Source organism: Amia ocellicauda, chromosome 1 (genome assembly GCF_036373705.1).
Source record: "Amia ocellicauda isolate fAmiCal2 chromosome 1, fAmiCal2.hap1, whole genome shotgun sequence".
Lineage (NCBI taxonomy): Eukaryota > Metazoa > Chordata > Actinopteri > Amiiformes > Amiidae > Amia > Amia ocellicauda.
Genome location: NC_089850.1, coordinates 53,522,286 through 53,588,280, shown reverse-complemented (window position 1 = coordinate 53,588,280; position 65,995 = coordinate 53,522,286). Strand labels below are relative to the sequence as shown.

The 65,995-nt window shown below is 37.1% G+C and overlaps 1 protein-coding gene across 1 annotated transcript; it reads right to left on the bottom strand.

Annotated features, from left to right (window-relative positions):
• Positions 1-5,603: 5,603 nt before the first annotated feature.
• On the bottom strand, positions 5,604-25,771 carry pou2af2 (POU class 2 homeobox associating factor 2). Its single transcript, XM_066708653.1, has 5 exons — positions 25,646-25,771; positions 15,544-15,644; positions 10,240-10,282; positions 6,666-6,970; positions 5,604-6,559 (listed from the first exon to the last, which is right to left on the bottom strand). Exons 1-5 carry the CDS (start codon positions 25,653-25,655, stop codon positions 6,158-6,160), a joined length of 861 nt encoding a protein of 286 aa, XP_066564750.1. The 5' UTR covers positions 25,656-25,771; the 3' UTR covers positions 5,604-6,157.
• Positions 25,772-65,995: the final 40,224 nt, after the last annotated feature.

The following is a 65,995-nucleotide window of genomic DNA, read 5'->3' as shown; positions in this document are numbered from 1 at the left end:
TTATATAAAGAGCTGCTCATTTGGCTTTCCATATAAATCATTAATGTGTTTGTTAATAATGATTAACTTACCACTAGATTAAGTATTAATGTGTATATCCTGGGTCATCTAGAACACAAGCTTAAGTTGTTTGACAAAGGAACCCGTGTCATTCAAATGGATTTACAATATGTTGTACCTATACCACTTATGCCATAATCAGTGATTTGGGTGATTCATTTTGGTAAATGAAGAAAACAATATGTAAAGCATGTGCAGATATGTTAAGCTTTGGCCATGTTAACAATCAATATGAGTACATATTATTTAATAATAATAATAGTTTGATTGATAATTGATGTTACACAGATGTAACCACCTTGTGTATTTCATGTTTGTGTCCTGAAGACTGTGATGGCGATGATAGTATTGTATGATGAAGTAACCTTTACTTTGGTATGAGATTTTGTATGTGTGTGTGCTTGCAGGGGGATCATATGACATACAATTTACCTGTCTTGGAATTTGGTTGATGTCAACATGACAGATGAAATGAGGAGACACTTCTAGGAAAGGTACATCCCAGATTTCTATATTCTGAGGACTGTCTTATGAGTGGAAATGTGCTGACAAGACAGTTGTGCATTGTAATTGATCAACAAGAAGGATGGCCTCCTCTCATCATATTAATCAACGTGTAATTCCAGGACACTCTCCAAATCAAGGGGCTCAAAAGTGACACCTATTTACTTCTACAAATACCAGCTTTTGTGAGGTTCAGTCTTATAACTTGCACATGAAGTGTACTTAAGTTACCTCTAACTTGTCTGAGGTGGTCTATGTTTGAATTCACCTGCCCCTGATTATTGGCCTTGTCTTGTGAGTGGCAGCAACTCTGCACCCTGGTGGTGGGCATGCTGTGTTCTGGTCTGTTTTCCTCCTGGGAGGGGGTGCCTCAAAGGGCAAGGCCATCCTAATTATTATTTTTAAAACCTTACGTGAATTCTTTCATAAATATTCTACTGCAGTGTTCTGACTGAAATATGTGAGTGTGGGAGCTGACGGGAAATAAGCAGACTTGCTATATATTTTTTAATAAAACACTGTTGTCTATGGTGGAGCACTAAGAAGTTCATTCAGATATCCTTGTTAGGGGTGTATTTATTTAATTCTTTAAAGACGGGGAAAGTGCCGTCCTTGCTTTTGTCCACAAGAGGGTATTGTTTCATCAACACTCATTGTGCTGTTCTTCTTAGTACCTTGCCAGCTGGCATGAACGCTTTTAATCAGTAGAAATGTTATATTAAAATAACAATGTGTGCATGTACATTCATAACCTCACAGGGTCTAGTTTGCAAATATATATTCTTATTCAATATAAAACCAGTGCTTAAAACTACCCTTTTGGTGGATGGAAAACTTCACTATTCTACCAGCAAGAATATGTTTTGAACAGACACAGCCTCACAGCAAGTGTTTTACATATTCAATAATGGAACAAAAATGTATTCAATTAGAGAAATGTCAGTAATATACCTGTTAAAAAAAAACACCTTCAAATTTACTTTTTATTGGTTTATATATAACAAAACCAAAAAGGAGAACTATTGAGAGCACCAAGAACTTGCACCAAGAAGCAAATTCATGAAATAACAGATTTCGTCTTATTATTGTACACTATGTACAGGTCTGTGTTTCATCATAATTATTACTCTGCATCTGAGAACATGCAGAATCTTTATTATTATTATTATTCCATTTTGACAAATCACTCATTCCTCCCACAGTTTTTGTGCTACACATACCAAATGTCATAGTGATTCCACTTAGTAGGCTGCTAATTCTTCCCACTATGCTCTCCTCAAATGAACACGTTTGTTTAATTTAAGCGACCTCATTGAATACACCTACTTGCAACTTTATATCCCCACAGTGTCTGTAATGGAAAGGTAGTTTCAGATGTCTAAAGACGCAGGGAGTTCTCAGCAGTGCTTTCCAGCGTGCCCCTGGGATATGGCAGTACGTTGATAAAGGGCCCTGACTATTGACTGTAACCTGCGCAGACGTGTCATGGCATTGAGATGTTATCGGAGTAACGCGTCAGTGTAAATAATGGCTATCAATGCTTGTTTATATTTTTGTTTTCTGTTTAGCTCGTGGGAAGTATCACAGCTTCTGCATTCCAACATCCTCTTACTAACCTTTTCACCGTTGTACAAATTCCTGCTGGTTTTATTTGTATTTTTTTTAATCCGGGGGATCTCTTTATATTGGCTTCAAAAATTGGCTCTTCATGTTCCAATGTGTATGTAAATCCTGATTACATCATCACCTGTTTTCTGTTTAATTTCACATTTTGTGTTGTGGTTTAATATAATTTAAGCTTTTGATCTATGCGCATTATATCCAGTGGCTAAATTCCATGTGGTGGGCAGATGTCATACTCCCCCCCAGCACAAAAGAAAGAAATATACTTGTCTTTGCACTTTTTAATGTTTTAAATGACATCCTGAGCCCAGACTCAAAGTCAAGGGTGTTGGGAATGGTATTGAGTTGCATGGTAGGCCCAGAGAAAAACAGTAAAACAGAATCCTAGAATGAATCATTCTGCTTCATTGGCCTGAGTGAGGTGACAATGCACTTGTCCTCAATCTGAAGCAGCTGATAAGTTGGGTCAGACACTTTTGAGGGATGTAAGAGGAAGATTTATTTAAAATGTAATGTGGTTATTTGTGCCTGTTTTTGAGTAACCTTTTCTTTTTGTTGAACTCACTCTTTGCAGTCAGTAGCTTTAGTCAGGGGTTAATCAGATATGGATCCAGGTGTAAGGGCATGTACACATGTCTAAGCCTGTCTGCGTTCTGTGTTGTAGCCGAGTGGCCAAGATCATCCACTGATAGGCCAGGGGGCAGCAGATGAAAGAAGTGTCAGGTAGTCGGAGTAAGGGAATGGGTCTGTGTACAGCAAATAGGAAAACAGAGATTTTCTCAAACATTTGCATTAGCAAACATCTGACTTTTTATCTTGCTTTGATATGGTTCCTGACAAACTACTACAGCACAAGTATTAATCACAACCAGATTCTGTCTCCATTTTGACTGTCTTCGGTGTCTGCATCATTAGCATATTTATTTTGTTATTTAATAAATGGTAGAAATATATTCCTTAGTAAATAGTTTCTGACTCGTCTAGCGATGCCCTGAAAATTGTATATACAGAATATGTTGTAAACCTTCATTGTGGTATTGTTTAATTTGCCTGTCGCTGTGTATTCCTGTGTTGCCACTGTCAGAAAACACATTTGTTGTGAACCTGTATTGTGAAACATCCCTCTTCAAAGGAGCTCACAACCCACCTTTTAATTCTGAGTCCTGATCGTTTAAGTCAGAGACTGTTTATCAAAACACCCTTTTTGTTTGGCAAGATACCTGTAACAGGATCCTTTTGATCCCCAGATGCAATTAAATGGAACAGCGATGTGGAATGTTTTCTAATAATACTTGGTAATGATAAGTCCCCACCTCAGGCAGCAACTCGCATGATCATTGTTTGCCTCCATTGCCTTGTTATACCGTAGTGTGATGCCCATAAGCCTCTCATTGTGCTGTCATGTACAGTGAGGTCTTGGACAAGAGATTGATTAAATGTGATCTTTGTTATCTGGTAACTCCATTCAATAGTTAATTAACTGATAGTTTGAGGCTTACAGAGTTCATGGAAAAATCCTTCCTATATGGTTTGAAAACAACAATCAATTTCCAAGTCAACTTAAAATGCATTTCTGAGAGTCATTCCTGTCATTCCATTTTTATTTGCATGGATTTTAGTATATACAGTATGTATATGACACTAGCTCTATAATAGCCTCTCTTTGATGGCAAGGGTCTGTATTGAACTTAAACAATCTTGATTTTATCAGATCTCTGAAATGTTACAGAGATGAAAACAAAGTAATCTCTTCCCATGTCTAGGGTTGCTTCAGTTTAGCGATTCTGCTATCTAGGGGGTGGTATTATTATTATTTTTCCAAAGAAAACATGAATTCAGTAAGTCCTATGTTAAATCAATATTCTTATTCTTACTTATAATTACTGTGAAAATGTTGTGAAGTAAACGTTTGCTTGCTGCATATAAAACTTTCCACGGTGAGGCTACCATATCGGTTAAAGCCTGGGTTTCTACAAAACAGAGGTCGCTACATTTACAGGAATATACCAGGATCAGCAAAGGCACCCATTGTGTTGTTGATCTAATCATCTCCAAATCTAGACAACAATGTCATGCAAGCATAACAAATCTGACTTCCCAGAATGCATATTACTTTTCAGAATATGTGCTTAAACACTGACACGTCTGTGTGACAAAGGGTAGGTTAACACAACATTTTATTCTTGTTTTGATATTATGAAATTGATTAATATTGCCCAGGAAATATAAATGCCTGTACTTTAGTACACTATATACTCTATATACAACTATACTCCAGAAACTTGATTTGACAGATGCACTCCCCTTGTTTTCCCAGTATTGTTTGTATAATTTGTAGTTCATTTCATAAACTTGTAAAAACTGATATAGTTAAACTTGAAAAGTATAGTTAATCTTGTAATTACTTGCAATATCAAGCACTGTTTCTGCTCTGTGTACAGATATATTAAAACTATGCTGACTACAGTTTTTAAAACTGAAACTACACTTGACACCATTATGTATTTTTTTTAATATTCAGCCTACTATGTGTAACCTATAAACATTGCATTTTGTAATTGGAAAAAATATAGTTTCCAAAAAAAATGTATTATAAGCTACTATTTGATTCTGGGAACTTCAGAAGGTTCAAGCTGTTTTGTATGTCAAAGAACAACAGTTAAGTATAATGTGTATGTGTTTAGTACAAGTGGAAAATAACTTGCAAACATTGCAGAGAATTATAGAAAACCAGGTAATTGAAACCCTTGTTTAATTAGTTTCAGCCTCTCACCAATGAATTTCCATGGCCACTAAAATAAACGTAGAAACTAATACATACTTAGTTTTTACACAATATGAATATATGTAGAAGTGTTTTATTTTTTATGTTTTTGAAGTCCGTTTCTTTTCCAGGTGTTATCGCATCGATCTTTGCTTCAGGTCGGCAAAATGAACACCCCTCATCTCAGCCGAAGACGTTTGCCCCCAAATTCTTCACTGCACTGTGAGTATGGAAGGTCACATAAATCACAATTGGGCAAAGAGCATGTGTGAAGTTCAGACTTTCACTGAGGGGTCCGTGCCCAGTGGCGTTTAAGGGGGTGGTTTGGGTAATAGCAGTGAAACTGCTTCATGGAAACACTGCTCTTACACCTGCTACGCTAAAGCCCAGCAGTCCAAACAGCCAGCTGGCAGAGAGAACCCCGTAGCACAGAGATGCTTGTGCAGATAAGGGGAAGCAAAAACTGCAACATTTTTTTTTCTTTTTTTTTCTGGTTCCTCCCACAGTACAGTCGCCTCAGACCAGTTTTTCCAGGTTTTTTCTAAAAATCCCCACACACTGCATATGTCCAGTCCCAGACAGGCCAGGACAAGCAAAACACAAAACAAACAGAATAGCAGACATCCTGAGGACAGATGACAAGATTGGCATGCACAGTATCAAGGATTGTTTATACACAATACCAGACACATTGATATACCAGTTAAGTTATACAGGCTGATATATAGTGTGTCCTTCACTTCATACTCTTTTGACAATCAGATTGATGGTTCTTAATATAACATTTTTATTTAATTTGGTTGATCTTATATATTCCAAATAAACTAAGCTTTGTTCTTCTATGGGGCGTGACTGATCATCTCTGGGGTTAGAGAGTGTGAACTCTATTGTGCTTTGCACTAATGAAACAAGTTAAAAAATAATTATATATCTTAAATAAACATACATCGGTAATTTCTCAATATGCAGTATATCATCTAGAATAAAATAATAAAACCCTGCTTGTGTTTTTCAAAAGCAAAATAAAACCATGTGATTCCTTCAAAATAGATTTCTTTTGACATAAATTTAGAAAGAAGAAAGAAAAAAACAAATTAATGAGTTACAAACATCTTCAGGAAAGTATTCCTTGAATAAAAGTGGCTTGCAAAGCCCAATGTTCATTATGATGTTTTTTTTTTATTTTTATGTGGAATTTTTTTATACTCAGTAGGCCCTTCTGATCTCATATGGTGACCAAGAGCTGCTCCCATCATCCTTTGCCCAGGACGGGGTGTCATTGAGTGCTGATGGGGGGTTCTCAGACTCCTCCGAGGAAAGGGGTGCCATTTTGGAGGCCAGGTCATTGGGGACAGTCATGTAGGGGGGGCAGGAGTAGCCAGAGGTGCTCGGGTAAGGACTGGAGTAGTGGATTTCATCCAGGCTGTGGAGGGAGTACGGCTGGGCACTGGGTAGGCCGGAGCTGCGGCTGGAGCCTCTGTACTGTGTGGGGCTGCCCGACTCGGGGCTCGTCAAAGACGGGGGAGGTGGCGCCGAGGGAAGGCTGTCTGAACAGAGACCCTCACCTTGACTCACGCTGTCAGGCACAGTCTGCTCCCAGGAGTCTCTCTGTGGACCACAAAAAAGCATAGTTTAGTGGAAGCTAATTAAAAAACATGGTCAGGCAACAAAATGCTTCTGTGGTGTAACCCCAGTGTGAGACTTTGAGACCTACCAGGAATAAGTGTGAGGACTCTCCTGAGAAGGTAGGCAGCAGGGATGGCAGGGCCGAAGGTGGAAAGATGGGGCTGCCCCCAGTGGAGAAGGCTGCGCTGCGATAGTCTCCAAATGACTCGGGGTAGTAGCTGTCGATGAGCGATGGGTATCCGCTGACGGACGAGGGCTCACACAGGGGCTTCCCGCTCAGGGACGAGGAGTACACATCGGCAGTGAACTGCTTGCTGGGGTGGCAGTGGGAGAACTCAGAGTCTGAGATGAACGACCTTCTCATGCCGTAGTAGCCAGGGAGCATATGGGAACCTGTACAGGGGAATAACTCAGTCAGGCTCTCAACTGTCACGTGTCGTGTTTGGTCAGCTTGTACGATCATCATGGCGTGAGTGTGAGTGTGCACACTGGTTTCTAAGGCATGTTTTCTTCAACCAAAAAAAACGAAAGCACTCGGGAACAAGGTTTCTGCAGGTGAAAATATTGCCATTTCCATATTGACTCCAATTAGCTGCACTCCATTTCCATAATACATATTCCACTCTGGCCCCCACTTGTAAAAAACGAGCCTAAATCCCCAGCTCCCTCTCTATGCCGCTCTCATAAAACATGGCCCGATCTCCCACCACAGCCCATATGTGCCATTGGTCATTTCCACACACACCTACGATATATAGATGTGTTTGTAGACAACCCCACTAGGGAACAGGCAGACTAGTCTGCCTATTATTATCACTTAGGTTATCACTTTTCTAATACAAATCACTATAATTTTAGTGGTATATATTTGAGAGAGATTTAAAAAGCTATTTCTACTTGCCATAAAATGCTGTTTATATATTTGTGTGTGTGTGTATATATATATATGTATATATACACTCACCTAAAGGATTATTAGGAACACCATACTAATACTGTGTTTGACCCCCTTTCGCCTTCAGAACTGCCTTAATTCTACGTGGCATTGATTCAACAAGGTGCTGAAAGCATTCTTTAGAAATGTTGGCCCATATTGATAGGATAGCATCTTGCAGTTGATGGAGATTTGTGGGATGCACATCCAGGGCACGAAGCTCCCGTTCCACCACATCCCAAAGATGCTCTATTGGGTTGAGATCTGGTGACTGTGGGGGCCAGTTTAGTACAGTGAACTCATTTTCATGTTCAAGAAACCAATTTGAAATGATTCGACCTTTGTGACATGGTGCGTTATCCTGCTGGAAGTAGCCATCAGAGGATGGGTACATGGTGGTCATAAAGGGATGGACATGGTCAGAAACAATGCTCAGGTAGGCCGTGGCACTTAAACGATGCCCAATTGGCACTAAGGGGCCTAAAGTGTGCCAAGAAAACATCCCCCACACCATTACACCACCACCACCAGCCTGCACAGTGGTAACAAGTCATGATGGATCCATGTTCTCATTCTGTTTACGCCAAATTCTGACTCTACCATCTGAATGTCTCAACAGAAATCGAGACTCATCAGACAAGGCAACATTTTTCCAGTCTTCAACTGTCCAATTTTGGTGAGCTTGTGCAAATTGTAGCCTCTTTTTCCTATTTGTAGTGGAGATGAGTGGTACCCGGTGGGGTCTTCTGCTGTTGTAGCCCATCCGCCTCAAGATTGTACGTGTTGTGGCTTCACAAATGCTTTGCTGCATACCTCGGTTGTAACGAATGGTTATTTCGGTCAAAATTGCTCTTCTATCAGCTTGAATCAGTCGGCCCATTCTCCTCTGACCTCTAGCATCAACAAGGCATTTTCGCCCACAGGACTGCCGCATACTGGATGTTTTTCCCTTTTCACACCATTCTTTGTAAACCCTACAAATGGTTGTGCGTGAAAATCCCAGTAACTGAGCAGATTGTGAAATACTCAGACCGGCCCGTCTGGCACCAACAACCATGCCACGCTCAAAATTGCTTAAATCACCTTTCTTTCCCATTCAGACATTCAGTTTGGAGTTCAGGAGATTGTCTTGACCAGGACCACACCCCTAAATGCATTGAAGCAACTGCCATGTGATTGGTTGGTTAGATAATTGCATTAATGAGAAATTGAGCAGGTGTTCCTAATAATCCTTTAGGTGAGTGTATATATACAAAGAATGGTGTGAAAAGGGAAAAACATCCTGTATGCGGCTGTCCTGTGGGCGAAAATGCCTTGTTGATGCTAGAGGTCAGAGGAGAATGGGCCGACTGATTCAAGCTGATAGAAGAGCAACTTTGACTGAAATAACCACTCGTTACAACCGAGGTATGCAGCAAAGCATTTGTGAAGCCACAACACGTACAATCTTGAGGCGGATGGGCTACAACAAGCAGAAGACCCCACCGGGTACCACTCATCTCCACTACAAATAGGAAAAAGAGGCTACAATTTGCACAAGCTCACCAAAATTGGACAGTTGAAGACTGGAAAAATGTTGCCTTGTCTGATGAGTCTCGATTTCTGTTGAGACATTCAGATGGTAGAGTCAGAATTTGGCGTAAACAGAATGAGAACATGGATCCATCATGACTTGTTACCACTGTGCAGGCTGGTGGTGGTGGTGTAATGGTGTGGGGGATGTTTTCTTGGCACACTTTAGGCCCCTTAGTGCCAATTGGGCATCGTTTAAATGCCACGGCCTACCTGAGCATTGTTTCTGACCATGTCCATCCCTTTATGACCACCATGTACCTATCCTCTGATGGCTACTTCCAGCAGGATAATGCACCATGTCACAAAGGTCGAATCATTTCAAATTGGTTTCTTGAACATGACAATGAGTTCACTGTACTAAACTGGCCCCCACAGTCACCAGATCTCAACCCAATAGAGCATCTTTGGGATGTGGTGGAACGGGAGCTTCGTGCCCTGGATGTGCATCCCACAAATCTCCATCAACTGCAAGATGCTATCCTATCAATATGGGCCAACGTTTCTAAAGAATGCTTTCAGCACCTTGTTGAATCAATGCCACGTAGAATTAAGGCAGTTCTGAAGGCGAAAGGGGGTCAAACACAGTATTAGTATGGTGTTCCTAATAATCCTTTAGGTGAGTGTATATATATATACATACATACACACACACACAAATATATGTATATATAATATAAAACAGCATATGCACGTGTGTTATGCGTTTGTACATGTGTTTTTAATGTTTGTAGAGCAATCATTTTATATTCTATATATGGAAATGTTATTTATAGACATATATAGAATGATGGCAAGTTAATCATTCATGATATTATAACCTGTGTGTGACCTTACATCTTGACGGCACTTAGCTTTACTTTCCAGGATATATGTCTGCACTTACTGTACTTAACTGTATAAATTGGAAGTTGTAAAATGTATTATATCTTGAATTGCTTTGTTTAATGTAAATTTGAATTTGTAATGTTTGATGCCTTGTACTTAACTGTATTCTTGCACTTTGTATTGCACTTATGTTGTAAGTCACCCTGAATAAGGGCGTCTGCCAAGAAATAATAATAATAATAATAATAATAATAATAATAATATAACATTGTATAAATAAACTTAAACACACATTTCAGTACCCAATCAGAAATAACAAAAGTCTTACCTGGCATCTGTACGAAAGCTGGCTGAGAGGAATTTGTTCCACCCTGAGAAATAGAATAAATACATTAATGAAACAATAATCAATGCATATTGTTTTCATAGTCATAGCTGTCTCTCTGGAGAAGTGCCTGTCATAGTTGTCCAGAAGAAGAGCTGTTGGTGTGGCTTTTATCCCCCCTATTTTTAAAAATCTTTTTCTTTGTTCATTTCTTTCTACATTTCCTTTCCTGAAGTCTTGCCAAGGCAGAGCGAAGAGGACGGGGTCTTCAGTGTCTCTAACCTCCTGCTGAATGAAGAGTGTGTATTTGTACAGAAGAGGACACTGTTTCCTCACAGTGTGGTCACAGAGCAATCCAGCAAGGTAGTCCCAATACCGGTAGTCTTACTTTACCATTAAACCTGGCTCGAGCAAATGAAACTATAAGTTACAACTGAAAAAGAATGAAACAAAAACAAAAAACTAGTAAGTTAAAATAAAATAATAACCACAAATGTGTTCTATGTATGTGTATGTATAAACATGTTTATAACTAATCAAATTCATAAAAAAAACATGAAAGGAGAAACTAAATAAATGCAATTATGATGATAGGGTATAGTATTTGTTTGAGCTCTGTAATCTGTGAGTAAGTGATTCAACTTTAGGTTATAATAATAGTTAATAATTTAAAAAGTATACTGGGAAATATACTTAAACTATTAATAATACAAATAATGATCAATTAATAAATAAATAAATTACACTATTAATGTTAATTATTTTGTTCCATAAAGAAACACAGGGGCTTATTCTGAGTTTCCTTTAAAACACTTGTTTTCATAGCCACCCGTCTCTGAAAGTACTGGTGCATGGCCACCGAGACATCTCTCTCCAGTGGGAAATGCAAAGTACACCTTCATTAACAGAGACATTTAAACACCTGTTGCTGGGGCAGGGCTACAATAAAGTCAGCTGTAAAGCTTAGAAAACCAGTTCTGGATCTATTTTGCGATATTTCATAACTCAGTCAGATGTTTTTTCCTCTAACTTCAAAAAAAAGAAAAATGCATGTCCAGACCTCTACACTAGATACTTGTAAATTCATGGCTGTGAGCCATTGAAAACCAAGAGCTCATCTTAAACAGCCATTAAGTGCTCTCTGGTATGGACTCCCTCAGTGCCCTGCTCCCTGCTAGAGAGACAGCCAGCTCCGTGGGCTTTGCATATTGCAAACATGAAAGAGTTGATATAAAGGCAGGTTTGGCTGCAGGGCAAGCAAATTTTGAGGACGCAATTTGAATCTAATTTGCCAGTGCTAAGACTTCCCCATGCCGACCGTGTATGCCTCAGTGCCTCTCTGAAGGCCCCATATGGAAATCAGGTTGTTAAAACTAATAAGCTCACCAGGCTACACAACAACTGATCGAAGGGGCCGATAAAGTGAGGCACCCATCCTCCCAGGCCTTTGCATGAGAGGGGAAGGTGTCCTGCCCTGAGAGAGGCCCAGCGTACCATTTAACACTGCCGAGCTGCAGTGCTTCTCATGACTCAGTAGGGTGCTGTGAGATTTCGCACTGTGTCGCTAAAGGGCAAACTCAGTTAAATGCATTTCCCCCTTTTCACTTGTATTGAATAAAATCTGACTAAAACAAGGCTTTGGTGTTGACTTCACTTGCAGAACAAACCCATTACAGTAAAAGCTGGGGTTAATAATAATGATACAGAGTGGTCCCAGTCGATCAAATTAATAGGGCAGTTAGACCGTTCTTAACTCATGAGAAATTCAAAACTCATGACTTGTATCTGGTCACGTCCAGTAATGTACAGATGGTCATAAAACATCTTCAAAAGACTAAAATAACCCCTATAAATAACTAAGGCAGCATAATACACTGTTAATATAAGCTTTATTAATGAATTGATAACAATCATTTGACATGAACCTTTGCAAATTTTAGGAAACATAAGATAAATGTGTACTGAAATCTTTCCTTTCTTTTTAGATCCCTGGCATGTATCCTTTGCCATAGTTATTATCGAAAGTATCAGTACTGTGAGGCAAATGAAAGTCAATTCAATTATTAAAGACCCCACTGCAATCAAATGCAGCACACCGCACACTGTGAAGGTCTGTATACAACTGAGACGGCTGGTCACACTGAAGCAAAGTGTGAGTGGCATGACTACGCGTTTCAAGCGATCCTACAGCTGTACAAAGTCTTATCCTACAGGTAGGAATATCGCAATGCAGAGTTTTGCCACTGGTTTCTATTAAGCAGTTTGAAACTTCAAGATTTTGAAACTTTGTGTATTTCAAACATCCTGACTGCACTATAATTACAATTATTATTATTTAAAACTTGAATTTGCACTACAGAAGTCTTATTTCAGTTACAGAATATATTAAATAACACACAACAGTTCATTATTTTGCCATTATACTTTTAGTTGCATTTGGAATCGGGCCCATACAGGTAATTCAGGCAAATGCGGTGAAGTAACAATGCAAGGATTTTTAGGGATTTTGTGCAATAATTTATTAACATTTTAGCTGGAGCTGTGGATTTGTAGTATGTACTTGACATTCCACTCTACTCCTCTGTAGTATTATCTCCAGAGATCCTGGGGCCCATTTCACAAATCCTTTCCAGGTAGAAGCTTGAGAACTCGGCCTTGGCCAGGTTGAGAAAGTACGTTTTTGTGAGCAAGACTTCAGTAAATACCTGGAAATGCATTATTTAACTGGGTCCCTGTGGGCAGATTGCCTAGGTAATATATTTTGTATGGTGCTGGCAATTTGTCCATAGTTTGCCCAGAGAGAAAATAAGGAACCTGGTGCTTTTTTGTTGTTGTTGTTTTTTCCTCCATGAATGTTTTCTTAGTAGCTAACTTCCCTGTGGTGCATCTGTCCCATGTCTAGGCAGTAATGGCAGATAAATATGCAGTCCCACAATGCACCACTCCCCTTTCCTTTGTCGTCTCTTAATTGAAAATGTGTATGAAAGAGAATTATGGCTGGCCGGTATTATTAAGATTATATTATTATTGCCAAAGGATGGCCTTTTTTGTATTTTATTATTCACAACTGTATATGCAAATTGGTTGCATTATTATGTTAGAATGTTGGTAAGACAATTTTGTGTTTATATTGTGTTTTATGTGCGTGTCTGTCAGTACCAGTCAGCCTGTCAGTAATAATCATTTTTAAGCAATGGGGACAAAGAGTCTTTCAGTGTCTGTTTTACAGGTCTGAACTTGTAGCAACAATTTGTGGTCAATTAGTGATAATGGTCCTTTTATAAGAGATAAAAGGCATGGAGCTCTAAAGAAGTACTGTAGCCTCCCTTATTAGAAGTGCGTCCCTAAACGAATCCTGCTTTATTTTCTCAACCTGGCCTGTCTTCTCTGTCCCATTCAGCTGTAGGTAAATAATATTGAAACACAGGTGGCAATCTGATTTACCACACTGTTACCTTTTAAACTGCTTTAAAAATGTAATTAACAAACCCTAATTTCACATGAGTGGATTTAAATAGATTAATAGATTTAAGATGATTAATTATGATGATTATTATTATTAGTAGTAGTATTAGCAGATGTAGTAGTAGTCCCAAGAAAGCAATTATGATGCTTATTTTGTATTTATATTATTTAAGAATATTTTAAAAATAATAATAATAGTAATAAGCATCAGATACATCAAATCATAGGAATGTCATGTCAACTGAATTAATACCACTTCCAAATACATGCAAAACGTTGTCGTTGTCAGTTAGCAGCCATATTCGGTGCATTTGTGTCTCTTCTTTTACGCTTCACAGTCTCACCCTGGCTGCTGTTGCTGCTGAGCACATACACGCTGTGGAGAGTGCAGTGCTGTGGACAGGAGGTACAGGATGATCTGGTCTCTCCCCGGTGGAACGGTGCCTCATTGGTAACGAAAACCTGCTCCGCAGTTTTCAACAACATGCAAGAGACTTTGGGTCTCATAGGATACAGTTGCTGTTGTTCACTTACACAGGTCTATGTGTAGATGTATAAACAAACAACAGTGGCAATACATTCCTTAGTACATTTTACTACATTACTGACTCATCTAAGTGAAGAGAAGGAGTGACATGGGTTTGCATTCATAATTAACATCTGGCAATCTATAGTAGTTTCAGTTGTGACATTTAGTCATTCAGACTTCAGATCTATATATATATATATATATGCGTGTGTGTGTGTGTGTGTGTGTGTGTGTGTTCATATTAGCTGGTCACACATTTGGAGTTAATTTGTGTTTGCTTTAAGAAAAGTAAAGGAGAACAAACAAATAATAACTTTCAAAATGTTATTTTACTATACTGCACTGAGCCAGGCAGTGGGAGAGAGTGTGACAGGGAAAGCTTGAGGATTATTTTTGGATTTATTAGAAATGTGCATATTCTTGAACATGCAAATACACTCTAATGTAAGGACCAAACATTAGTACAAAGACGTTCTCTGAAAAAAAAAGTAACCAAATGAACCCCACAGAGACAAAAATCACATTGGCTCATATTGATTTTCATCCTGCATTGTGTTGCACAGGGAACAAGTAAGTGACAATAATGTGTCTGAAACAGTACTGAGAGAAAGGAACCAGATCAAAGCCTGTCCTGTTTGTGCAAACAGAGGGTTTTCCAGACCAAGATTCTCTCTGTCTTCTGCAACAATACCTGGCTTTTGTGTGTCTTGCCAGTAGCACAATGTGATTCAGCAGGTGTGTAGTGTGGGCTTTGCATAGCTGAGCTGTTCAGACCACAAGGGCAAGCGCGCCGTTGGGTATCATGACCATCCTGATGCACAATATCGTTACTGACTTCATTGTACCTCAGGATTTGTTTTCTGTTTTATTTTCTTATTGCCTTTTCTTCCGTTTGATTTTGTGACATTTGCTCTTCCCCTCAATGCTCCTACATAAAGGCAGTGACTGGAAATCCCATACCCCTTTGTATACGTGTGTGTATGTGTGTGTGCGTGCGTGCATATGTGTTTGAGCTGAAAGCGTAAAATGCTGATTAGAAATAAAAACAGAATTAAAGCCAGCTAGAACTGTGCTGAGTGGCATGTAATTGTAAAGCAGGATTAGAACAACACATTACGTTGTTGGGAGTTTCTCTATATATAAGGCATTATGAAGTTTGAGCTTGTAGCTAATTGAGGACTTGCAATTTGGGTACTGGTTAACCCTCCTTTTTTAGAGAATGAAAGAAAAAGAGGAAACCAGAAGGCAGGTGCCAGCTGAATAGGCAAATTTATATACAGGTAAACCACAAAAAGAAAATGCAATAAACTTACATTATATCTGGGTACATTGGTCTGTCTCGATCTTTTCTCTGCCAGAAGATCCTTCACAGTATGTTTCACTCTGACCCCTTGATAGACTCGTTTGGAATACTCTACAAAGAAAGCATTAGAATTAGCATCATTCAAAAGTCATGTTTTAAGAGACATCTTAAAATGTATGTCTATAATTCTTTATGTACAGACTGAATACATATTATTTATTACTTTTTTGTTTGTTTGTTTCTTCCAATAATTAATACATTATTTTAAGTTTTCCATGAAGGGAATTTGGTGATCTGAAAGAGAACATTATATTAATCTCCTCTCTCTCTCAATTCAATTTTCCTTCAATTTCAATGTAAGGAGCTTTATTGGCATGACAAACAACTTTGTGTTGCCAGTGCAATTGAACATTACATACATGGAAAACAATAAATAAAATAATAAATCACAATGCATTTTAAAATGTGTTAAAGTACAGAAAAAAGTAAATATATTTTATACAAGAAAGTAATCTTAATATACATAAACAATTTACTTTTGTGTAATGTTTTTATCTCTCTCTCTTTCTATATATATATATATATATATATATATATATATATATATAATTAATTAACCATCAACATCAATCTATATCCATCCACTGATGGATGAAGGCCTCTCCAAAATGTTTCCATTAGCTTAAATTTACAGCTTCTCTTTTCCATATATATATATATATATATATATATATATATATATATATATATATATAATTATAGAATCATAAAATATTTTTATATTTATATGCACATAGTGTAATTACAATGTAGAAAATATATTTGAATTTGGTCTTTTTGCTCTTTCAGTTATATATATATATTTTTTACATAACATTAAACTAATAATGATAATATATAGAAAATACACACAAAACACACTCAAGACAATAACATGAACAAAGCACGATATATTAAATTGTGCATATTATATTTGTGTCACCATTTTCCCGAATCAGACAAAATTTGAATTCTGCCCCAGAAAACTTAAACCTTAAACTGAAAACATACCCCACACACAAATAGAAACTGATTTTATATAGCAAGAAAAATGACAGATTCTTACCACAATCTTACAACAAATTGGTTCCATCAACTAGTGGAAGCAGTATTCCAGTAATATAGAGTAAATATTCATTATATATTTGTTAAAGACAATGCAGCTTCACCCCAGAGGAGATCACAGAGTTCTGAACATACACTGTCCCATCTAATTCATATACCCAGACATTTTAAACAAAATAATTGCAAATAAAACCTCATATCCAAATAGGGGGACTGCATTTGGTTATCTTTTTCTGTTAGTCAAAACCTAAGCAGATTAAAGTAGTCTTTTAAGATATCTACTGGCATGTTAAGGGTTTGGGGTTAGTTTTTATATTGAAAAATACTCCACAATGAACACAAAGCTGCCTTTAAAAGACATATGAATGAACGCTTGGCTCATCAAGATGTGACTCTTCATAAACTTCATTTCCTTGTAGAAAAAGCAAGGAATGAAAACGCACAATACTAGTGTTCAGTAAGGGACACCAATTTATTGTGTTAAAATCAACAAACAACTATTAGTATTGGTATTATCAGTGTTGCTTACCACACAAATTGAGTTGTCCCATTCACGTCTTTTAATATAAAAAGTAACAAAGATCTGTCTGTACAGTTCTGCCATTTGATCCTGCATTCACATGCCAACATCCTGCATTCACAAAAGCTGCTTTCCACCTTATAATTTATAATTTTACAGCAAAGTTTATTTTCCTCCAAGTTTGTTAGAAAAAATATATGTTGTATATTTGAACCTTGAATAGTCTGAGATAAATCCAGTAATATAAACTATAACTTCAATTTCAGTGCGTATGTTATTCTCTGCGTGTTCTGGAGGAAATGAAAACTGATGGGCTCCTTTCATTTGGAATGTATTTCGTTAGACGTCTAACGTTTGAAGTGAGCTTGAGGTATTTTTATACAAACATTGTGACATTTTTCATCACATTTTGCCACTTACAATGTGTGTGTGTGTATGTGCGTGAGTAGGTATAACTCTATGTTTGCAAAAGTAGTAATGCTGTTAATGATATACATTTGCCAGAAGTATTATGTAACAAGACAAATAAACTATGGGGAAATCAACAGCTCTAACAACGCTCAACATAACCAGAGAGTCATGGAACTGTGGACAACATATAAAATAATGCATAGAACAACCATGAAGCAATTGTCTGCTAGACTGGTTTGTGAGATATCTTTTAAATGTGGCACAACTTAAGGCTAATTGATTTTAATAGTACTGAGAAGCTTTCAAGAACTAAGATTAAATTATTCCCACAGCTGTGTTTCTCTTACTATTTTTAAGTTAAATATCTCTGCAATTGACTTCAGAACATTGCCTTCTTTATATGGAGCAATCGGACATGTTTGTGGTTGATATAATATATTTTTATTTTTAATTTTGTTCCTTTTCTGGATTAACAAAATAACTGGGGACTTTTCATTTACCCACAATTGTGTTCCCATTCAACATACTTCAATTATTCATGATTCATGCACCCCACATGTCAGCATCGAAACCCTTTTTTCACCACCCGCTCTGGACACACCTCCCACCTTATCAGAACAGACTACCTACACAGATGTAGAGTTGGCTGTGCACATGAGCTGTTAACTGATTGTCTGATCTGGATCAATGCCATTGTCCTGTATTTGAAACCATCTATGTTATAGTCCGGAGAAAAAATGGTATTTTACATTTTTTTAATTGTCATTTCCAGCTCTCCTTTGAGACAGAAATTCAGCTGGTTACAGAGGCCGGTCTAGTGCTGTGGGATACTGGTCCAGTGTGTAGCCGGCAGACTATACTGTGAATGTTCCTTTGGACTTTCCCCATTGTAAATACCACTGGCTGACTAAGCTAAAAATGGGACTCAAGTTGTTGACTTAGCCCTGAATCATACATTATTAATGTAACTCATCATCAAAAAGTTGCAAAGCAGTGGTAAGCAGCATTAGCATATTAGTAAGAGGAATGGCATCATCATTTTAGGAGGGTTCCATCCCAACAGAGCTGTGAATGGAAACCTTTATGATGTCGAGATAAATCTACCCACAACTACCAAAGACACCACCACCTCCTAGGCATCTTCCAAATGTTTCCTTATCATGTCCACATTCATTGCCAGAAAGAAAAAAAGTTATATTCATTTGATTAATCCTTTATATTTGTATCTCAAATGGCCACCTGTAGCATTTTTCATGTTTATTCTCTGGATATTCCCAGATGTGTATTGTGTTACATGCGCCTCTGAGTTAGAAATATTTCCAAAGGTCATCAAGTGGTATGTTCCTTGACTTTTTTTTTTCTTGTAACTATTGCTCATTTAAGAGACCCCCAACTGTGAATTTGTACGGGTAAAACAAAGCATAATATGCAGTTATATTGTTAAATAATGAGTTAGCTAATAGTAATTGTCTTTTAAAGGGAGCTTATTTTTCTTAAAACTGATTTGTTTCCCCCTGTTACAGTATTTGATCATTCAGCCATATTTTTGTCCTTTATGGTTTATATTATTTTATTTTTTCATTTTTATTTTCAGTCCACAGGTGCATTGCAAGAGGTGATGCACTTTGGCTTTTGTTTCCAGCTTTGCTGCTATGAACACATTGCGAGCATCATTTGCCTGTTTGTACTGTTTTATAGCTGACTGCAATTTGTGACTGGTGCCACTAGTCCAGCCCTTGTAAATGACATGTAAATCTGAGTGGCTCTTGGTGAGTTTAAATCAACAACTAAATGATTCTCCTTCAATCTAATAAAAGCATTACAAATGTCATTTTGTTTACTCACTTTCCCCAAGTCACGCATCACAGGTGCCGGGAAATAGGGACATTTCTTTGATGACACAGTTCAAGAGACAGACGGGCTGGACAGAAAATGTGTCCATCAATGCTCTTTAATACCACAAGTTACCCCCTCTTGTACTGGGGTATGACACAATAGGGTACAGCATCACTGGACTCATAGGGAACTGTTAAAACCATTCTTAGTGTATGCAAGTACTTGAATTCTGCAATCCAGAGACCTTGCACATCCATTCAGATTAAAGCTCTGTGAATTTAAATCTACAATATTCTCTATGCCTGTTTTTCCATCACATCAATCCCATTCTCCAATTCTGCCTGTAGCTTTTTGGCGACCATTCTCCTCCAGAATTGCACCTGCCTTAACTAATTATTTCCAACTGACTCAGCAAGTCAGATGCTTTGAAGTCAGTCAGAAAGAAGAACGCACAATAAAAGAGAACTTTCCCAGAAGAAGAAGAAGAAGAAGAAGATGAAGATGATGATGATTATATGTTGTTTCTATTTGTATCAATTTATTTATTCACTTTTGATTTTACAAGCCTGTCTAGATATTTCCGAAGATAGCCAGTAAAACAGACATTAGTATTTGGACTGTATTTTATGCCAATTTGATGATTGGCTATTCCTTCAAACTCTGAAAGAGATGAAGAAACCTGTTACACTAATTAAAATGTATGGGGGCATTTAACAGGCCTTCATATAACAACCGTTGCCATAATCATTGCTTACACAAGTCTAATATGTCAAACTTCTCTTTTTTTTTAAGTGAGCTGCCTGAGCCAAATGTATTGGGGAAACAAAAAATTCTGTCATACTTTGTTTTGCATAAAACAATCAAGGATCTGACACAAAATTGTCATATTTGAGCATATTAATTTCTGGCCACTGTTAAAAGCCCCCTTCAGATTTAATAATGCTACGCTTGTTAATTTTCACAATGTTTATAGTTTATTATTCATTATTTATTATTTTTATTTTTCTGTGAAACAAAGCCAGTAATTTCTTTTTAATTTTACACTATGTCTGTTAGACACATCGACACCTGCTGATTTCATCCAGCCTGCAAAGGGGAGGTTTTTATTCAAATCGGATCAGGGATAAACTCATGCTGAGGTCCGTACGTTGGGAAAACAAAGGGAGATGTGTATCCGGAATCAATGGCAATAAGCCACAGGTCCACAGACGTGCGTCTGTGTGACTTCCTCCTGCTCCTGAGTTTGACACCGAAAATGCCAGAGAATAACCCAATTCTTTGCTATACAGAAAGAATAGTAAAAAAATCAAGAATGAGAATTAGTTTATTCCTGCTGTTGTATTAATCTATATTATTAGCACTCAGAATAAAATGCATATAGGCCTACATCAGTTTGAACTTTCAGGTCATTGGAAAAGTGCTTAAAAGTGGAAGTACTGGAATTTACGCTTCTACTCAAAAAGAAAAACAAGCACATTTAAAGACATTTTAACTACAGTTACTCCCTCAAATTAATTGACAAAACCAATGGTATTATACTAAGGATATGCAGTAAATATAATTCATGCATATCTATGCAGAGACTTCACCATATTCAATAGAACTCCTCAAAATGCAAATAAGCCATTCCAGTCACTTGATGATCACATGACTCCTAGCTGATTCTCTCCATAAAGAGCCTCTACTATCTTGCTTTCTCTCTTTGCAAAACTACATTTATAAATAAATACCTTTATTTAAAAGTTATGAAATTACAAAGCATGTGATAAGAGGGAATTTCAATCTTCAAAGTAGAGAACCTTTGCTTTTCCCAATCAGTGAGAAAGTTGTCTGGCCTTATAGTTCATTGTATTTACTCACTTGCATTACTTTGTATTTCTCCTGATTTGAAATGTCTAACTGTCTCAAGATTTGTAAAATGGTTCCTTCCTGCAGTCTGCTACTCACAGCTGTGCTCCTACATTCACTAACTGCCACGGGTCTCAAATTACTTGTTGCATACATACACTCTTAGGAGAAATGTGTTGAAAACAACTCTATATATATATATATATATATATATATATATATATATATATATATATATAGATGTTCCCCACTTCTTTGTTTTATATCTTCATGAGGAAAAACAGGCGTTAACATAGCACAGTGGTAAAAGGTTTATAAGTATGACTTTTTATAAGTTTTAAGTATTAATTTTAACGCTAGCATATAATGCCAGTGTTATGTGTAATGTGAACAGGAATACCACAACTCAGAACCTCATTTAAAACAATGGCTGAGTTTAAATCAACACTGAAATTATTACCCAGCAGTTCATGTTGTTTTTTATGCATAGCAGGAAGAAGCCCCTGGCTAAAATGGAAGCTATGAGGGCAGGTTTGTATTTCCCGATAAGCAGCTGGGTCTGATCTCTGATTTTAAAATATTTAAAAAGTTTTATCATCTTATATAACAGTGAAACACATGGCACAGCGGGACACATTTAAGTAACTTACATGACCGCGTATATGCTTTATAAAAGGTAATCAGTGTACACTCCGATGGTAACTGCACACATATGATGTGCATGTCAGCCAGGCTTAAAAACACTCTGTGCTTTGCAAGAACCTTGCAGTTTCAGGTGCTGTGCTGCAGCGGAGGTAGCATGCCAGCGATGGGTAATGAAGGACTTAATTAAAAGTACCAAACTATACTTTCTGGATAGTCAATTGATCATGATATTAGTGAGTTTGTGAAAAAAAAACATTGCATAATACATATTCATATTCATATATATATATATATATATATATATATATATATATATATATATATATATATATATATATATATATATATGTATACACACACACACACACACACACACACACACACATATGTATATACAGAGCTAACATAATGTCTACACACCTTTTCAAAATGATGACCTTTTGTTGCCTGGAAATAAAATGTATTGATGTTTTTCTTAGTTTATCTACACATGCTACCCCACAACTTCTCCACCTGTTTCAAATTTTAGTGATTCACATGATTTTAGGATACATTCAGTTCCTGTAGGCTCCCTCAGTTGGGTAGTGCATTTCAACCCAAAGACTCAACTATGAGCACCAAGGAGCTTGCAAATGAAGTCCAGGACAATGTTGTTGAAAGATATAGATCAGGGGATTGGATACTGAATATACATTGGAGCATGGTAAATATGATTATTATGCAGTGGAAGGTGTATGGCACCACCATGACCCTGCCTAAATCAAACTGTCCCTCCAAACTGGATGACCGAGCAAGAAGTAGACTGATCAAAGTGGCTACCAAGAGGCCAATGGCAACTTTGCAGAGCTACAGGCTTTTATGGCCAAGACTGATCAAAGTGTTAATTTGACAACAATATCCCAAGCACTCCACCAATCTGGCCTGTGTGGTAGAGTGGCAAGAAGGAAGCCATTACTTAAGAAAGCCAACCTTTAATTGTATGCAAGCAACACTTAGAGGATTCTGTATATACTGCAAAAAGTGTTGTCATCTGACAAAACTAAAGTGGAACTTTTGCCCTAAATACAAAGCATTATGTTTAGCACAAACAGTGTATCACCAAAAGAACACCATCCCTACTCTAAGGCATGGTGGTGCAGCATCATTATGGGGATGTTTCTCATCAGCAGGGACTCGGGCACTTGTCAGGAAAGAAGGGGAAATGAATACAACAAAGTACAGAAAAGTCATTGAGGAAAACCTGCAAAAAAGCTGAAACTGGGATGCAAGTTCACCTTTCAGCATGACATTATCTTGAGGTACACAGCCAAAACTACACTGGAGCAGTGGTACAAAATGGTAAATGTCCTTGAGTGGCTCAGACAGAGCCCAAACCTAAATCCTTACAAATCATTGTGGCATGACTTGAAGATTGCTGTCCATCAACACTCCTCAAGGAACTTGACAGAGCTTGAACAGTTCTGTAAAGAAGAATGGTCAAATGTATCCAAATCTATGTGTGTGAAGTTGGTAGAGACCTATCCCAAGAGACTCATAACTATAATTGCTGCCAAAGGTGAAAAAAAAAATATAAATATAAAAAAACATAATTATTATTATATTTAAGGTGCCAGTTTTGTGTTTTTAAAATATAGATTTTTCCACAATAAAAACTCCCCCCCTTAACAGTTCGGAGTATGGTGTATAAATAAGTGTGCATGTGTGTGTGGGTGGGGGGGCAATATCAATTTCAATACATGAAACTCTGAGGCACTGACACAACAAAATCCAAAAAGGTGGTGTAGACTTTCTATAGCCACTGTACACATATGTATGTGTATGTTTAATTTATTCTAAACTCCACTAATAATAATAAACGAACCTGAGCTGCAGAAAATACCAATAACAGATTGTTATATGGATATTTCATATTAATCTAGTTTTGTGCAGTTTAATTTCAAATTCAGAATATAATAATAAATGCATTAAGTGCATTTTAAGGAATAAATCACACCTGATTCATAATAAAATATTTTTGATTGATGATGTTGTTGGTGTATTATTCCACAGGGGGAAATAATAATCCTAATCCTATTTTAAATGCATTATTTCACGTTCCTAGGCAGCATAAACCTTACGGAGAAGGCAGCACTATTTGCAATTTAATATATGATAGGAAATTGCATGCAAAAAAAACATAATGTTATGTAAAAGATCCGAGCTTTATGAATGTGGTCACAGATAAGTGCCCAACGATAGTCCGATGAAGATTGCAAGGGATTTGTCTTATTATCAATGGCTTTGACTTTTCAATCATAAATCTCAATGGGTCACTCTTACATTGCATGTTTTTCTGTCGTCTTTTTTAACATTATCCTAAGAAATGCAGTCGTCAAAACCGCAGATTTCATTTAGCCTCCGTTATTTCCTTACTGTGTTACTATACCTTACCGCAATGTATTTTTAATTATTTGGTTTATTGCACCGTCAACTATAACATCACACATTTCCAAATGTGTATTGTATTTAATAATTTAAATGTATTACCTTATGAAACTTTGAGTTGTCTGTAATCAAAACATATATTTTTAAGTTTAATTTCCTAATTAATTCATTCGTTTACATTTAAACATTATTAATATTTTTTATATTTATATTATTTTTGATATTTTATGCTGTCATATGTTTCTATGGTTGGACTGCGACTAGATTGGTTTGGCTTTAGGGGAGTCAAGCTCCGAAAATACTATAGTGCTATCACATATTGAATGGAAAGCCAATACGTATTGCCGTTTTATATAATAATGTCCTTCGCAAGTATAGCTAACGACTTCTTCACTTAGTCCTACATCCAGGTGGACTGGATAACGGAATCATGAATAATTTCTTACTTACTAATAGACTTTAATTCAGTGCACCATTACATTTTAATATTTGGAAACCCACTGCATTCATAATAATATTCAATAATTTAAGTATTATTAAAGGGAATCTACAATCTTAAAACGAATGTATTGAATTCTGCATCAATTAGTTTCAGGTATTTGTGGTATTTTTTCACGGTCTGTGTATAGCATAGTGTGTCATTCCTAAATATGCCAGTGCTGTCTGTTAACAGTAAGACAAAACGATAAACCCAGTAAAGAAAACGTATATATATATATATATATATATATATATATATATATATTTAACGTTGAAGCAACGTTGTCAAATGTTGCAGAAACGTTGTGTGTTACTAGGGTATATACATTCTGTCTATGTGTCAGTCTACTATTGCCCCACACACACACAAACACACTCACACACACACACTAATATATATATATATATATATATATATATATATATATATATATATATATATATATATATATATATATATCAATCTAGGTTGCACCTTTAATAGTTTCAATGTTTGCACCTAATATCTAATAGTTTTATTCTAATTGGACACTTTAAAACACTGTTTTCAGATAGACTTTGTAGTACTATTTAATTAGCAAAATAAATGTCTCACGTTTATTAGAAACTTGAATAATCTATTTAAATTATTTATTGTTTAAAGAAAACCTATTAAAATGGAATTCATGGCAGCTGTGTTACTGAATACTTACAAGTGAAGAAGAAGATGATGAAGAAGAAGAAGTAGAAGAAGAAGACAATCTGTGGCATTTACACCAACTACTTAATGTATATTTACACTTATTTGACGTTTTGCAATTTACAGACCATGTTGCCTTTAAGCTGTGAATAAGGATAATCTTACCAGTTTCCATTTTCCCTATTTAAGAAGTCCACCTGTTCCAGATAATAGGCTGTCTTCGGTCTCTCGGCTTTTATTTCCAATTGTCAGTACGAGGAATGATCATGATACCAAAGGAACCAAACTAGAACCTACTTTGGGACATTTTGACATTTTATAGCAGTGATAATACTGGTTGTGAACTGACCTTTATCCATTTGTTTAAATGCAAATGATTGGCAGGACGTTTCTATTTAATTTGCATGGACATTCTAGATTAGAAATGAGAGGCAGAGCAGTTCTGTAGCTATAAAAATCCTAAATGAGTTTTATGTTGTTGTTTTTCCCATAATAATAATAATAATAATAATAATAATAATAATAATAATAATAATAATAATAATATGAATATATTACTATTCATATGAATAAGAACAACAATAACAACAATAATGTATTGCTGCTGGTTCTGATGTGTTTTTATTTGAGTGGCCAAGTAGCACAGGTAAAAAAAACAATAACATTTTGATTACATCATGAGAAACATACCACTATAATTTAGTTAATTTTCCAAATATGAGATGAATTTGGTAAAATATAATCAAGTATACAGAGAATTGTGCAATATTAACACTAAACATACTGTCGTCAGGCTTATAGCTTTAAGGACTTTCTATAATATCTTAATTTGCCTTCAGTTTAAATCCACTGAGGGACACACCCAGTAACAATAATTGTGTCATTCTGGAAGACATAAGCTAAACTTGGATAGGTTTTATATTAATTGTTTGTTTTGGAGTCTGTCTGCTTTTATGTACTGATGTTGTAGTCTGAAAGCACATTCAGAGAAACATGCCTTGGGTGGGACAGCAAACACAAGCTTTAGGGGACATGACACTCTGTGGAGATACAATTTTATATCTGGCTCTGTGTCAAAACCTAGATAACAATTATGTTGTCAGTTGCATTAATTTTGCCTAGAATAATAGCAGTAGGACTAGATAAACATATATATTGTTTATATATAGTTGATTTCTGAGGTGTCATTTTGCACTCTGACCCGGGGATGATCAGTGGGCAAACGGTATGCACACCGCCCAGTCCGCCCAGTCTCTAGTCAGTAGAAACACAGTTTGCACAAAAGTTCTCCCATTGGCAGGAGACCCAGAGTGAGTAAATTATCACTGCACAGTTGTTCTTATCATGGCCATGGCCTGAAAACAAAAATAACCTGTGAACAAAACTAGCACATTGTATTTGTGCTTTAGGGTTACTATACTTTTATACATGGACTCTGAGGCAATTATTTTGCCAACGGCACTGTTGTTAATAAAGATTGATTGTTGGATTGATTCATATAATGAAGATGATGGTCATGATTATTACAATTAACTTATTTCATAAACTTAACACCTCCCTCTATTCTCCAAACTATTTCTTAATATTCATCATTCAGACTTTTTTTGTGAAGCCTCTGTTAGTAGAAGAATGGTCCTAAATGCATTTATCATGAACTTGACTATTGTGATTCTGAAGACGAAATATTTATCTTCTGAAGGAAACATTTGGTTCTCAATTAAATGTCTGTAATATAATATAATTCAAGTCCTAAATAACAGATGGTTATGGTGAAGGTTTCAGTGCACAAACCACATCTAATACTGCATTCAGTTCTGCTAAGCAGTTTATAAAAATAAGTAAGAAAGTACAATAAAGGTCACACACTCTTTTTCCTGGTCTGAAATGATGATGTGCGATGGACTGTGGAGAGCTGGAAAACCTGGAAGATTATATACAGGACTGATAAAAGGAAAAACCGCTGTGCCCCTTCAAAAAGATGAATTTATCATATCTCTCATAATGACATTTAAAGTTTACAGACTAAGAAATAAACGCATTTCACAGTGCATGTGAATGGAAGAGGTAAAAAAAAATAGTAAGTAATAAAGAGCCACTGAGCAAATGTTTGGTTCCAAAGTGTCAAATGGTGACAGCTTGAACCATTAGGCCATTGAGTAGACAACATCCAAGACTTTTGCAGTTATTAAAGCTTTTCCAATATTGCAATAGGATTTGCATTTTGTCATTCTGTTAAACTAAAATAGCCAAATTTGAGCAAATTTCAAAGCAGTCAAATTTGTAAGAATGACTAGAAGCAATTTATGTTTAAAACAAAAAGGGCACATTAAAGGGAAATTTGATTGAAGTCATTCATGGGAAAAAGAAAATAGGCGGACAGACTCAGTAATACAATATCTTCTTTGTGCATCATAAATATAGCTCAATAAAAATACAAAGGTAAATCACATTTCACATTTCAGTTTTCCTCATGCAGAGCTAAATTATCATGATCTTTTGATGAAGTTTTTTTGTCCATTTTGAACCCTGTGCATTAAAAAAATAAAATAAAATTAAGTCAACCAAACAATTCTTTACTTCAAGGAAGGCAGTATTCTCAGAGATTCAGCAAGGAGTGTACATCTGTGTGCTGTGTACCCGACACGGAAGTCCGCAAAATAAGTGAATTCAAAGTTAGACATTTTTTTAAAGAAAATAAATACCAACTAATCTTGCAATTCATATCCACATGTACTGTATGGCTTTTAAAGTTATTTTATATCAGCCATTGCAAGAAAGCATATTTAATGTGGTTTCAGGAGTGCTTCCTTTAGGCAGTCAGGCGTATGTTCACACTTTCTGTTAGGCTTCTTGCTGTCCTGTTTTGAATGCTGAGTCAATGGAGTCATCTTGATAGGGTTTGATTGATGCCAACAAAAAGTTAAGCAAGGCGTATTGAACCAGTATCCTTTCTTAAGCCATTACCGAGCTACATGACCTGTAACACAGTGGAACAGTAAATGTTGAAAGTTAAAAGAATTGGATATTGGTCTTATGAATATAAAAATAATTGATAAACAAAAAGATTTATACAAACACTACCGTTCAAAAGTTTGGGGTCACTTAGAAATGTCCTTGTTTTCCATGAAAACATACATGAAATTAGTTTGAATAGGAAATATAGCAAAATGAATAGGAAATATAGTCATTGACAAGGTTTGAAATAATGATTTTTAATTGAAATAATAATTGTGTCCTTCAAACTTTGCTTTCGTCAAAGAATCCTTCATTTGCAGCAATTACAGCCTTGCAGACCTTTGGCATTCTAGTTGTCAATTTGTTGAGGTAATCTGTAGAGATTTCACCACATGCTTCCTGAAGTTGGATTGGCTTGATCAGCACTTCTTACGTACCATATGGTCAAGCTGCTCCCACAACAGCTCAATAGGGTTGAGATCCGGTGACTGTGCTGGCCACTCCATTACAGACAGAATACTAGCTGACTGCTTCTTCCCTAGATAGTTCTTGCATAGTTTGGAGCTGTGCTTTGGGTCATTGTCCTGTTGTAGGAGGAAATTGGCACGGTGTTGCAAAGTGATAGCCTTCCTTCTTCAAGATCCCTTTTACCCTGTACAAATCTCCCACTTTACCACCACCAAAGCACCCCCAGACCATCACATTGCCTCCACCATGATTGACAGATGGCATCAAGCACTCCTCCAGCATCTTTTCATTTGGTCTGCGTCTCACGAATGTTCTTCTTTGTGATCCGAACACCTCAAACTTAGATTCGTCTGTCTATAACACTTTTTTCCAATCTTCCTCTGTCCAGTGTCTGTGTTCTTTTGCCCATCTTAATCTTTTCTTTTTATTGGCCAGTCTGAGATGTGGCTTTTTCATTGCAAATCTGCCTAGAAGGCCAGGATCCCGGAGTCGCCTCTTCACTGTTGATGTTGAGACTGGTGTTTTGCGGGTACTATTTAGAAACATAATTATCATGATCTTTTGATGAAGTTTTTTTGTCCATTTTGAACCCTGTGCATTAAAAAAGAAAGTTTACAAACTCAGTGGTGCATTGGGGCCTCCCACTCCTCTTTCTATTCTGGTTAGAACCTGTTTGTGCTGTTCTGTGAAGGGAGTAGTACACAGCGTTGTACCAGATCTTCAGTTTCTTGGCAATTTCTCGCATGGAATAGCCTTCAATTCTCAGAACAAGAATAGACTGACAAGTTTCAGTAGAAAGTTCTTTGTTTCTGGCCATTTTGAGCCTGTAATCGAACCCACAATTGCTGATGCTGCAGATACTTAACTAGTCTAAAGAAGGACAGTTTTATTGCTTCTTAAATCAGCACAACCGTTTTCAGCTGTACTAACATAATTGCAAAAGGAGTTTCTAATGATCATTAGCCTTTTAAAATTATAAACTTGGATTAGCAAACACAACATGCCAGTTGAACACAGGACTGATAGTTGCTGATAATGGGCCTCTGTACACCTATGTAGATATTCCATTACAAATTAGCCGTTTCCAGCTACAATAGTCATTTACAACATTAACAATGTCTACACTGTATTTCTGATCAATTTGATGTTATTTTAATGGACACAAAATTTGCTTTTCTTTTGAAAAAAAGGACATTTCTAAGTGACCCCAAACTTTTGAATGGTAGTGTATGTTATATATGTATATGTATTTACTGTATATAATATATATATATATATATATATATATATATATATATATATATATATATATATATATTAATACATAAATTGTGATGCAGGGTGGGGTGAGGTCCTACCCTTCCCCAGGCCCCGGGGAAGGTGGATTAATGGTGGGTGGGTGGTGGGGGGCACCTGATCAACTGTTTCACCATTAATTGTAAAGCAGGAAGTGCATTCTGGTGTGGAGAGGCAGGAGGGTAGTCAGTGAAACAGTGAATGGTACACATTGTTTATTGACATTGACTATGATTTTGGATTACACACTTGAGTGTGTTTATCTTGTGTGTTGTGTGTTTTATTAGTCATGTGTTTAAAGAGTGAGCTGTGTTGTATATGTTTAGCTAGTCCCAAATAAGGAGTTAAGGTTTTATTTGTCTATTTTGTTTGGTATACTGAGCATTGTATATAATAAAGCACTTTTTGCACCATGCACTTGTTTCCTTAACCCCACTTATAAAGCCCTGGGCTAGTGGCTAACCTCCCCCCCCCCAACAGTGCCACAATACACAGTGCCTATAGAAAGTCTACACACCCTTGAACATTTTTCACATTTTGTTGTGTTAATGCCTCAGAGTTTTCATGCATTTAGATTTTTCACTTATGTACACACTGTTAAGGGAAAGTAAGATTTTATTGTGAAGAAAAAAATATATTAAAAATACAAAAATGAAATTAATTGTCTCCACCCCCCTGAGTTAATACTTGATGGATGCACCTTTTTCAGGAATTACAGCTGTGAGTTTGTTGGGATAATGGTTTGCACACCTGGATTTGGCAATATTTAACCATTCTTCTTTAAAAAACTCAAGGACATTTACCTTTTTGTTTCTTAGCCACTCAAGTGTAGTTTTGGCTGTGTGCTGTGGGTCATTGTCCTGAAAAGTGAACTTCCCTCCCAGTTTCAGCTTTCTTGCAGAAGGTAGCAGATTCTCCACAAGGACTTTTCTTTACATTGAAAATTAATTTTCCCTTCTTCCCTTGCCCCCAGTGCTTGCCGAACATATCAATAACATGGTGCTGCCTCCACCATGCTGCACAGTAGGGATGGTGTTCTTTGGAAGATGCACTTTGAGCCAAACGCTTTGCATTTAGGCCAAAAAGATAGATAGATAAACAGATAGAGAGACACAAACACATTTTTATTTTGGTTGATATTTTGGTCCTATTTTATAAGATGTTTTGTCATTTTATGGATCACATAGCTATCACTGCTAAGAGAGGCTACCCCAGGTGTTTTTGGCATGTTGTTTTTCTGACCAGATAGAATATGCATTGACTTAATGAGAAGTTTAGTCAGTATGCAAAGTTTTTCTGTTCTCGCTTAACAGACTAATACCCACAGCTGGCTAAGGATTCTTGTCATGTCAGCTTGATACGAGTCTGTACTATAGTGACCACTGTACTGATGAAGAGATGTAAAATCTTGGAATTAGGTCGGGAGTTATATCCTAGCTTCTTTTTAAACTTCAGCTTGAAGTTTGTGACAGAATAGAATAATGTTCATTTTGAATTATAGTTCTGTTAAAGTTGAAATTTGTAATGTTTTATGCCTTGAACTGCACTGTATTTTTGCACTTTGTATTGCTCGTATATTTTGTAAGTCACCCTGGATAAGGGTGTCTGCCAATAAAAAAAATAATAATAATAAAAAAATAAAAAATAATAATAATAATAATCATTATCATCATCATCATCATCATCATAATAATATTTTTTTATTGATATATATTTGTTTTATGCTGTATGATTTGCAGGGGATGCTAGTCTTATGTGTTTATGAGATTTGTTTTGTGTGTGTTGTTTTTGTTTATCCCAAACAAGCATAATCTATACTTTTTAAGGCTGAAAGCTGTTTTGCATGGAGCTATGTCTTTTTATTTTAAAAGATTCCCACTGCACCGTCTTCTGTTTTTCCCATTTGCTCCTTTTACGAGACTTCCCCATTTACTTTCTCTCACATTCCCTCATCATGATTGATAATAAGTTGTCATAGTCAAATGGGCAGTTGTTCTGTTCATTATTTTTGAGTCGTTGAGGCAAACTGCAAACCAGTTAAAACACAGATAAGAAAGCCTTCAGTAAGCAAGTACAGATACACAGACTGCTATTTCCGTAGCAAAGTATCAGGAAACAAAGTGCAGAACAAAGGCAGCCTTGTAACGATCCTATTCCCTGGAAGTGCTTAAATAAGACTGAAGAATTGTAACACCTGTGATACTGTGTTATGTTTTCCCAGATTTGTATCAGCTCCGTGTTTCCTGTAGGATGCTGCCTTTGTGTTCCAGAGTCAATGAGAACACATTTTCAGTCCCACTAAATTGTCAGTAGAGTTGCCTGCATCAGAGGATGAAATAAGCAAATTAAATCAAATACCTGCCAGCAAGTATCTCTTAAAAGCACAACGTGCACAGAATTTTACCTCAGAATATGGGCTGTACATGTTCTTTCTTCATTATAAACTCCTGCTGTTGTTTGGAATATTTCTTATTGCCAATGAGGAGTGCATTTTTTGTGTGTGTTTTGTGTGTGTATTATTGTTCATAATAAAGAACCTTCTAATTTTGTCCTGTCAGACATAATATAGACCTTGCAAGTCATTTTTACGTTTTATATATATATTTAAAAAACCTTACCAGATGTAAGCATGACCTCTCTGTAGTCATTTCTTTTTTGTATTTTGTATATGATTTTGTGATATTGCTCATTGGAGAGTATGTCATGTCTTTGTTGTCTTGATCTGATTCCAGGAAGACTAACTCACATCTATCTCATAATACAATAGCTGAAAAATATGTGTAGATTAGGATGGCAATTCCAGAGCATATATGAACATGCAATGGCAGTGTGACAGTATACAGTAGGTTAACATTAAAGACCAGGTGTTTTTTTTTTAATAATTAAGAGAAACAAGCTGATCTGTTCGTGTGCTATAGCATCACTAAAGCCTGTCTGTTTCAGCTGTGTTGTTGTTTGTGAGAAGGATTTTGTGAACACTGCATAGCTGACGTGCATGTATTTTTTTAACAAGTAACTATCAAGGATATAAATGATTAACATATTAACACATATCCATGATAAGCAAATTAGTTTATTTTAGCATCAGAACGAATGTTTTGAATGGTAAATGCATTTCAAGTGGCCGAGCTAAAGAGACTCAATTTCTATTTTATTTTTTATTTTATGTTATTGTCATTTGCATTTTTTATGTGTGGATATCCTTTTCTTGTTTCTTTTACAGTACTTCACAAACAAGCCAATACCAATACCCCAATATCACAGCAGAAGTACCTTATTGTGTATATACATGTATAACAACCAATCAATTAACACTGACATTTTAAGTTACAGAGGACTTATATATATATATATATATATATATATATATATATATATATATATATATATATATATATATATATAAGTCCTCTGTAACTTAAAATGTCAGTGTTAATTGACATTTTAAGTTACAGAGGACTTATATATATATATATATATATATATATATATATATATATATATATATATATAATGACCAGAGGTTAATCACATAAACTTAATAATTTGTAGAGGCCAGTTACCAACAGGTCATTCATACTGTGAATAACCTCTTACTACATTTGTTAATTTATAGCATAATTTATTTGGCCTGATCTGAAGTGTACAGGTGTACCTGTGCTTGCTGTTTTAGCTCCCCAATCTTTATTTTCCCTGCTGAAATTTATCAGTGTTCTCAAGGCATAATTATATAAAAAGCTGTGGATAGGCATGGCTGTTAACCTTCAGGGGTTAAAAACCTGTAGCACTGGTTTATGCATACTTGCAGTCTGAAATTGTGACTGTCAGAAGTTGGGCTGTATTTCCCTTGCATGCATCACTCCAAATTTGCAGACATGTATTCACATATTTCTGAAAACTGTCATATATACTGTATATATAGATAGATATATCATCATCATCACCATCAGCCTATATCAATCCACTGCTGGATTAGGGAGGCTTTCATCCAGCAATGGATCAATATATAAGAGAAAGAGATAAGGATTCACAAAAGGGGAATGTTACGTCATAGTTGTCTTTGAAACAGTGTGTCACCAGCTTGCATATTGATCACTGTTTGTTTGAGTAAATGTGTCAAATTATTAATTTTGTTTTTTGATTCTTCTATTCTTGATGCAGCGATATGTTTTCTGGAGTCACCTCTTAGCTTACCTTTCTCACCCATTTGACCATGACAAAAGCTACAGTGTGTGCAAGAGGATGGGCAGACACACTCTTTCACTTTCCAGGAATGTTTATTTGCACAAATGCATTTCAAAGTGTCTTCTTTCTTCTTTGAAAATGTTCAAACTTTTCATTTATAAATGTAATTATGTTAATTTGGGAAAGAGAAAGCATATGCAGCACCCAGAATATTACAAGTTTTGCTAATAAGATTACAGATAATAATAATATGAATATATTTTTCAAACATATACTAATGGAAAGGGGTGGTGTATTTGTAATTTTGATGGGAAAAAAAAAAAAAAAAGAGATAAGGTTTGGAGGCACTTAGTACAGACAAATTTCCCTTGCAAATCAAACTTCTTTGCTTTCAGCTCTATTTGGCCACACAGAAACTTCTTTTTTTTTTCACTTTTCCACTTGTTCCATCTTTTCTCTAATTTTGTTTGAATCTTCGGTTACACTGGAGACATTTTCCTGTCTGCAAAATTTCTGGCCAGTGTGTGATGCAGCAAAAAGACTTAATGCAAGTCGTTTAAAAAGGAGGCTTGTTTTTACAAGCTCATGGTGTCTTAATGCAGATATTTGTTGTCAGATTGACTTGGATCCATGACTCACTACTTCCACAGAGATGTTGTGTGCCTCTTCCAATGGCAACTGATGTGAAACAGGAAACCAATGTTTTCTAATCCATGGTATTCCTTTATACTGGATTAAATTAATTTAGTTAACTTTTTTTATGTAGATGATGATACTACTACTACCACTACTTCTACTACATCTACTACTAATAATGATATAAATAATAATTGTGACAATTGAAGTAAAATTGACAATTGATGTTATCACAATCAGTAACCAATTAAATGTAAATACAAAAATATAAGGATTGAAATTGAGTGCTTGTGAAAATAAACAGACTAAATATTGTTCCTTGAATCTCAGATTGTATTAACATCCAATTGTACCCCACATTTTGTATCGTCATCTACTATTTTATTATTTCTGTGCTCTAAAGCTTTATTTTAATATATTTTCCCTCCGTATTTAAGATTTACGATTCCCACCATATCAACAGGTTCCCACCATGAACATTGTCAGCACCTTCCTCTCTCTTTAAGAAGTTGTTCAGTGTCTTGTGTAAATACAGTGAGGGAAAAAAGTATTTGATCCCCTGCTGATTTTGTACGTTTGCCCACTGACAAAGAAATGATCAGTCTATAATTTTAATGGTAGGTGTATTTTAACAGTGAGAGACAGAATAACAAAAAAAAAATCCAGAAAAACGCATTTCAGGAAAGTTATAAATTGATTTGCATGTTAATGAGGGAAATAAGTATTTGACCCCTTCGACTTAGTACTTGTTGGCAATCACAGAGGTCAGACGTTTCTTGTAATTGGCCACCAGGTTTGCACACATCTCAGGAGGGATTTTGTCCCACTCCTCTTTGCAGATCCTCTCTAAGTCATTAAGGTTTCGAGGCTGACGTTTGGCAACTCGAACCTTCAGCTCCCTCCACAGATTTTCTATGGGATTATGGTCTGGAGACTGGCTAGGCCACTCCAGGACCTTAATGTGCTTCTTCTTGAGCCACTCCTTTGTTGCCTTGGCTGTGTGTTTTGGGTCATTGTCATGCTGGAATACCCATCCACGACCCATTTTCAATGCCCTGGCTGAGGGAAGGAGGTTCTCACCCAAGATTTGAAGGTACATGGCCCCGTCCATCATCCCTTTGATGCGGTGCAGTTGTCCTGTCCCCTTAGCAGAAAAACACCGCCAAAGCATAATGTTTCCACCTCCATGTTTGACGGTGGGGATGATGTTCTTGGGGTCATTCCTCCTCCTCCAAACACGGCGAGTTGAGTTGATGCCAAAGAGCTCGATTTTGGTTTCATCTGATCACAACACTTTCACCCAGTTCTCCTCTGAATCATTCAGATGTTCATTGGAAAACTTCAGACGGGCCTGTACATGTGCTTTCTTGAGCAGGGGGACCTTGCGGGCGCTGCAGGATTTAAGTCCTTCACGGCGTAGTGTGTTATCAATTGTTTTCTAGGTGACTATGGTCCCAGCTGCCTTGAGATCATTAACAAGATCCTCCCATGTAGTTCTGGGCTGATTCCTCACCGTTCTCATGATCATTGAAACTCCACAAGGTGAGATCTTGCATGGAGCCCCAGACCGAGGGAGACTGACAGTTATTTTGTGTTTCTTCCATTTGCGAATAATCGCACCAACTGTTGTCACCTTCTCACCAAGCTGCTTGGTGATGGTCTTGTAGCCCATTCCAGCCTTGTGTAGGTCTACAATCTAGTCCCTGACATCCTTGGACAGCTCTTTGGTCTTGGCCGTGGTGGAGAGTTTGGAATCTGATTGATTGATTGCTTCTGTGGACAGGTGTCTTTTATACAGGTAACGAGCTGAGATTAGGAGCAGTCCCTTTAAGAGAGAGCTCCTAATCTCAGCTCGTTACCTGTATAAAAGACACCTGGGAGCCAGAAATCTTGTTGATTGATAGGGGATCAAATACTTATTTCTCTCATTAACATGCAAATCAATTTATAACTCTTTTGAAATGCGTTTTTCTGGATTTTTTTGTTGTTATTCTGTCTCTCACTGTTAAAAATACACCTACCATTAAAATTATAGACTGATAATTTCTTTGTCAGTGGGCAAACGTACAAACTCAGCAGGGGATCAAATTTTTTCCCTAACTGTAGATTATATAAAGAGATCAGACAAGGTTATTTCATTTAGTTTTGATCAATTCTGTTTATATTCCTGCAATCTATATTGCAAGATAATACATTGTTTATTAATTGTACTTGTGTGTTTGTCCAGAATAACGCTTGTGTTGCCCACATTCTTTTTGGGAGCACGAAAATTTGCCCCCACAATAATTGGTCCCCGCTACAATTCGTCCCCCACGACAATTCGCCCCCATCATTATATGTTCTCCACTTGAACATTTGTAACCATGAATGCATTCACTTATTGTAGAGCCATAGAGCACACATATGTGTATATATAGTAGGCAGGCTATATATATATATATATATATATATATATATATATATATATATACAGCTCTGGAAGAAAATGAGAGACCACTGCCATTTCATTCCATTCATAATTTTATTTGGAATTTGGGAGAAATGTTTTCAGTAGTTTATGAAATAAAACAAAAATGTTTTTTTTATCTATAAATAGTAAAACCAGAGAAACTGATAATTTTGCAGTGGTCTCTTATTTTTTCCAGAGCTGTATATATATATATATACACACACACACAATTATTTTGTATTATTTATTATAATGTATGTTTTTAATTGATACATTAATTTGAGACTATAACCCCAATAAATAAGTTTTATACAAAACTGGCAGTGATGGTTGAAGGCTACTTAAAATAGGATTCATGTTAAAGTTGTACATCACTTGGTGCAGTGGTTAGGGACCAATAAGCACAGCACTAGTATTATTTTTAATGTAAGAAATCAATAATAATAATAATAATAATAATAATAATAATAATAATAATAATAATAATAATAATAATAAGGCATCCACGTGTGCACTGAATAAAATAACAAATGAATAAATGATATTTGTCAGAAGGACTGACCCTCCATATGTAAGCACTGTATTTTCAAAAGCCTTCTAATTGTTCATTGTACTCTGATACCGTTTAACTCCAGAAAATTATATATTTAAATAATAATAAATAATAATAATAATAATAATAATAATAATAATAATAATAATAATAATAATAATAATGTACACATAAGAAATATAACCCAGATCACCAGGTTCATAGTGCTGTTTCCTAACCACTGCACCAACTGATATATAACTTTAACATAAAACCTATTTTTAGCAGCCTTCGACTGTCGCTGCTGTTGTGACTAATTGTATAAAACTTAATTATTTGGGGGGTTGTATTGGGGTTATAGTCTCAAATTAATGTATCAATTAAAAACATACATTATAATAAACAATACAAAATAGTTGTGTATATGTATATATATATATATATATATATATATATATATATATATATATATATATAGCCTACCTACTATATATACACATATGTATGTTCTATGGCTCTACAGTAAGTGAATTCACTCATGGTTACAAATGCTCAAGTGGATAATGTATTATGATGGGGGCGAATTGACAGGGACAAATTGTCATGTATTCTTATTTTCTCCACTATAGAATTCATACATGTGTGTAGTTGTGTAGTACAGGACATTGCTTTGGAATGAAATAGTATTGTACATACATTGTGTATCTGCTAAGTGTATTTTTTTACTATTGCACTACTGAAAGTTAATACTGCCCTCTAGTGTGCAATAACACATACTGACATACTATGTTCCCACAAAAAGACAAACAGCAAGAGACAGATATTCACAGTGTATTTAACAATTGTAGGCCCAAGCCTGGGATGACAGGTGCAGTCCTTTTTATAGAGGAATAGTGTACTATTCTTCTTCCAGGGTAGCTCAGTATCCAGAATATTACAATATGATGTGTGTCACATGACCTACATTACATTCCGTAACCAAGAGGAATTTGTCTTTTGCATCTTAGTGTTTGCATGTGTGTTTGTCTGTCAAAATTATTGTGTAATAAACATTGTTCTTCCTTAATGTTAAAGCTTGTACATTTCTGTTCATATTAAGCACATCTTTTCAGACTATACTTGTAATTTAGTTGTTTATTCTCCTGTAAAATTGCACTTATACAATGTTTTTCATACTTCTTGCTTTAGCATTACTAGCATTACTTACTTTTGTAAGTACCCTGGATAAGGGTGTCTGCCAATAAATAAATAATAATAATTAAAAAAGAATAATAAGCACACAGTTCAATTTGCACAGCAACCTAATCTTTGAAATGTATATTAAGGCAAAATCTGTTTAATACCAGGATATGTTTTTTTGTTTTTCTTTTGCTGTTCATTCATGTTAAGATCTATTTTTAAAGAAAGACTTAGCACTGCATGGAGCCCCTTAAGAACATCTCTAGAGGGCGATAAAGGACTGTGTATCTGGAGACGTAAGGCGAAAAGAAAAGAAAACAACAAGAGCAACTGGTACAGGCTTATTAATGTGCATTACACTACATTTAGAGGACAGTGAAACAAAGAGGAGAGAGGGAGACAAAATTACTATTTGGGAGTAGTACTTGTAATATTGTTGTCTTTTTTGTGTACAAATGTAAAATACTCTGTATATAGGAGTAAAGAACATGAATTAGCTTTGCCCTGAATTCTGTAAATAAAGCCAAGTGTTTTGTTTACTCCATTGAAAGTAATGATGTAATGGCAGTCTTTTGCTTGCATGGAGTTTATGTGGCCGATAGTCCTGTTTCAGGTTTCCTTTAGCGAGCTGACAGTTCTGTCACTGATAATCGTGAATAATTATCCTTTCCAGCTGATATTCCTTGTTTCCTTCATTCACGCTTTGTCAACAGAGTACAGTCTGTATCCCGGCTCTCTTGTTTGATTTGTGCACGGCTACCCCAGGCCAAATGCAAGCAGTTTTCTCCAGATCTGTTCATATCGTGGGAAGGAATGACAATTGTGAGGGTAGACCGTTTTCAATTAGCAATGCTTTTATCACAAGTTATTATTATTATTATTATTATTATTATTATTATTATTATTATTATTATTATTATTATTATTATTATTATTATTATAAGTAATCCATATCTAATATAAGTTTCCATTTTAAAGGACACTTAATAATAAATACAGCTTTTATAGTTATTGCCCTTTATCCACAAATCACAACAACTATCTTTCATCAGTCCCTGAGAAGAACTTTTGATATCCGTCTCAAGACGGCCAATCTTTGAGGCCAGGCAGCCCACAGTAATTGAAAAGTGTAAAATGGTACCTGGTGTCTCTGCTGCAGTTTCAGTTGATCTGATTATAGAATAGGTGTACTGTATTTCTTTGTTCATTTGGTAATCGCAGTGACATGAGAGAAATTGAAAACCTTCTGGCAGTTGTCCACTGAGCTCAAAGAACATTCTTACACAAAGCAAGCCCTGAAAGCCAATCTGGGCCCATAACAATACAGCACTTGTCAGAGACACACAGCAGCATTAAATATGTCAGAAGTTTTCGGTCATGCAAACGACTTCAATAAGGACCAAGCCACATAAAGAGAAGTGAGCACCTACTGTGAGTAACTCTCTTGCATATTTCTTCTGTGTTTAAATTCATTCTCCTCACTTAATTTGCCTCCCTTTATACCTTATTGTGTGTCTTGTTAACCCAAACCACGCAAAGTAACTTTTCCACCATGCAATGTTTTTAATTGTGCCATAACCTTGGATTGACATTTGACTAATAATAATAATTATAATAATCATATTCTTTATTGTTGTCATCGAATCCTGCATAACACATGTAAAAAGGTGATGCGTGTCAAACAAGTCATAGCTATATATGGCATATAATTAAATGAAACACAATCCTAGGTATTAGATGTATAGGATGCATTCATGAAAGTCTGTTACAAACATACGTGTGATGCCTGCTATTGTTTAAACCCAGACTAGCTGCCACCAGGTGAAGTGACATTGGCTGCGTTTCAGAAGGCGGAGAGCAGCTGACTGTACGAACAGACAGGAGAGACGGGGCAGCGGGCCGTTTTTTCCACGGCTGTCGTCTCCTCTGTCGGAGGGTGTCTGAAACAAAGTGGCCTTTGACGACTGTTCTTTGGGGCCGCGGACATTCGCTGTCAGCGCTTTTAATTAGAGAGAGGAACTGGGCAGATGATCTCAGAGCACAGGAAACCAAGAGAAGCAGGAAAGCGGCGCGATACGTTTTTTCAGATCTGACGGATATTGGCCTAGGAGATGATGGAGGTCTAAAAGCAGCCTGAAGCCTAAATGCTGCTTTTATTTCCAGTTCGGTTAACAGTTGTTATGTTCTTGCTTCGTGTCTGATGCTTCCCTTTCCAACCTGTACGTACACAGCGACTACACAAGTAGTCATCGTTATTGTCTATTCAGGAGAAATCACCAAACCTGTCTTACTTGATTTTGATAAGAGGACATTGTTACTCATGATCTAAGTTGATATATATACATATATATATACACATATATATATATATATATATATATACATATACATATACATATACATATATATATATATATATATATATATATATATATATATATATATATATATACCTATCTAATCTATGTACTTATTGTTAGGATAGGAGTACAGGATCAAATCCACTCCTGAAGTCTGAAGCAGAAGCCTCTGTAGAGCAGGGAACTATTGAAGTGTGGCTTTATTCTCACTCAGGCCACTGGCGTTAAGAGGTCCCGGCAGTGAACATGTGGCGCTCTGTTCCTTTGAAGCGGGACGACAGCCGATACATGGGAACTGCTCTGACACCCCTGCTCTGCACCGCTGTGTGCAATGGCTGCAGTGGGAATGCCACCTACCTACAGCAGTTACTGTTATCACTTGAGTTATTAAGCCCTTGAACGGTTTTAGTGCTCCCAAAACCCTAATTAGGGGATTAGGGGAGTTCCTCAGCATCTGTCACCCAAATCCTTTCTGAAGGTAGTGATCATATTGTCATAAACCTGCCATTAGTTAACAAAGGGGGTAAATGTCCCATGCCCCCTTAATTACACTCCTTTTGGAATGCCAACACAAACGAGACCGAGGGAAAGATGGCTGCTCTGCCCACACTCAGTCTTTTGAGGTCATGTTGTTTTTCTTTTTTCTATTCTTCTTTTTTCTTCTTTTTATAACCCATAAAGTTTATTGTGGTCCAGGCATATTTTTTTATGACATGCATCAAGACAGTTGCACAATACATGGACTTCGAAGAACTTATATGTAGAAGAATATAATTAAAGATTTGTATTCTACCATAAACCACAAATTTCACTGAAGAACAACAACATATGTCTATAAATAAATTGGCAAAACTACTTAGACTGCGAAATGAAAATGGTATTTCAAAAATGTCAGAATTTCTTTACGGATATAAATATGTATCTCACATTTATTATTGATTTATTTCTTGGCAGGCGCCTTTATTCAGGGAAATACAATGGAATGTATTCAGTGCCTCGGAAATACGGTATTCAGTCTTTGCGCATGTTCGTGGGGCCTGAAGGTACTGGACTGAAGAATGACAGACTTCTGGGCATTTTCTGTTCCTCTGTCTCATTCATTCAGATAACATAAAAAGGCTGTGGATCTCTGTTGTCTCAAAGTACACAGACACATGGGAGATTTGGTGTTACCCAGACAGTTTCAGTGGACCTCTTTCGGTGTGTGTGTCTGACTTTATTGAAGCCCCCAGGCCTGGTTTGCATGTCCCCATGCTCCTGTTGTATAGGAAGCTACACTTGACAGGTCAGCTCAAAAAGATTTCCCTGGATCCCTTTGATGTGTCCCCCATTCACATGTTCAATGTGTGAATCGGGCTTGAAATGGATAATTGCATAGAGGCGGTTCATTAATCCACTGGGCCACCCAGCGCCCACTATTTATGGGAATTCAAAAGAGCAGGAATACCCCTAGGAACAGCTTAGTTGCCACTTAGTAATGAATGGTGGGAATCCGTGGAGTCAGACTAGCCTTCCTAACGAGGCTCACTCTAAAGGCGCTTTTTAGGACATCTGATAAATTGAGGCATTTTTGCTCCAAGCCCTTGAGCTCGTACAGCTGAATTTCTTGGACGAAACAGACACCTCAGACTTCTATCTTTCTCGGGTGCTATAAATGAGTCACTACTTACTGACACACCATGAGGATATGTCTTAAAGTTGTGAAAAGTCCTTGTGTAGGCTGTTTGCATAGTATTCCTACACAGAGTGTGTTGGGAAACATTTTAATTCACATGTGACTAATTAAGTGTTACAGTCTGCTGTTCTTTTGTTTTGCTTGTTTGTTTTAGAAGAATGAGCTTTATTGTCTCTGAATGTTACACCATTTTGCCTTTGTCAGTTTAATGTACTCCACAAGCATTATAAAGAGAAAAGTTGATTCTGAGCAATGAACTACATCTATATATCTATTTACTTGCTAATTTTTTATTTATTTTTTAACTCCAGACTTTAGAATCAAGCAAGGAACCACCATGGTTTGCACACAAAACAGGCTTCTTTCTCTCACCACATTTGAATTTAGATCTGATCTATGCCTGTTTGTTTTGTGTGCAAGTTTTTCTTTAACATGAGTAAAAGTGTAAAGGGTTTGCACATGCAATGTAAGTATTCCTAATCCATTGTGCGTTGTGGCTGCAGACAAGGATCTGATTAACCTGAGACCAAGTTAAACAAATTAAGGTTCCACAGGGGAACTAGAGACAAATCCTTTATGTGCAGTGTCTCTAATCTCTAATTAGAGTGGAGCTGGTGGGATCCTGCCACAGCAGCCAGGAGATTAGCGTGGACAGCCCGGCTCGGTGCACTATCCTTCCCTGCGGCATGGGAACCTCGCTGCTTCACTGTAGGTCCCTGAGTGTCAGCTGCTGAGAAAGGAATAATGCCTGACATGCGAAGGGGATTGAATTGTCCCTGTCTAGTACCGAAGTGAGAACCACATTGAACGGGCACACTTGACAGGCCAGAGAATGGCTCCCCATTTGCACTGTTCTTCTCAGCTTCAGTGAGAGAATGCTCAGAGTTGGGTGAACCTCCACCACCGGTCGTTCACATCCAGTGCTGTTCTGTGGATAACGCTGCTATGGGCCATTGGGGTGGCTCCCATGTGTGTCTCTCTGGGTGTGGCCGGGTATACGTGCTGTCAACTGTCAGAGTTGTGATCTTGGGCATTGCATAGTGCATGTGGACTCTCATAAGAGTAAGTCACACATGAATTTGACCCCAAAAAGTGTCCTGTTATGTACCTTTTTAAGTTGTGTTATTTCTTCATCTGAAGGCTCTTTAACTGTTGCACACTTAAAAGCCTGCAGACCTGAAACTGTAACAGATTGCACCATGTGCTGTCCAGTGGGATTCTGTGATTAAATCAAATTTTTGTGTTTTGAAAAGATATTTAATTGACAAGGTGGTTATAACGTAGTAGTAACAAATACTTACTTATACTCACAACACACTGACTCATGAGATACATTGAATACAAATAAACTGTATTCTGCCATTTGTTTGACCTAGAAAGACTATTTTCACCATTCTATCAGACTCTTTGTTTAGGGTTAAAAGAAAGACATTGGACTTTCTCCTAAGGCATTCTTACTGTATTAAAGAAAGGTGGGGGACAGTTACAGCTCGTTATATTGATCAGTGTATCCAATCCAACATTTTCGAGCTTAGTGCATCCTTGCACAACTTAAAAATGTATGAATTATTTTATTTATATATTATTAAGTAACAAATATTTCAAAAATTGGAGTTTGTAGTCTGCTGCAAAGAAAGATCAAACACTCCTTTTGATCTGAACATAATAAACAAAGGAGGGCTGTATTTGTTGAGATTCAGGACTGGATTTTTTGCCCCGTTCACAGCAGGAATGACAGGACGGATACTCTGTGATACACGGAGCAAAACCTGTGAAGTGGGGTTTGCAGAGTTTTTATCCAGAGACCCAGCTTCTTTCAAGCTTGTGCCTCAGTGAACTAAACTGTAAAGTCACCCTCTTTGGCAGGAAATGTAAGCTGTTATCCTTAATATCATTGCTATTATCATTTTCTTTTTCATTGCTCTCATAAATGAGCAGGTCTGAGTCTTGCTCACAGAAGCCATTGTGAGACTCACAGTGCTCGGAGGACAGATGAAAGTTCTTAGACAAGGGGGGAAAACCCAACAAACTGGCCTTTTTTTCATTCAGAGATCAGAGTCAGATGAAAGAGAGACACCAGATCTAGGCTGCTGTAGAGTTTAATTTGGGGCTGGTGTTCGGTTGAATTTTTATTTCAAGACGTTGACAGCACCCCTTTCCTAATACCACTGTGAATAACACAGTCAGTTCACGAGAGGTTCAGACACAAAGGGGAAATTGCAGCACGTCCAATTTGCTAGCCAAACTAAGTGTGATCACAATTTCAGTGAACTGAAGGCAGTGATTAAGATGTCTCAAATGCGGCCTGCTTTCTGCCTGACTCATTTTGTTTAAGGGGGTTTATTGCGTTTGTGTTCCTCTGGCTTATTTTTTAATTAACTTCCTGCACAAAAGGCCCTGTAATATGTAAGCCATTGCCACCAAACATAATATTCTCAAGATGTACGAGCAAAGTTTTTGTTTTTCCTTTGGTTATTTCATCATTTAAACAGGGAATGAAAGTAATTAAATGTCACAGTCAGTGATCTTTATTACAAACAATCTGCACTGCTGACAGTCCCCTGTGACAGTTGCCAGCGAAACAGATGAGTAAAAATGTAATAAAATATTATGTATCGATATATAACTATTCATGCACTGAAACTTTTCATTGCCACTATAGATGATTGAAGACACAAAAACAACCTTTGCCCATACTAGTTCAATCATCCTGGACAATTTTCTCTATGCTGAATCAGTTTCCAATAAGCTATGTGCATATATCATTGTACACATAGCTTTAAGACCAATATTTATTTAATTAAATGTAAAACGTTGTCTCACGTGAAAGGTGTGAATACTTTGGACTACCATTGTGTATTTATAGGAATATTTATAGGAGTCTTTTCTCTAGGATAAACAAGCAAAGGTATTTTGTTCGTACAGGAGCTGAAGGTGCTGTTGGGTGTTGGGTGCTGTTTATCCTCAATGGGGCAGCACCGATGAACGAAACATAAAGCCTCCCTTAAATCTAAATCTGTTCCACGCAATGTATCGTATATCCCACAGGAAAGTACAGAACTCACATATGAATGCCTAAAAGCATTTTTGGCTATACCTTTTTTATTTTATATTTTGTGGCTGGCCTGTCATATTCTCAGTTTTGCACTTTCTATGACACTTGAGTAACACATTAATTTATGGATTTGTAAAGCAGATGCTCGGCTCACAGAGAATGCCATAAGTTACAATTAAAGTATGGGAGCATTTGAATGGAAAATTGTTGGCATTCTCTTTACTTTATTTCTATCAATGAATGGCGGCTGCAAAGAACAAAAAAACAAAAATAAAAACAAAACAAAACAAAAAAAAACACGTCACCTGAGTTACAGTACAGCCTTTGTTTCCCTGAGAAAACAAAACATTTACAGGCAATATGTTCTTTGTTCCTGCTTGGCTCAGCTCCTGGTTTTGGTCTGAGCTACTCATATGGGATATTAAGGTCTTTTTCATGAATCAAGACAGCTCAAGTCTAGAACCCTGTGCCTACTATGCCATTGAATTCTCCATTTAATTGTAACAGAAATGTATATATTATCACCCATGTTTAGATCCATCTTTTCTGTCTATGGTCACAAACATAACTTTGATTTTGTTTTGTGCCTTGTCATTCATCCAGCTGTAAAATTTGACTTTTTTAAATGGAAAACATTTGCTGCAGGAAACAATTTAATGATGACAGTATATGTTTAGAAAAAAAACATGGTTTAAGCCGTCATTGACATAACTTTTGGGGATGGCACACCTGTTAAAACTTATAAGAGGAATGTTTATTTGCCAAAATAAGAACCCATACTGAGTATCTATTTTACTTAATAAATAGACATTTTTAGAGGCAGTGTCTCTCTTTAAATTTCACATTATTTAAAAATGGTCCTGTTTTCATTTGTAGGTGAGACTCCTTTTGAGTTAGTTCACTATCAATAGGCTATAAACACATACAGTTTTAGGGATTTCTTTACCATTCTCTATCAGCCTTTCAAATCTGCCTAAACAGCTTATGTTCATATCCATGCCATAGAAAATAATTTCTAAGATGTTTCTATTGTAGAGAATGGCATTCTTTAACAAGCAAGCTAATTCATTTCAGGCTGCCAGATTATACACATTTGGGGTGAAAGTCTGTGCCTGTGTGCCTGTCAAATAAATAAATCATGGCTGCTTAATACAGTACATTACATTAAGTTATGTCAATGGGTATATTATACTAATTACACAAATCCAGAATGATGCAGGTTTAAATCTTATGTGTACTAAAAGCTGGAGGGTCACACATGTTGAGTGAAGTAGCAATGGAGACAGTAGGAGAACACTTTTTAAATGGCCTCCATTTGTATTGTAAATGAACACAAGGCATCACCCTTTCTTTGTAGTCCAAGTTGCAGGAAATCTTTATTTTGGTGGTAGATGAAAAAATTTCAGTAAAAAAATGTAGACACTCTATGCCAGTTTATATTGTTCTGAAATGATCTCTGTGTTTTCGCAGGTACCTGGTATTTTCTGTCAAAGGAATCTGCTTCCAGTTCTGTCTTTTTTAAATGGCTTAAACTTAAAGCATATGGCAGCATATCTCATTGGTCCAGGTGGTTGTGGAGCCATTTGATTTAAGACATACATATACATTTTGTTTTGCAGACATTGATTACCAATAGCCTACCTTACCTAAAGTAACATTGGGTAATCCAAGACTAATCTGGGTATGAAAAGCCAGGCCATCATTTTTTTGTAGTTAATTCAGCCTGTTTTCCCATTTTGGGATGAATGCTGTCATAAAATCTAAGGAACATTGAATGTATTCTCATTTTATTATTATTATTATTATTATTATTATTATTATTATTATTATTATTATTATTATTATTATAAAAGTGAAATACAGTCTAGAATTACAGATCAAAACAAGGTCAAGATAACATAAGTGCATAAGAAACTATACAGTTAATACAAGTCCTACATTCTAGATTTGTTAGCTAACAATTGCAGACAAGATGTGAAGTCATAGTTAATAGCTCAGGGGAAGGGGACATAGGGGCAATAAATATAAACAACACGAGTCCTAGCAATGTAAAAACAAGTACGATGAAAACTAGATATAAAGTGCAATTTAACAGGAGAGCTGAGCCCCACAGGGGAACAGCTAAGTTACAGGTACTTTAAGTGAATTGTCATTCAGTGAAAGCTGCTTATACTAGGCTAGGATATAAATTCAATACAGATTAATAAAACAACCATAAATAAATGAATAAAAATGGGGGGCTTGTGAGGAAACCTAATTTCAGGAGTAAATGGCATAATGTTGTATTACATTCAAATGTTTTGCTTGTTTTCCTTATTTTCCCTCCTTCCTACTAAATCATAAAATAGTAAATTTCAAAACGCTGAAAAGACTATTTCTTTCCAGTGCATATGGAAATCATTGTACTAGACCATTAGGATATTTATTATACTTTGGAACAATTGACTATCGGTACTGCACCGATGTTACGTAACATCCCATATGTTAGGTATCCACAATGCTATTTATAGGACATGTTCTTGAATTAGATAGCATGCAGTAGTCTTAATTCCAGGAATACGGTACCATTTAATTATTAGACATGGACAAATTAATTAAAGCAATTGCACACTTGTTGTCTCATTTTATTTTAGTTTATTATGGAAACTAGGCATCTGGTGTATATTCAAGTTAGGATTATCTTTGAAGTTAGAGTGTAAGTGAGAGTTTTGTCTTGGTCCTGGCTGAGGTTCAATAAAGTAATTAATTGAGAGCTCGGTTGGAAAAAAAAACAAAACAGCAGGGTAGGGGGTCCCCAGGACCAGGGTTGGGAACCACTGGTGTAGGGCATATGTGGGCTACCCTATACCTAACCCTGGAAAGGTGTTCCAGTAAAATTATTTCCCGGAACTCCTTCAGTGAGAATCCGTGCCAGCAGTAGGATTCAATTCCAGGAAGACAGGGCTGTTGGTCTGATTTTGTTTATGCATATTGCTGTTAAGCATCAAGCTTGTTTGTATTTTGTCTATGTTGTGCATAGTCTCAAGGTAAGCAGGTGTTCTTTCCAAACTTGGGCTTCCACTGAATTATGTCTCATCTCTGTATACATGTTGTAAATGTCAGAGTTCAGGAAAGCGCTCACGCCCACGCTTTGCCATTGCTCTGCCACTGCCCTGCCACTGCCCTGCCAGGCTGCAGCCTGTTCCCCTGCAGCTGCGATGATCTTAAGAGCTACAGCAGTATGGTGAGGAAAGTAATAGTTCGGATAAAAAAAAAAAAAAAAAGTGTACTTAACTCATGACCATTTGGCAGCGCTGAAGGTGGCAGTGCTTGCAGGTGTTAACAACAAAGACAACCACAATAAAGCAAGCAATTGTGTTTGAAAAGTTTTTATTTATCCACTGTTCAATCCAGTTCATGGCTCAGGTTCAATAAGTTCAGAGTTGAAACACATTGTAAATTCCCTGATACAGTGTGTTGTGAAATGCCAGTTCAGGATGCCTATCCATCATTCTACTGTAGCGACATCATGGCAAGCTTTTTATTGATTTGACTACTGTTAAATAACATTACAATTCTCTCGGGTCAAATAAGCAGGGATATGTCAGGGTGGTGTTTCCTGTTAATTGAAGAATCATTCTGCAAAGGATGTGTCATCACTTGTGTCTGCCACATCCCACAGCATGTTAATGGAAGGGGTGGTGGGGGGGTATTTCAGCTAGAATATGACATGAGTCCGGCACTAAATTGTCTGAACTATTTCCACTAGATGTCTCTCTTTCTCTGTAATACAGCACAGTTTCCTGTAGAAATATAGCAGTGACATTTCAATCACTTGTGTAGATTCCCACCTCACTTCAGCAGTTGCATTTATTTTAATCATCCCTTTATTTAAATTATCTCTAGTGTGCTATGAGTTACCACTAGCTAAAATTCATGTTTTTACATGCATAATTAGTTTATGAAGCTTAACTTAATTTAGGTTCATGTTAAAAAAAAAAAAAATGAAAACTTTCCTTAATTTCTTCTCCAATACTGTCTGTGAGGGTTCTGGTTGTTGTACAGGTATGTCATCAGTATCAGTTAAAATCACACAAACCAAACAGTGTGAACATGATCCAAATCTCTGATTAAATTAAAGATGAAGTTTTGCCACTGTTTTTAGTCAAGTTACAGTAAATATATACATCTTTTTCATCAGGAAAGACAGAACTTTGGATATGCTCTGCAGACCTTTAACCCGTGTCCTCCCAGTTCCATTTAGACTAATGCAAATCAGATGTCTCATTAAACCCGCTCTCTTACATGATAAAGAACAGTACAGTTTAACATGCCTACATTCCTGAATTATGGCACTTGACTTAATCTTATATATGTATGTTTTTGTAATGTAGGTGTCCATACTATTAGCTAAAAGAGATACATAAAAGAAATTACAGTAGTATGCGTGTAATATAAAATCATCAATTAAGGTTTATTTTATTTGCTTATTTTTAACTTTTCTATCCTGGACTTTTATTTTTGTGTGATGCTATGCCTCTAACAGCACACAATCACAGTCTTTTATTAAATCAGTAATTCACTGAGTAATTCTCACAAACAGTACTCAAGTATGGCTCTGTGCTGCTACTCGCTCTGCTACATCTGTTGCTACAGATAGGCTTATATGAAACTTAAATCAAGATTAAAATTGCACACATGTAATTAACTTTCCATTACAATTCATTGTTAATTGTTGCTTTTATCAGCCAAATGGTTGTCTTCTTTGTTATGATCTTGACAGTTTCAAAACTTTCAATTAGTTGCCAATTCCCAAGGAACTGTCAAGCGAGGCATAAGTTTTCTCAAAAAAGGCACATACATACATAACGCAGCCTCATAATAAGGGCATTGTTTTCCAAGTGAGCATGTCAGAGTCGTGGACTGCTCTGGCCTCACACATTTCAACCACAGAACGTCAGGTTGAAATTCCACAGTTTAGTATCCATAACATTTCTCTATAAACAGTGATGTCAGCGCGCCTGAAGCTCTCTGCTACTTCGATATTACGCAATGCTGTGTCTTATCTGTGTAAACATTAACATAAACGTTACATACTTCATCCTCGCTTGGCACTTCCTCCAGACAAGATTGTACAACATGAAATCACTCCTCGATGCCTTTTCCACCGTAACAATTACTAGTTACTGCAAAAGTTATGTGGATGAATTCGAACAATGTGTATGTACTCATTCACCTAACTTAGACTGGAGGGGAAAGAGTGGGAGAGGGGTGTTTGGGAAGAGTGGGAGGGTGGGAGGGGGTGAGCACTGTCCTTGTTCTTATCTGAGAAGTATCAGTGATTCATGATGCCTTTTCGTTTAGATATTTGCTTATAGTCAAACAGAATTTCTTTGGGGAAGCAAAATACCATGTTAATGCAAGTATAAGGTCACGATTCAATGGAATACATTACTGATCTATGTGAAATTGTGTTATTATCAGCAGTAGTAGTAGTAGGAAGTAGTGAAAAATAGTAGTAGTATTAAAGGTAGTGGTGGCAGTAGCAGTTATTCCATTTGCAGTCATGAATATTGGAAACACACTCTGGAAATATCTTGTCCCACAGAGTCACAGCTGTGTGCTCTCCTTTACCTTTCCTACAGTCTTTTTGCTTGTTTTGTTTTTACTGCAGATATGAAGTGCCGTTGTGAATTGAGTTGCAGAAATTCAATTTGTTAATATTGTCTTTTTTTAATGATCCAGCCGAGTTGTCCTCTGAGGAGCATACTGTATGAAATTGGTTTCCAAGACGAGGACACCGCAATGCAACAAACAGGCTAGTCTATGCGGCCCGGTGGCCTGTGCTGTTTCTATAGTCTTCCTGCCTGAGTTGTGAGTTTAAAACAGGGCTGTTGAGTTGCTAGGAGGCTTCCACTACCACACATCTCTGACTTCCTGAGACAGTTTGATGTGATTCAATTACTATATTTTTTTTATTCAGTTTATCTTTGTGTGTTTATTTCCTTTAATTCAGAGAAAGGAGAAGCGTGGGTCTGAAGTGTTGGGGAAGGGAGAAGAACTGAAACACACAGCATCCTCACAACTTACCAGCTGTCTCTTTATGACTGGCACTGTCTTAATCTGCAAGACATTGATTTCCAGATGTGCCTGAAACTACTGCGTTATGTAAGGAAGGCTGTTAAAATGCAGGAGCAAGCCTACTCTTCACCTTCTCGTGATTGAACACCGGCATTGATTCAATCTTCCTGGGCTGCTTTGTGTTTCCCTTCTCAAAAAAACAACTACTTCAGCATTCACAGTGTGCTCCTGGCTGGTCATGCAGTTCACTGTTTCCCAACTTTGTTGAGGCAGAGAGAGCAAAGGCCTTCCTACAAATTCAGTGTCTGCTTCTTCTCAAATAGCTTGATTTGTTACATACATTTCATTGTTTTTTTTACCTGTCATTTAAATCAACTCCTGTCAGAAGAAGGTTTTCTTTTTTACGCATTTCCTTTCATACCAGAGCACCCATTAGACGTTTAACCGACTGACTGGGAAAACACAACTTCACCGGCACATACATCAAAATGCCATCGCCGCTCAGTGCAATTGGAGTGGCCATTGCCCTTCTTAATGGTCGTACTGTTCATCTGAATTATAGCAGTCGTTGCTCTGGGTAGGAATCACATATATTCCTCTACAGCTGCTTGAAGTAGCTTGACACACCTGTCTAGACCTGCCTGCCTTCTCTCAAACAGGTGTTCCAGCAGTTGGCAGAGCGTCGAGCGCTGTTCCTTACGACACCGCTGAGCTGGAGGAGAGTCAAGGGGAAGCTGACTTCATTTGCTGGCAGATCTCACGGCTCCCACTCAGAGCTTTCTTTCAGCGCTTAAAACGAAAAGGCATTAGAAGAACAAAGCTGAGTTTATTCTGCTCTCATGGTCTGAAAATAAGTGGTTGCATTCACAGTATAAACACACCTTTTACGGTATAGTCACGTTATTCGTTTGAGCAGGATTGCCGCCAAAAAACCCTTTTAAGCAGGAGGACTATACGCCTCCTTGTACAGTAGTGAAAATGGGTCCAGATACCAGCAGAGAAGCCTAAGCCATCGCATACATTAGCAAGAATTTGAAATATGGCGTTGGGTGCTATGATATTTTCCTCAACGCAATATGATAATATTACACAATATTAGAGTGGTTTATTGGATATGATAGGATTTTATTTTATTTTGCAGAGCAGGAATTTCATTCAAAAACACAGAGGCCAGTTACACTCTGAAGGAAAAATATTTGAGGGTTGGACTCAGAATCTGTAAAAGTTATCAAAGGAATCAGAAAGAATACAGGTGGAAGTGTCATTAAGTTTCTCAGTGGCTGAATTGGAGAACAGTAACATTAGGAGTTGCTTTATTTATGACGGGAAAGAGCAGTCCAAGAGTGTTTCCCTGGAGGAAGGGAGAGAGAGAGAGAGAGAGAGAGAGAGAGAGAGGGCTGTATGTCTGTTTCAAGTTCTCTCAGAGAAACTGTAGATTCTGTCAAAATCTATTATTTTCTACAAAAGTGCCAACATTTTTTTTTTGGTTCCTTCTCGTGAGATGGTTCATTGCACGCTCGTGAATACTATAAGAATGAATTGCTCACATCCCACTGGATTCTGGCTGGTGGCAGGTGTTGCAAAAGTAGCTAATCATTTGTATTTCTCTAATTACTTTTGTGACTGACAACTTTAACTAACTGACAGTTTGAGAGATTCAGAAAAATGAAAAATAGACCAACACAGATGTTATGTTTATATTCATGTTTCAGGCCCCTAGGGACTCGTCTGTGTGTGTCAGTTTCTGCACTTATGTTAAAATCTAATTATAGGTGGAAAATAGTTAATTAAGTGTCACACTAAGCAGTATAAATGTTTTTGTCTGGTGTCATCTATAAACAGACCTGCTATACTATGCTATGTCTCAATGCTTATTTTCAGTAGGGTGGCAGTGGCATTACAGAGTTGCAGTACAGGGAGCTATTCATTCCTCATGCCCACTTTCTTTGCTTAAACAGCAGAAAAAAGTGTCTGGGTGATACTGCGGATTGCTTACTGTATGCGAGAGTGGCTAAGGACTTTCTGAAGCTTAGCAGCACCGTACAGTTTTTACAGTGGCACCAGATAAAGAGCTTGTGTTGCCATGACACCATTGAGAGACAGAAGAGAGCAATTCAGATGAAGGAATGGAAAAGTACATACATAGGTTTGGCCAATAAGAAAGGCAGAAAACAATAATGCGGCACGAAGAAACGCTTGTGTGGTGGAGTAAAACTCAAAAATAAGTAGCACCGAGTGAGGAAGCGTGGGGGGAAATCACATGCAAGATTCTGCTTCTCAAGGCCAGCAGTGAAACATGGCGGGATGGCTCCCTGGTGGTTTAGGAATATATGAGAGAAGCTTTGGCAGACAGTCACTGAAAAACAACCCCAGCAAGCACGGAGGACGCAAGAGCTTAAGTTCACTCGGCAACACAAGTCGGGCTCTGACGTCAAAGACTTTGGATCACCGCACACATTCCTTTCAGAAAAGGGAACCCAAGGGCTCTTCCCACTTGTGCAGCAGAAGTAATCTGAAAGAGTTTAAGGGCTCTGGTCAGTCGCTTAGCTCTGCTTGTGCTGGTATAGCACTTCGCCAGATTGCAGTTTGAATCAGCCTACACACTAGTCGACAGCTCCTGATTCCTGAAGATTAGAGACAGCATGCTCAGACTGATTGTGATGGGCAGTCCATCCTTTTCTATCAGTTTCTTTGTCCGTAACCAAAGAGCACCTATTCTCTGTTTTAGTTGGCTCCTCTCCCCAGGTCAATGTGTGTTCCACTGACACAGAGGCGTGGCCGGGATTTCACCCTGAGAAAGGTAGCTTTTGCATTTTCTTTATCTTTTTGGATGTCCACAATGTTCAAATTGATAACCATCAAAGACATCTTCTTGTACATTTATAGATATTTGTGTATATAAAGAAAAACACCTAATCCAATCTTGGCCTACCCACTTTTTTTTATATTTCCTTCATATTCTCAATAGGTTCTATATTCCAGTTAGCGGAACCTCCTTATATGGTAACATTTTCCAAGTTTTTTTTTAAGCTGCGTCTGATAGCATACGTTTAATAAATAACCATTAAACCAAGGATCCCAGCTTGTCATTGCTGCAAGGTTATATTAAGCAGACACAGATATGTGAGTTACGGTATATGAGACCTAATACCTCCAGATTGACTGTTCTAGTGCCACTAACCTGTAAGGGAAACCTCTATATATGGTTGGCAGTAGGCTTGGGGAAGAGGGTCTCCACACATCACTCTCATCTTAATTAAATGCATATGATATTTTCCTAAGAGACACAGACCTGACTTGTATACTCGCGGGACATAAAACTTGAGGTTCAAGAGGTTGCTTTCTAGAAAAAAGCTAATATCTCATTTCCTCCATGTTATTTTTAATATATTTTTTGTGATGTACGGTATTCCTGCATGGATTTCAGATGCTTTCATTTCCTAGCAAGGGTTGCTTGTGTCTGCCCTGAGGGGACAGTTTTCTGTTGTTGTTTTTTTTAATATATATGTTTAGAAAATGAAGTCTTCCAGAATCAAAGCAAGCTGCACATTTATGAAGTAAATTGGCATTCAAAGCACAAAGGGGGTCCAGCAAAATAAAATGTATGATTGTCCTGTCTTTCTAACATCCTTGTGATTATCTAATGAATTGACCACGAAGGTGACAATCTACGGTATGTATCGGCCATTACGGGCAGTGCCAGGACAGGTCAGACCAGTCCAGGCCATCTGGAGCACCGTGAGAATTCCTGATGGGCCGGTCGACCTGTGGACCGGTGGACCGCAGGCACAATACAAAATATATATAAATATATTATCTCCTGGTCCCAGCCGTTCGACTGGGCCGGTCCAAAAAAGTAAAGTCCCTTGAGTCAGATGCAGCCAAATGTAGGAAATTAACAGACTTATTCAGTTGTATTGCTGCTATTAGAGCCAATGCCAACAACGTGCATGTAGTAGTCAATGGCGAGGAGGATGCCGCAGAGTAGCAGAACGAGGCAATGACAACATAGCTGGCATGATTGTGAGTCTAGCACAAGCAAGGTCAGTGCCACGGCTGCAGGTGAAGTGGTAGGCAATGGGGAGCCAGGGCAGAAAGGGAGACAGACATTGATATGACAATTCAGTGTGTGTTCTGTAGAACTCTTATACAGATATATAGAGTGTGTGATGTGTAACACAGACACCATTCTATATGTTGCTAGAAACAATTTAGAAAGTGTGTATTGTTGTTGTAGAAATTATGTGTATTCGACATTTTCGAGCACCTAGATTTTCGAATTTAGATTTTGTAGAAGCAAACTTAAGTATTAGAATTGATAACCAATCAAAGTTGTGAGAAAAGTAATGTGACTACCAGCTTCTCCACAAGAAAATATGAATAAATATGGATGAAACCGATGTGGGACACTGTTAGGGAGACTCTCAGTGCGAATATATGTATTTGTACTTACAAGTAGTAGAGGCCAGTATTAAGTATTAAAATGTCTCGTGATTTTAATGTGACAAAGTGAATTACTGCAGTTTAACCCGATTCAATAGTGTTGCTAATCATGTATTTTGGGATATTTTAATTATGTTGAACTGACACTGATTGGACAAATTGTATTTTTTATGTATTAAATAACTGTGCCGTTTTACCACCAATCATGTTAAACAGCAACGGCACTAGAAACAGTGGGCTGGTTGTGGTGGGCCGTTCTGGGTTAAAGTCCAAGGCTGTTTTTTAGTCACAGTTTATCCCTGGGCCAGACAACAGGGAACTCTGTATATAAAAATAGTTCTGCTACATTTTCACATTACATTAAGCTGCAGTCTCTGACTTTTTAATGCACTGCAATATTAAATAGTTTACTTCACCTGCCATTTCAAACCTAGTGCCTTGTGCTTCAGTGTTAATATTACCGTAATCTATAGTACAATGCTGGCTGAATGAACTCTAAGCATAAACACACACTGTGGCAGCTTATAATTAATAAACAGCTTGATACATACCTAAACTTTCAGAGCCTGTGTTTGAAACTGTGGAAACCCAAATATCTAGATCCAGTACCTTACCCCTCCTTCAATCTTGCTGAATGACACCTATGCTCTTCCTCCATATGACTATGCTTGGGCAGATATATTTGTGGACTTTGTGGACAACCACAAAGTCTGAAATGATGAATGAGAAGGCAGTGCTGGTCACTGAAAAGCATCCCTTAACACAGAGGACAAGAATGAGGCAGAGGAGAGGAAGTTTGTCTATGTAGACAAATACAACTAGAGTGTGGTCAGACAAGAGATAAATACACATACACACACACACATGTGGAGTAATGGTGCACAAGTCAACCATATCAAGAGCTCTGCATAACACTGGCCAGTATGGGAGAGTGGCAAGAAAGAAGCTGTTACTCAAAAGGTACCATCTGAAAGCATGAGAGTGACCAAGCTGTGATGTGTGAAAAGGTTTTGTGGTTAAATGTATTGCACTTATATTGTACATCGCCCTGGATAAGGGCGTCTGACAAGAAATAATAATAATAATAATAATAATAATAATAATAATAATAATAATAATAATAATAATAATAATAATAATAGTAATGGCTTCTTTCTTGACACCCTCTCATACAGGCCTGTGTTATGCAGAGCTCTTGATTTGGTTGACTGGTGCACCATTACTCCACTCCCTGCAGCCACCGAACACTGTAGCTCCTTCAAAAGTGATTGATGGCCTCTCTGTGGTTTCTCTCACTAGTCTCCATCTTGTTTGAGCACTGAGTTTTGAGGGACGGGCTTTTCTTGTTAGAGTGGTGTGATGCAGCTTCCACTTCCTGATTATTGATCCAGCTGTGCTAAACATGATTTACAAACACTTGGATATTATTTTGTACCCTTTTCTTAATCTATGCATTTGTATTAATTCATCTCTAAGTGCTCTTTTGTCTTCATTTTCCTTCAGATTCACCACCTGACCAAATGTGACATCAACTTTAATGGTAGTTTGGGGCTGCATTTCTGCAAATGGAGTTGGGGATTTGGTCAGAATTAATGGTCTCCTCAATGCTGAGAAGTACAGGCAGATACTTATCCATCATGCAATACCATCAGGGAGGCATCTGATTGGCCCCAAATTTATTCTGCAGCATGACAACGACCCCAAACATATAGCAAAAGTCATTAAGAACTATCTTCAGCGTGAAGAAGAACAAGGAGTCCTGGAAGTGATGGTATGGCCCCCACAGAGCCCTGATCTCAACATCATCCAGTCTGTCTGGGATTACATGAAGAGAGAGAAGCAACTGAGGCTGCCTAAATCCACAGAAGAACTGTGGTTAGTTCTCCAAGATGTTTCTCCATGATGTTTCTCCAATATGTGTGTGTGTGTGTGTGTGTGTGTGTGTGTGTGTGTGTGTGTGTGTGTGTGTGTGTGTATATGTGTGTATATACATACACACACACATCTTTAAATGAGTGTCTGGGAAGAGAGACTGTGGTGAGATACAAGCCAAGGCAGTCTGTGGGCACATGTAGAGCATTACATTGGATATACACATGAACAATATTTAAAGGGTAACCATGTTACTATATATATAAAAAAATACAATTAGATTGAATAAAATGAAGGTTAATTTCTATGAATGTTGCTCTGTTTGTGCTGGGGTTTCATCTTCCTTCACATCATGTTGTCAGGACACCAGAAGCTCTCTGCTGAAGTCATCTGGCATCACTACAATACAGTTGGAGGCTAGTTGGTAGGCCATCTTTTTAGTCTGTATGTTTTATCATTATCATCAGGCTTTGTGGGTCCATTGCTGGATAAAGGTCTCCCTAAGACATTTCCACTAGTGTCAATCTACAGTGTCTCTTTTCCATGTCACACCTGCAAACCTTCTGATGTCATCCTGCCATATTCAATGTGATCGTCTTTTCATCTCTATAGCTTCTTTAGTCCATGTCTGATATGTTGTTATTGCCTTTTTAACATCTCCATTCTTTCAGCGATGTCACATATCTTTACTTGGTGTTGATCCATTTATCCATGTTTCTATATCTTCGTGTTATTTGAGCCTATTTGTGTTTTAAATAGTATAAATAAAACACGTGAGTGAGATTTTCACAATGTGAAAATTTCACTAGTGGCATGTGTTTAATTGAGTTTAGAAAAACAAAACTGTTTGATTAATGCTGTCTATGTTTTCTGTGATCCAAAATCATTTAATCATTGGATTACTTGGATTACATTGTTTTGCTTTTCATGCTTTCCTGGAAAATCTAATAACTGGTTTCCAGAAAATATACTTACCTTTTTAAAACATTACAGAACACAATATCCAGCATGCCAAAGCCACACTGCTTTTTAAGGAACATAAACTTGAATTGCACACATTACAACAACAGTAAATCAGCTTGAAAACCAAGCAAAACAATGTACCTTTCTGAATTCTGTGAATAGCAGCTTCTTGCCACACGATTGGTGTGCTTTTCAAAATTAATATTCAATATTATATGTTATTATGCCTTGTACTTCTCTGTATTTTTGCACTTATGTTGTAAGTCGCCCTGGATAAGGGCGTCTACCAAGAAATAAAAATAATAATAATAATAATAATAATAATAATAATAATAATAATATGAAATTACTTTCACGGGCTGTGAAGGGTTTCAGCAGCACCTGGTTCCCAGAGTAGCTGTACTAATGCAGGTTGAATGTAAACATGTACCATGTGTTTCTCCTTGCCGAGTACTTTCAATAACCACGGCCAGTGCGTGGCCATATGTTAAAGCATAATCTTTATTTCTGTTGATATAAAAGGCTGGTATAATGCTCTCAACTTGTGCTTCTTCAACTTCTTCTTCATCTCTTGTTCTTTGATGGCTTTATCATTAGAAATTTATAAAATACTGTGTGTTTCCTGCAACCTACATTTTTTAACTATACATTAAGGAAATTTAAATGTTGCTTTAAATTTACAATTAACTGGAAATTTACAATTAACAGTGCAGAACGTATGATTTACTTACTCAGAGTGTAGCAGTTAATGGAATTAAAACACACACACACACATATATATATATATATATATATATATATATATATATATATATATATATACAATGCAATGCAAGATGTTCTTTGAAAATATTCTTCTTCTATGCCAAGGGCAAGTTACTGGCTGCCTACTGCATATGTGCTTTATATTCCTTTGCGGGACCATTTCATGTTATTATTTCAGTTAGGACTTGCAGACAGCTTTGAGTTTGACTTGTGAATGCTTCTGCTGTGTATTAGAAAATATGTCTGGAGACAGCTTCTGGAAGGAAATGTATTCTACTGTGAGTGAAACCCATCAGACTTCAAGAGGTTCCTAAACATACAAGACTTGGGCTTTTTAGAGTCAGTTGTCAAGGTAGTAATGAGATGCCCACAAAGCATAACAAAGCTGCCCGCTGTGGTGCCAGCAGTGCTATTCTATTTGCACTGGGTTCCTACTTGGCAGCTGCACGCTTAAATGGACTCTTAAGAAAAAATACTTTGAATATGATTCCCGTTAAACATACGGAGCCAAGGGGGCTGTTTCACGGAGAAATTAATAGACTGCATCTGCTGGCTGAAATCAGAACTACTGGAAAATGTCACAGGTGTCGTGGGCTTTTTACTGTCATCGGCATCAGGTTCAGTTTTCCATTACTCCCGAAAAATGCAATGGAAAGAGCCTGCTGTGAAAGAATGGAAAATCCTTTCAGACTAATGGAATCTGAGATCCAGCCTTTTCCTCTCCGTGAGCTCGGTGCCAAAAGAGTTGTTTAACAAATATGATAATCACACGGCGTGGGTTGCCATTTCCATTTGTTTACCTGTAGGGAGCACTCTGTTGTTTTTTTGTTGTTGTTTAGTTTTTGTTTTTAACAGATGTTTTCAATAATGATTTTATATACCCTTTCAAAACATGTCTGAGTCTAATCTAATAAATAATATACCCATTTTACAGACTGATACAGTTTAGCACTTGTCTAGAAGTACCTCACCTTTATGCCGGTTTAAATTTATTGCTACTCAAGATATTTTCAAATTGACTTAAAACCAAACAAAAAAACACCCTTTTAGGTTCTGGGTATAATTAATGTATAGTGCTTAATTCACTGTGGAAGATAACAGGAAGCTGGAGGTTACACTTAAAACACTTTTTTAAATAGTATCAGCATATTTCTTTCAGATTCTTTAGCACTGAAAATAAGTTTTATAATGGGCTTGTGCTGCAAAGTGTCATGAACTCCCAGAATGCAACTGCGGATTTGCCTTATGAACTGGTGAAAAAATATCATCCATAATACCTGTGTTTAGTTTGGGAAATTTCATTGCACCATGTTTGTTCTAAGCTTATATCCTTTTGTAGGTGTGTATTGTATTACCTTCACAGCACACTGGGTGGCTTGTTACTAAAGATCAGATCTAAAAATCAGTGTTTTGTAATGCCTGGAGCCTCATCAAAGCAATCGATTATCTGATGTCATGACCCACAACACTTTGTATTATAAGGTACTTTGGCAGAATTGCAAAAGAGGTGGGGGGGGATGCTATTGTCTCCATTGTTTTGTAAAAGAAAAAAACATTAAAAAAAAAGTTATTTAAAAAAGAGCTTAAAGTGTCTGTAACCAAAATCCTGCTTTGAATCAGTTTCAAAAACCTTCATAAAAAAGTAATAGAGCATGTGAATAGATAAGCACAATCTTTCCTGTAACATAATACACAAATGAATAGAGTGAAGGGTTGTGTTTTTAAGTGGTGAGGTAACAAGTTGGCATCTGCTTTACAGGAGCTGTCGTAAGGACTTAATACAAAGAGCAGATGCTTTAATGAAGGTAATTCACTGGATCTGTTGAAAAAACACCTGCATTTGCTGCTTGCGTGTGCTTGTTGGATCTCTTCATATTATTCTGCGCATATTAAGTTGCTCGCGAAGTGAAAGTTTTGGGAAGCAGTTTAGTTTTGAAGGAAATGTCATAAAATAAAGATAAGATTGACATGTAGAAAACAAACACTTGATCAAGTCCACATCACAAACACCAGCACTTTCCTTGGAAAATAGTGATAGTGTAGAACATCTTACAGGAAAGATTATTATTATTATTATTATTATTATTATTATTATTATTATTATTATTATTGTTTCTATAGATATCTGTGCTCTCTCAGTACTGTATATGTTTGTTTTTATTCCACCCGTAATTTGTTATGGTCAATAAATAAGCAAGAATTGTTTTGTAATGACCCTATCCATGTAAATCATTAAGGCTTAGTTATTCTCTAGAAGCTAACTGATACCAGAATCTGTATCTTAAAGATCACATTGAATTAGTAGCATCAACCTGCTTTGTTAACATATTCCACGTTTGCCACACTCTTTTCAAAATGTAATCTCTCTTTTTCGATTGTCTTCTCTTCTCTCTGAATTTACGTGGATCTTCCACCTCACTTTCATGTGCTGTACCGTGATCTTCTGTTCTTTTCCTGGTGAAGAGTTTGGACAAAAGTATCAAAATGTCATTGCTCATCCCTGTTTTGTTAGAAGTAAGTGCTGCTTTTAAAGAAAGCTTTTCGTGACCCAGGCAAATTTAATCCCTTCCATCTCTAAAGATTACACTGAGAGATAAGACAGCTTCCTGGCTCCTAGTATATTTAATTCCAAGCTGAAATACGTGGTCAGTTTCCATGACGACCGCAGTAAATAGCCGAGGACCATATGAGTAAGTCTTGTACAGTTGAGGAGGATGCCAGAAACCTGATCCCAGTATTGTTTGTAGGAATTAAACATTCTTGGATACAGCTCTGAATACCCAAGAACTGATTCATCACTTTATCTTTCTCCAGTTTTTCAAATGAAATCTGTTCAGATCTAGCAAGGCTAACACATTCCATATTGCAATTCATTTTTTTCATTAGATGTCGCCTTGTTTTTGCCAGTGGCCCATTCGTTTTAAAGATGCACACAGATGTCATACAGGCAGTTGGTGTCTGGAAAAAGCAAGGGATTATTTGCTCTGAAAGGACTGGATAGGCCCTGTCTTTTTTAAGTCTTGGAAAGATTAAAAACGAAGAGGTGAAGCACATGATGTGAACAGGGCAAAACAAACTTCAAAACGTATTGGTATTATAAAGAAAGCCGTTAAAGGTATACATCAATAACTGCTTTATGCCATATAGTGTAATGCCTACACTGGCAAACACAGGGCGCAAGACAGGGTACACTCTGGATGGGACATCAGTCCATCGTAGGGTGGCAACACCAGCACACGCACATGCACACGCACACAGACATCACACTCACAGCTGTGTGTACCCTTATCTGCCATTTCCTTTTTTTCAGTCGCCTCGAGTTCCAGTTGGGATGTTCCAAATACAATATTACATTTTTTTCACCTACACAGATTGGCCGCCAATGCTCAGCAGCTGGCTCTCTTTGCGGCACAACTTTTGACTGCAAACAGGTTCTTACAGAGACAGTGGCATTAGTCACTTCGGAGCAGTGTTTAGTTAACGCGGATCTTGGAATTCTATTGACAGCACGCCAAGAGAGAACACACATTTACTCTGCTGCGGAGAACAATGTTTACTTGTCACATCTAGCACAAAAGAGCCTTACATTTTGCAGTGTTTGTGTACTCTGATTATGTAATATCCAAACCCTGTATATCTGTTGGAGAGGACATGAAATGAAGCAGTGTTTCCATTATGACATCTCTGTACTGTCCCATTGCATGTCAAGTAAGAATAATCCCTGTTCTTGTCCCTCACCTCACCTCACCTCATCCCGCCTATGTGGCAGTTTCCTCTAAATGAATGTTACGCATCTTTGTTCAGATATTAGTATTACAGTCGACTTGTGATTTAACTCGTAGAGCTCAAGACACATCTAGCCTAAGGTTCAGGACACCACTATAGGCTAGTTTGCATAGCACATCTAAAGTAATATTCATATCCTCTCTTGCTCCAGGATTGACTGGTATGCTCACCCCTTCTGAGAGAATGCCTGATGATGTTTTGGTGTTATTTTATTAAAATAATTACATGTATTTATTTATTTTTACTTACTTACTTGAAAACTGCTTTTGACAAATTGGAACAGAGGGAGAGAGAAACTTCTGGAGATCTGCCATTAAAAATACCACCATAACCTGGTCCCTCAATTACATTTGATAACCACAAAACCATTGACAGTTACAAGAACCTCATATGTGAGCCGTCTGAGAGCAGCCTTTCTTCATTGTTAATTGTTGTAGGCGGCCTGAAAACCTGTCACTATAGCCCATACATGTCTGAGTAAAATAAACAGTGGTGACAAGTAGGGGTGTGTCCACTATAAGCTTTTCATAAGTCTCATCTATATTATTGTCAGGATTGAGTGTTACATTTGTGGTTACAGTGTTATCTGACCTAGTACCGTCAATCAAAATCAAACAGTACAAGTAGGAAACAGAATAATACCATGAAGAATACACTCACATATGTATTATGAAAATACAATGTTTGTTAAGTCCAAGTACTTGCTAGTATTTTTTTTGGGCTGTTGCATTTCATGAGTTGAGAGATAGCGACCAACAAAAAAAAAAAAAAAAAATATATATATATATATATATATATATATATATACATATATACATACATACATACATACATACATACATACATATGTATATATACACTCACCTAAAGGATTATTAGGAACACCATACTAATACTGTGTTTGACCCCCTTTCGCCTTCAGAACTGCCTTAATTCTACGTGGCATTGATTCAACAAGGTGCTGAAAGCATTCTTTAGAAATGTTGGCCCATATTGATAGGATAGCATCTTGCAGTTGATGGAGATTTGTGGGATGCACATCCAGGGCATGAAGCTCCCGTTCCACCACATCCCAAAGATGCTCTACTGGGTTGAGATCTGGTGACTGTGGGGGCCAGTTTAGTACAGTGAACTCATTGTCATGTTCAAGAAACCAATTTGAAATGATTCGACCTTTGTGACATGGTGCATTATCCTGCTGGAAGTAGCCATCAGAGGATGGGTACATGGTGGTCATAAAGGGATGGACATGGTCAGAAACAATGCTCAGGTAGGCCGTGGCATTTAAACGATGCCCAGTTGGCACTAAGGGGCCTAAAGTGTGCCAAGAAAACATCCCCCACACCATTACACCACCACCACCAGCCTGCACAGTGGTAACAAGGCATGATGGATCCATGTTCTCATTCTGTTTACGCCAAATTCTGACTCTACCATCTGAATGTCTCAACAGAAATCGAGACTCATCAGACCAGGCAACATTTTTCCAGTCTTCAACTGTCCAATTTTGGTGAGCTTGTGCAAATTGTAGCCTCTTTTTCCTATTTGTAGTGGAGATGAGTGGTACCCGGTGGGGTCTTCTGCTGTTGTAGCCCATCCGCCTCAAGGTTGTACGTGTTGTGGCTTCACAAATGCTTTGCTGCATACCTTGGTTGTAACGAGTGGTTATTTCAGTCAAAGTTGCTCTTCTATCAGCTTGAATCAGTCGGCCCATTCTCCTCTGACCTCTAGCATCAACAAGGCATTTTCGCCCACAGGACTGCCGCATACTGGATGTTTTTCCCTTTTCACACCATTCTTTGTAAACCCTACAAATGGTTGTGCGTGAAAATCCCA

Coding starts and splice junctions, on each gene's coding strand:
- pou2af2 (XM_066708653.1), bottom strand. Junction 10,283..15,543: donor CCAATGTACCCAGATATAAT/GTAAGTTTATTG, acceptor TCTATTTCTCAG/GGTGGAACAAATTCCTCTCA. Junction 6,560..6,665: donor AGTCCTCACACTTATTCCTG/GTAGGTCTCAAA, acceptor TGTGGTCCACAG/AGAGACTCCTGGGAGCAGAC.